We start from the raw sequence: 71,537 nt of genomic DNA, 5'->3' as shown, positions 1-71,537 counted from the left end.
GAAGAAGTGGTTGTAGCTTTGAAGAAGATGAAGCATAGAAAAGCAGTAGGCCCAGATGATATACCAATCGAAGTGTGGAAAGTTTTGGGAGAGACAGGTATAACATGGCTCACTGACCTTTTCAATAGGATTTTGAAAACGAAGAAGATGCCAAATGAGTGGCGAACGAGCACTTTGGTGCCTATCTACAAGAATAAGGGCGACGTACAAAATTGCATGAACTATAGGGGTATTAAGCTAATGAGTCATACAATGAAGCTCTGGGAGAGAGTCATTGAGCATAGATTGAGGCAAGAGACACGGGTTTCGGACAACCAATTCGGGTTCATGCCAGGGCGCTCAACCATGGAGGCAATCTATCTCTTACGAAGATTGATGGAAAGATATAGAGATGGGAAAAAGGATTTACACATGGTCTTTATAGATTTGGAAAAAGCGTATGATAGGGTCCCAAGAGACATTCTTTGGAGGATTTTAGAGAAGAAAGGAGCACGAGTAGCATATATCCAAGCTATAAAGGATATGTATGAAGGAGCAAAGACTGCCGTAAGAACTCATGAAGGACAAACCGAAAGCTTTCCCATAACTGTAGGATTACATCAAGGCTCATCCTTAAGTCCTTACCTTTTTGCGTTGGTAATGGATGAGTTAACAGGACATATTCAAGATGATATTCCTTGGTGTATGCTTTTCGCAGACGATATAGTGTTGATAGATGAAACTCAGGAAGGGGTAAATGCAAAGCTTAACCTTTGGAGAGAAGTGTTAGAATCTAAAGGTCTTCGCCTAAGTTGATCAAAGACAGAATATATGGAGTGCAAGTTCAGTGAAAATGGAGGCCAAAACGAGTTAGGGGTGAGGATTGGAGATCAAGAAATACCAAAGAGCGACCGTTTTCGTTACCTAGGATCTATCTTGCAAAAGAACGGAGAATTAGATGGAGATCTCAACCATAGAATACAAGCTGGATGGATGAAGTGGAAGAGTGCATCCGGCGTGTTGTGTGACCGCCGTATGCCACTAAAGCTCAAGGGAAAATTTTATAGGACGACAATAAGTTCGGCGATGCTGTATGGCACAGAATGTTGGGCGGTGAAACATCAACACGTACACAAAATGGGTGTAGCGGAGATGAGGATGCTTCATTGGATGTGTGGGCACACGAGAAAGGATAAGATTAGGAATGAGGATATCCGGGGTAAAGTAGGAGTAGCCGAAATTGAAGGAAAAATGAGAGAAAATCGGTTACGGTGGTTTGGACATGTGCAAAGAAGGCCTACTGACGCTCCGATTAGAAGATGCGACTATGGAACAGAGGTTCAGGGCCGAAGGGGTAGAGGAAGACCTAGGAAAACTTTGGAAGAGACTCTAAGAAAAGACTTAGAGTACTTGGACCTAACGGAGGACATGACACAGGACCGAGCACAATGGCGTTCTAAGATTCATATAGCCGATCCCACTCAGTGACTTGGATTTTCCAAGTCTCCAACCGAGAAGTTTTCCTCACTCGGGAAATTAAGGGAACACTACCTCAACCTACATGCTCCACTCACAAAGCTTCAACATACAAGCTTCAACAAAAGAAAAATTCAAAGAACTTAGAGAATAAGGCTTTGGTGTATTTAACACAATACGTTGAAATGAAGCAAAGCTTATTTATCGATATCCCCGATAAGTTACAAATATGTACATATACATGAGTCAAAATAAACAAACAACAGGGAGCCTTCACAAAGGTTGCTTAGGAGAAGTCTCAGCAGTCGGTAGAGCCCCAGAAAGAGAAGGCACCGGAGGGGGATCATTCGGAGCCTCAGTACTGGACAAAACACTAGAAGGAGGAGGCATCAGAGGTTGATCATTTGGAGCTTCATTAAGCGATACAGCCCCAGAAGACAAAGGCAATAAATGCCTTTGGAACAAGATCACAAATCTCTGATGATCAAGTAAAACCTGACCATCAGATTCCTTCATCTGGTCAAGCCTCTTCTTCATGTTTGTAGCATAGTCATGTGCGAGCCGGTGCAACTGTTTATTTTCATGCTTGAGCCCTCTAATCTCCTGTTTAAGACTCATCACTTCAGCCGCCAATGATTCAACTTGGCGGGTTCGAGCAAATAGGCGTTGGGCCATATTAGACACAGAACCTGCACACTGAACACTGAGAGCCAGAGAATCCTTAACAGCTAACTCATCAGACCATTTGGAAAGTTGTCTGTTATCTTTAGGAGTGAGAAGGTTCATGGCCACCACCGCAGCGGTCATATCATTCTTCATCACGGAATCCCCAACGGTAAGAGGACCAGTAGGGGAGACGAAGGATGGGCGTCATATGTTGTCTGGAGAAGGCGTGGCTGCCTCTTCAACAAGGTTCAAGTCAAAACGACGGTCGGAGGGGCCAGACATTTTCAAAGGTGTTGAAGAGAGAAGAGGTCGGACAAATCAAGATCTTAGAAGTGCAAGAATGGAGCTTCTACTGGTGGAGATTCAAGTGTGCTTTGGAACTTAATGCCAGCCTCTATAAAAATCTGCACTCGACGGAGCTTCAAAAATCGAAGAGGCGCCTGCTCAGAAATCGAAGAGGCGTTTGCTTTCTCAAAAGTTGGGCTGCTCAGAGACCACGAGGGTCGATCTCAGAAATCGAAGAGGCGTTTGCTTTCTCAAAAGCTGGGCTGCTCAAAGACCACGAAGGCTGATCTCAGAAATCGAAGAGGCGCTTGTTTTCTCAAAAGCTGGGCTGCTCAGAGACCACGAGGGCGGATCTCAGAAATCAAAGAGGCATCTACTTTTCCAGCCTTGTCAGCACCTGTCACACGCACACTCAGCTTTGCGAAAATTATGGGCATTCTGTCGAAGATTTCTGGTGAAGTAGAAAGCACATGAATCTTACTGTTCAATCACCCACTTCCTACACGCAACATTAGCTCATGGGTACCAAAGATAACTTTGCCAAAGTTCTCTGACAAAGTTGAGACATGTGAAGCTTGCAGCTCCCACTACATCGCTCTGACCAAGAAGGGTAAAAGAGTAGCAAAGAAACAGCACTAACAAAGTTTAGACACATAAATTTTGAAGGTCTAGCTACCATATTATTACCCACAAGGGTAAAGGAACAGTACCACTGCTGGATAATTGGAAAGTCCCTGTGTGTCAACCTCTGTGCTTCGTGGCAAGGTAGACTAGCAAACATGCCCAACCTTTACTCACATTCAAGAAAACACTCCCAACAAGGTTGCTTGCTCCAAAATCGAAGAGGCACCGCCCTCCGAATCTCGAGAGCCAGACTCCCAACATGATTACTTTCTCAAAAATCGAAGAGACACCGCTCTCTGAATCTCGAGAGCCAGAGCCCCAGCAGGATTGCTTTCTCAAAAATCGAAGAGGCATCGTTATCCGAATCTCGAGAGCCAGATCCCCGACAGGATTGCTTGTTCGAAAACCGAAGAGGCACCATTTTCCCAACTTCAAGAGCCGGATCTCCTTGGATAAAGCTTGTCTGTAATCTTCACACGCAACATCAGCTTTCCAGATACCAAACTACTTTTTCAAAGTGCTCTGACAGAGTTAAAACATGTGAAGCTGGCAGCTCCCACTACCGTGCTATGACCAAGCAGGGTAAAGGAATAGCATTACTACTTGTTGTTAGGGAGACTCCTATATATGTCGACCTCCATCCCCAACGGACAGGCAGACCTGCAAAAATGCTCAACTCTTCCTCATATCTGAGAGGGCACTCCCAACGAAGCCTTTCGAAATATTCAGCTTTCTTTCCCCCCGACAATACCTCTGCAAACAAGCTATACTAGAGCAAGAATATCTCATATCATTAGGGTTAAAAGCAAGAGTATTCCATATCATGCTTTTTCCCTGCTTTTTCCTTTGGCCTTGTTCTTACCTGCAAGATAAGGAGAAAGAGAGCAATCAGTCAACACTTGAAATCAAGCTTCTAGTCAGGAACTGACTGCCTGGAACCCCTTACCTGATTACTTACCTGACATTGCTCTCGAGTACTCATCTTCAACATCTTATGCTTCCAGGGAAGATACCGCATCTGCCTGAGGAACAGATAGGGCAAGTGAGAAGGATACAAGGATGCATGTGGAGATAAGCGTAACAGCACACGTGCCGATACATCCACTACTCTGTCAAAAGAAAAAGTATCCCATATCAGCAGGGTCGAACGTACTCTAGATTTGATGGACTTGTTTTGACCGTCAAATTCTTCAATCGGCCTTATAATCTGAAGGAAACCAGAAAACCCTCCAGCCCAGTTCAAGAATAAGCCTGTGGAAAGTTACTTCTTCAAAAGCAAAAGTATCCCATATTATCTCTTCTCATTTTTCTTCTCTTTATCCTTCATGCTGCTTGCAAGACAGAGAGAATGTGAATAATCAGCCGGAACTCGAAATCAAAGTTCTGATCTGGGACTGATTGCTTGGAGCTCTGATTGCTTACCTTGTCTGTCACCTCTTTCAGCAGATCCCCTAGCTCGGCGACTTGGGGGACTCCTACTACATGGTTTGTATCGCGCTTGACCAAGTCTGAAACTACAAGTAAGCTTCAAGTGAAATTGATACATTACCTTGTGCATCTCCACCAGTTAAAGATACCACCCCTGGATGGAGGAAGAGTACTTCCAGAGAAGATGCCACATCTACCTATGAGACAGATAAGGCAAGTCAAGACAATACCACACTCCGGTACTTAGAAGTTTCGTGATTACGAGATCATTCTCCCATAATATTTCCTAATGTCATTTGTACTAAATCATTCACTTGTACTCACTAAAGGAGAGCTTGAACCTATGTACTTGTGTAAACCCTTCACAATTAATGAGAACTCCTCTATTTCGTGGACGTAGCCAATCTGGGTGAACCACGTACATCTTGTGTTTGCTTTCCTCTCTCTATCCATTTATATACTTATCCACACTAATGACCGGAGCAATCTAGCGAAGATCACAAAAAGCGACCGTTTTCGCTACCTAGGATCTATCTTGCAAGAGAACGGAGAATTAGATGGAGATCTCAACCATAGAATACAAGCTGGATGGATGAAGTGTAAGAGTGCATCCGGCGTGTTGTGTGACCGTTGTAGGCCACTGAAGCTCAAAGGAAAATTTTATAGGACGGCAATAAGGCCAGCGATGTTGTATGACACAGAATGTTGGGCGGTGAAGCATCAACAAGTACACAAAATGGGTGTAGCGGAGATGAGGATGCTTCGTGGGATGTGTGGGCACACGAGAAAGGATAAGATTGGGAGTAAGGATATCCGAGGTAAAGTAGGAGTAGCCGAAATTGAAGGAAAGATGAGAGAAAATCGGTTACGGTGGTTTGGACATGTGCAAAGAAGGCCTACTGACGCTCCGGTTCGAAGATGTGACTACGGGACAGAGGTTCAGGGTCGAAGGGGTAGAGGAAGACCTAGGAAAACTTTGGAAGAGACCCTAAGAAAAGACTTAGAGTACTCGAATCTAACGGAGGACATGACACAAAACCGAGCGCAATAGCGTTCTAGGATTCATATAGCCGACCCCACTTAGTGGGAAAAGGCTTTGTTGTTGTTATTGTTGTTGTTGTAGCCTTTTTTTAAATCACCTCAATTCCAAATCATACCTGAGTCGAGTGATGGATGGTAAATGAGAGGTGGGAGTGAGTGAGTGAGTGAGTCAGAGAGTCTGTGAGTGAAACAGTGGTGAAAGTGTGAGACTAGGGTATAAACTAACTGTTCAGATTGAATGATAAGTTATCATTCAATCTCGACCGTTGATTATAATTAGAAACGGCTCGGTCCGGAGTACCGTTTTTCTAGGGTTTAGGAACCGGCCCACCCCGTTTATTTTCTAAAACATTTAGAATCGGCCCGTACCCGCCCCAAACCTACATTACCCGTCCCGACCCGCGGTTTCTATACCCGTTTGCTCACCCCTAATTGAAATGTTGTGGACTGATGAAAGATTCAGACTAAACAAAAGCTTGACAATGGTGGACTGCTCTGATCAGTGGGAGCTTGGAAACAAACTTTAAATTTTTTTCGGTATTTGCATCACGCATAAGTTATTTTGGGAAATGTGGTCTTAGGGTGCTTGTATTGATGTACAAGATTTTCTAAGGTTTATTTCTTTGAAATAGTTTATGGCAGATATGCAAAGGGATTAATGGTTATGTTGTCCAAAAGTGATCACTAAGGGATTAATTTGATTCAATATGTTGATGAAGGATATGATCAATGATAATTCAAGTGGGATAATGTTAGGACTCTATTGATATGTCCCTGAGCATAACAAGGATGATCAAGCGTGGAATAAATTAATTAATGACAAAACTATTTGGAGTATAAAATCCCTTGTTTGTTGGACACTAAATGTACGTGCATCAATTGTGGTTTAACAAATAACAAGCGTGGAGGTTTTAAGCCCAAATTTGTATAAAGAAAACACAAAAACATAATAATATGCCAAATTTGGGTGGGAAAACAACTGTTTTATTTCAGTGGCTGGAAAATATGCTTAACGAAATAAACGAAGAAAAGTGAAACAAAAACAGAGGGATGGCTGATCTGTGTTGGCGCGACCAGCATCCTTTTGGGGTCCTTGACCAGTGCCTTAGTTTGTGCCGTCCATCAAATTACAAAAGGGTCAAGAACATTAAGAGGGAGGAAATGGTGAATGCTGCTAGTTCTGGATTTTATTTATCCGACAAGGTAATATTCATCTGATAAATTTGACCTATATCATATTATCCCAAATAAATAATTATACTTCAATATACAATTAACTATCATCATTCTTTAGAATACTAGAAGCAAACCAAACGTTAAGGTTGGGATTATATAATTCATTATACTGTGCTTAACCTTGGCAGTAACCATATTTTTTTTATAAGAGTGTAGAGACTGTTGGTCCAAATATTAGTTTTGTAGTGGATACAACCAATATTATAATGTCCTATATTACTATAATTTATGGGGACGGGAATTCTAACTTGAGTGAAAGGAGACGGATATGCTACGTTGGGCAACACGGGTAATCCGCAATCTTGGTCCAAGTACCACTTTGATTGACCAGAAAAAAAGACATGCGTACAACTCCAACTGCTGAACTTTGTAATAAGCAATAACAACAAAAGAAAAGTAATCAAAGAATGAAAGGAAATTATCATGTTGTTAGCTGTTGCTATAAATATGCTTAAGTGAGTATCCAGTTCTCACAGCATAAACTCCCATAGATCCCATGTTGTTTATAGACTGCAGGAAAATGAATTCCTTCTACAAGTTCTTTTGCTTGTTCTTGTTGATCCTGAAATACCACCATCTTTGTGCCGCTGATCCTACTGATGGATTCACCCCTGTACCATTGACAGAAGACAACTTTGTGTTACAAAAACCATATAATGAACCCCTCGATGATCGTTACAGTTACAAGGATGGAGTTCGAAGTTTTTGGATATACAACCATGACAAGCCCTTCAAAGCGGACAGCACAACTAGGCCGCGGTCAGAGCTGCGCATTTCGGTATAAATATCTTTCCCTCTATCTACCATATTTTCACAGTGCTACCTACATCACTAAAATTCTAACTACTTGTTGAACTTGGGGGTTTTGTTTTAGGGGCATGACTATTCTTCTGGAATTTGGCAATTTGAAGGCTATACATATGTGCCAAGTGGTACTTCTGGGGTTACAATAGTGCAGATCCACGGTGCAGCTGAGGGAGCGACATCTCTACAGCTAAGGATGTATGACGGAGATATCAAATACTACAAATACAACGTCGTAGCTACTGATCTTTACGACAAGTGGTTCCGCGTAAACATAATCCACAACGTTGACAAAGGGAAGATTATAGTTTTCATTGATGCTGTCAAGAAGTTTGTGGTGAAAGATCAAGGACCAGGGGATCTGTATTTCAAATGTGGAGTATATGCTGCACCAGAGAATTCGAGTAACTTCATGGAATCAAGGTGGAAAGAGATCAAACTTTACAAAAAATGACGGGATTAGTAGAATATTTGTATTAAGTAGCTAAGTGTGTTGTTACTGAATATCTACCGGTCTATATATATTGGAGTACAAAGATATGGTTTTACTAGAACTCGTATGTATAACTCTTTTGCCCCCTTCTATTTCGGTTAAGTAAGACTACCAGTGCAAATCATACAGGATTTAGAACTTTCATAATCCAGCAAACATAAAATCCAATTGATCAACCTGCCTAAGCAAGATACCCAAAATGCTGAAATTCTATGGCAACCAGGACTGCTAAATAAACTATCTCAAGATTCTGCAGAATTGTTGGACTCCTGTTTAAACCATTGGATCCAAAATAATGTAATGAACCATCTCAGATCAAAGCAGAGTTCAAAAACAAGCAAAATAAGTTTGTATTTCTTTGTATCTAATGACATTTTTTTTTCAATCTCGTACAGGATTTTTCAAATTCGTAAATAGGTTTTATTTTATAGTTTTTGTGACGAATATACAAAAGGCTCAAGAAATAGAATCAAGAAAGGTCTCAAGAACCACACAGATGAAGTACATACATACAAACTTACATACATATAAGGTAATAATTGGCATGCCATCTTAAGGAATCTGGTAGTCGTCGAGATGTAAAAATAAGTGTCACCTAATAACAAAGTAAGCCGAAACTTGGCCCTACCCCATGTCCCTAAGATAAGAGTGTGCTTGCAAACCAAGATCGGGTACAGCATCAAAATGACAAAACTACCATCATTTGACTTCAGTATATCTTATGCGGAACCAGGTACTTATATTTCTCAGGTCAACGAACATGGATACAATCATACAATGCAAACTGAAGCAAATGGTGAAAAGATAGATATAAATAATTGAGTTGGTTCGGCACGGTTATATTCTCGCTTTGTCAGTTTTACTAACTGAAACGAAATTTGATTTATTGTACTACACTACCACAAGCTGTGAGAACCCTACATTGGCTTGTAAACAATTTATCAATCAAACGCACACAGTGAAGCCATGAATCAAATGAATGAAGGGCTAAATTAAATTAATATGATAATATAAAAAAATTAAAACATATCTGTACAACAGCACAAGACACAGCAAGAATCCTATACACCACAAGGCAGGCTGCACCACTTCTCAAGTTGAAGAAATAATCACACCACCATAGGGCTTGGATGCTCATCTTCCTCTGAAGATGCAGGTTGCGATGGTAACTCAGGAGCTAACTGCCGGTGAAATGCATTAACTGCAGCTGCAACACCGTCTTCATTCTCTATCAACTTTGCCATTTCTAGTACTCGAGATTTAACCTAAGATGGTTCAATTCCTGGTTAGAACGAATGCTTGTTGTGCTATGTTGCTGCACTACTTTTGCAGTAACCACATCACTGGTAGCATAAAGACGAAAGCTTAACCATTTCTTGGGAAATTGGATAAAAAGGAAAATCTATGTGAAGGAAGAATAAAATATTGCAATCGTTTACCAAAAACATAAAAACATGAAACTTTAACCATATCATATTTTTTTTCACTTTTCTGACTTGTTAGCTAATGCATTGTTAGCTCATTCATTAACGGGACAAAACAACTATGATTTAACTCAAGCCTAAAATTGTTTTCTTAATTTATTTTCCAACCAGCTGTTTTTCATAAACCAACCAAAGCTTAATCAATTAGTTCAAAACCATTGTATGATTGATTTCAATTGGCAATCAATTTACATATGTTCTACAGGAATCGTCATGGGAGATACCAAAGAAAGATTAGATCGGGCCATTGGTAATCAAGCTTGGAGGGCTCTTTGCCTTAAGAGTGACCATATTCCAGGTTCGAACTTGAAGCCTTGTAGGTTGGAATAAATGTGGTTAAAACATGAAATTTTCTTAACGTTTGCGCAAGATAATTGACAGTCAGTCGATGGTTTTGTGTTACATAAACTTGATCAATTAAAAAGTCTTGACCTCGAATAGAGAGGGTTTAGGTCCTCTTTTCCACAAGACAAAGAAGCTCATTGTAAGATTGGATGGTATGCAGTTTATGCTATGCATGCAGTGAAATTACCAGTTACCGTTTGTGATCAACTTGACAGCTTAATGTTAACTTGGTTAAATGGAGCCAAGTTTGCCTTCAGAAGTCTCTTGTGTTGGATAGTGGCCAAATTAGTGGCCAACTTGCAAACAACTTTCGGTTAATAAAATAAACAAAAATGGTGGACAAAATCATGTGTCTTTGGTGAAAAGCAAATGATTATGTTTGTTGAGGAATGATTATTCCTTTTGATTTGGCCTTCTTTCAAAGGCAGATAATAAGGGTGCTTCGGTGAGTACACCAATTGGTTTTGTTAAGGTAGCCCATTTTGAGAGAAAATATAGAGCATTTTCTGATTGCAGTTACAGAGAGCAGCAGAGTATCAGGGTAGAGAAGAAGGGGTGCAACATCCCCATTGGAAGAGGGCTCCTCTCTTTGCTTAGTAATCATCCACCAAAGTACTTGTTGTTGTAATAGCTTTGAGTTTTGTATAGAGAGGAAACTATTCATTATATTTCTCTCTATTTGTTTCTTTAGTGTGTGAGAGCTATTGGTTGTATTGGGGTTTTTGGGTTGTGAGCTTGCCAACACTTTGTAAACTCCCATTTGATGATAGTGGATTATTGGGTGAGCTCCTAATGCTCCGAGGACGTACTCCAGTTACACTGACTGTTGAGGAACCTCGTTACAATCTTGGTGTCTTTAATATTGTTCTTACATTCAATTTGATATATTTTTCAGTGCAAATGGAGGCCAAAACGAGTTAGGGGTGAGGATCGGAGATCAAGAAATACCAAGGAGCGATCGTTTTCGTTACCTATGATCTATCTTGCAAAAGAACGAAGAATTAGATGGAGATCTCAACCATAGAATACAAGCTGGATGGATGAAGTGGAAGAGTGCATCCGGCGTGTTGTGTGACCGCCGTATGCCACTGAAGCTCAAGGGAAAATTTTATAGGACGGCAATAACGCCGACGATGCTGTATGGCACAGAATGTTGGGCGGTGAAGCATCAACACGTACACAAAATGGGTGTAGCAGAGATGAGGATGCTTCGCTGGATGTGTGGGCACACGAGAAAGGATAAGATTAGGAATGAGGATATCCAGGGTAAAGTAGGAGTAGCCGAAATTGAAGGAAATATGAGAGAAAATCGGTTACGGTGGTTTGGACATGTGCAAAGAAGGCCTACTGACGCTCCGATTAAAAGATGCGACTATGGGACAGAGGTTCAGGGCCGAAGGGGTAGAGGAAGACCTAGGAAAACTTTGGAAGAGACTCTAAGAAAAGACTTAGAGTACTTGGATCTAACGGAGGACATGACACAGGACCGAGCACAATGGCGTTCTAAGATTCATATAGCCGACCCCACTCAGTGACTTAGATTTTCCAAGTCTCCAACCGAGAAGTTTTCCTCACTCGGGAAATTAAGGGAACACTACCTCAACCTACATCCTCCACTCACAAAGCTTCAACATACAAGCTTCAACAAAAGAAAAATTCAAAGAACTTAGCGAAGAAGGCTTCGGTGTATTTAACACAATACGTTGAAATGAAGCAAAGCTTATTTATTGATATCGCCGATAAGTTACAAATATGTACATATACATGAGTCAAAATAAACAAACAACAGGGAGCCTTCACAAAGGTTGCTTAGGAGAAGTCTCAGCAGTCGGTAGAGCCCCAGAAAGAGAATGCACCGGAGAAGGATCATTCGGAGCCTCAGTACTGAACAGAACCCTAGAAGGAGGAGGCATCCGAGGTTGATCATTTGGAGCTTCATTACGCGGTACAACCCCAAAAGACGAAGGCAATAAATGCCTTTGGAACAAACCCACAAACCTCTGATGATCAAGTAAAACCTGACCATCAGATTCCTTCATCTGGTCAAGCTTCCTCTTCATGTTTGTAGCATAGTCATGTGCGAGTCGGTGCAACTGTTTATTCTCATGCTTGAGCGCTCTAATCTCCTGTTTGAGACTCATCACTTCAGCCGCTAATGATTCAACTTGGCGGGTTCGAGCAAATAGGCGTTGGGCCATATTAGACACAGAACCTGCACACTGAACAGTGGGAGCCAGAGAATCCTTAACAGCCAACTCATCAGACCATTTGGAAAGTAGTCTGTTATCTTTGGGAGTGAGAAGGTTCCTGGCCACCACCGCAATGGTCATATCATTCTTCATCACGAAATCATCAACGGTAAGAGGACCAGTAGGGGAGACGAAGGATGGGCGCCATATGTTGTCTGGAGAAGCCGTGGATGTCTCTTCAACAAGGTTCAAGTCAAAACGACGGTCGGAGGGGCCAGACATTTTCAAAGGTGTTGAAGAGAGAAGAGGTCGGACAAATCAAGATCTTAGAAGTGCAAGAATGGAGCTTCTACTGGTGGAGATTTAAGTGTGCTTTGGAACTTAATGCCAGCCTCTATAAAAATCTGCACTCGACGAAGCTTCAGAAATCGAAGAGGCGCCTGCTCAGAAATCGAAGAGGCATTTGCTTTCTCAAAAGTTGGGCTGCTCAGAGACCACGAGGGTCGATCTTAGAAAATGAAGAGGCGTTTGCTCTCTCAAAAGCTGGGCTGCTCAAAGACCACGAAGGCCGATCTCAGAAATCGAAGAGGCGCTTACTTCCTCAAAAGCTGGGCTGCTCAGAGACCACGAGGGCGGATCTCAGAAATTGAAGAGGCACCAACTTTTCAGCCTTGTCAGCACCTGTCACACGCACACTCAGCTTTGCGGAAATTACGAGCATTTTGTCGAAGATTTCTGGTGAAGTATAAAGCACATGAATCTTACTGTTCAATCACCCACTTTCCACACGCAACAATAGCTCATGGGTACCATAGATAACTTTGCCAAAGTTCTCTGACAAAGTTGAGACACGTGAAGCTTGCAGCTCCCACTACATCGCTCTGACCAAGAAGGGTAAAAGAATAGCAAAGAACCAGCACTAACAAAGTTTAGACACATAAATTTTAAAGGTCTAGCTTCCATATTATTACCCACAATGGTAAAGGAACAGTACCACTGCTGGATAATTGGAAAGTCCCTGTGTGTCAACCTCGGTGCTCCGTGGCAAGGTAGACTAGCAAACATGCCCAACCTTTACTCACATTCGAGAAAACACTCCCAACAAGATTGCTTGCTCCAAAATCGAAGAGGCACCGCCCTCCGAATCTCGAGAGCTAGACTCCCAACATGATTACTTTCTCAAAAATTGAAGAGACACCGCTCTCCGAATCTCGAGAGCCAGACCCCCAGCAGGATTGATCCCCGACAGGATTGTTTGTTCGAAAACCGAAGAGGCACCACTTTCTCAACTTCGAGAGCCAGATCTCCTTGGATAAAGCTTGTTTGTAATCTTCACACGCAACATCAGCTTTCCAGATACCACAGACCACTTTTTCAAAGTGCTCTGACATAGTTAAAACATGTGAAGCTGGCAGCTCCCATTACCGTGCTATAACCAAGCAGGGTAAATGAATAGCATTACTACTTGTTGTTAGGAAGACTCCTATATATGTCGACCTCCATCCCCAACGGACAGGCAGACCTGCAAAAATGCTCAACCCCTCCTCATATCTGAGAGGGCACTCCCAACGAAGCCTTTCGAAATATTCAGCTTTCTTTTCCCCCAATAATACCTCTGCAAACAAGCTATACCAGAGCAAGAATATCTCATATCATCAGGGTTAAAAGCAAGAGTATCCCATATCATGCTTTTTCCCTATCTTTTCCTTTGGCCTTGTTCTTACCTGCAAGACAAGGAGAAAGAGAGCAATCAGTCAGCACTTGGAATCAAGCTTCCAGTCAGGAACTGACTGCCTGGAACCCCTTACCTGATTACTTACCTGGCATTGCTCTCGAGTACTCATCCTCAACATCTTATGCTTCCAGGGAAGATACCGCATCTGCGTGAGGAACATATAGGGCAAGTGAGAAGGATACAAGGAAGCATGTGGAGACAAGCGTAACAGCACACGTGCCAATACATCCACTACTTTGTCAAAAGCAAAAATATCCCATATCAGCAGGGTCGAACGTACTCTAGATTTGATGGACTTGTTTTGACCGTCAAATTCTTCAGTCGGCCTTATACTCTGGAGGAAACCAGAAAACCTTCTAGCCCAGTTCAAGAATAAGCCTGTGGAAAGTTACTTTTTCAAAAGCAAACGTATCTCATATCATCTCTTCTAATTTTTCTTCTCTTTATCCTTCATGCTGCTTGCAAGATAGGGAGAATGAGAACAATCAGCCGGAACTCGAAATCAAACTTCTGATCTGGGACTGATTGCTTGGAGCTCTGATTGTTTACCTTGTCTGTCACCTCTTTCAGCAGATCCCCTAGCTCGGCGACTTGGAGGACTCCTACTACATGGTTTGTATCGCACTTAACCAAGCCTGAAACTACAAGTAAGCTTCAAGTGAAATTGATACATTACCTTGTGCATCTCCACCAGTTAAAGATACCACCCCTGGATGGAGTAAGAGTACTTCCAGAGAAGATGCCACATCTACCTATGAGACAAATAAGGCAGGTCAAGACGATACCACACTTCGGTACTTAGAAGTTTCGTGATTACAAGATCATTCTCCCACAATATTTTCTAATGTCATTTGTACTAAATCATTCACTTGTACTCACTAAAGGAGAGATTGAACCTATGTACTTGTGTAAACCCTTCACAATTAATGAGAACTCCTATATTCCGTGGACGTAGCCAACCTGGTTGAACCACGTACATCTTGTGTTTGCTTTCCTGTCTCTATCCATTTATATACTTATCCACACTAATGACCAGAGCAATCAAGCGAAGATCACAAAAAGCGACCGTTTTCGCTACCTAGGATCTATCTTACAAAAGAACAGAGAATTAGATGGAGATCTCAACCATAGAATACAAGCTGGATGGATGAAGTGAAAGAGTGCATCCGGTGTGTTGTGTGACCGTCGTAGGCCACTGAAGCTCAAGGGAAAATTTTATAGGACGACAATAAGGCCAGCGATGCTGTATGACACAGAATGTTGAGCGGTGAAGCATCAACACGTACACAAAATGGGTGTAGCGGAGATGAAGATGCTTCGTGGGATGTGTGGGCACATGAGAAAGGATAAGATTGGGAATGAGGGTATCTGAGGTAAAGTAGGAGTAGCCGAAATTGAAGGAAAGATGAGAGAAAATCGGTTACGGTGGTTTGGACATGTGCAAAGAAGGCCTACTGACACTCCGGCTCGAAGATGTGACTACGGGACAGAGGTTCAGAGCCGAAGGGGTAGCGGAAGACCTAGGAAAACTTTGGAAGAGACCCTAAGAAAAGACTTAGAGTACTTGGATCTAACGGAGGACATGACACAAAATCGAGCGCAATGGCGTTCTAGGATTCATATAGCCGACCCCACTTAGTGGGAAAAGGCTTTGTTGTTGTTGTTGTTGTTGTATTCAATTTGATATATTTCATGTGGGTTAGCTTGAGTTGGTTCCATAAGGCTTGTTTGGTGCTATCCTAGTACAACATCTTGCTGGGCTTGGCTTGAAAAAATTGAAAGTTTTGTACTTGGCTCTTCTTGTTAAGAACTCTTGGAAATTGATGTAGGGGGATACTGGTCTTTGGGCAAAAGTTTTCAGCAGAATATATTAAAGGTGATATGGGTGAGTTACTCAATAAAAAACTGCTTTACTCTCTTCTTGTACTTGGAACGGTATTCTTGTTGTGATTATGAGATTCTTCTAGTATATTGAGGAAGAATGGAAGATGAGATAAGGAAGAAAAGAACATTAGAAAATGGAGAGCTCACAAAAGGAATGTTACTGCTCTCTGCAAGTCACAGAGGAGCAATCATATTTTTCATTAAGGTTTTCAATCTCTCACACCGCACACAAAACATGCAGGAGGAATATAACCGTTAGGACCACACTGGATGCTTTTCTGATTACAAACCAATCTTGACCCTTCATCTAGCTAGTTGCTAGGATTACAACACATGGTAATTCTTGCCTTACAACCATACAACTTATCACTTAGTATTTTAACTCAAGTGCATACACATATTAATACTAAGATTTATTCCTAATCAGCTATAGACTTAATAATTCAACACTCCCCTTTAAGTCTAAACCAATCATTTGCAAGAGCCTTTGTGAAGATATCTGCCAATTGCTTTTCTGTGTGACAATAGACCAGATCAATGATGCTTTCCTGCAGTGCATCCTTGATAAAATGGTACCTCCTATCAATGTGCTTGGTCTTTTGATGAAATACATAATTCTTTGATATAGCAATGGCAGAAGTGTTATCACAGTGAAGTGGGGTTGCTTCAGTTTGCAATTCTCCAAAATCTCAAATACAAACCTCAGCCATATTGCTTGAGTTGTTGCTTCTGATGCACTTATGTATTCTGCCTCTGCAATTGGGAGTGCAACACAGTTTTGCTTGACTGAAGCCCAATAGAACACTCCACTGCCAAATGAGAATGCATATCCTGATGTGCTCTTGCTGTCCTCCAATGAACCACCTCAATCATTATCACAGTAGCCAATTAAGCAAGTTGTTCTTCTCTTCACATACTCCAGACCATAATCCAAGGTTCCCTTGATATACCTGAGTACCCTCTTTGCAGTTCCATAGTGTCTATTTGTAGGGCAGTGCATGAACCTAGCCAATAAACTTGTTGCACACATTATGTCCGACCCTGTAGCAGTGAGATATAGAAGGCTTCCGACAATACTCTTATACATTTCCTCACTTGCATATCCACTTTCATCATCTTTAGACAGCTTCTCAGTAGTTCCAAGAGGAGTTGTCACAATCTTTGCTTCATTTAAGCCAAACTTACTCAACAATGAACTTGCATACTTCTTTGTGAATGAAAATGCTTGAGTTAGTTTGAATTACTCCCATTCCAAGAAAGTGATGAAGAAGGCACAAGTATGTCATCTCATACTTCATTTTCAAGTCCTCCTTGAAATCTTTTATCATTGATTTGCAACTACCAATGTAAACTATATCATCCACATAGATGGAAACAATCAAAATATCTTCTCCCCTTGCCTTTATGTACAGAGTTGTTTCACTTAAGCTCTTCTCAAAACCACACTGTGAGAAATAGTTGTCAATTTCACCATACCAGGCTCTTGGTGCCTATTTCAGACCATAGAGAGCCTTGTGAAACTTGTACACCTTTTCTTCCTTGATTTTGACTTCAAAACCTTCAAGCTGTTCAACATAGACCTCTTTTTGTAATATTCCATTCAAGAAACCCAAGTTCACATCCAACTAATACACTTTCCAGCTCTTTTGTGCAGCTAAAGCTATTAAAGTTCTAATGGTATCCAGTCTAGCAATTGGTGCGTAGGTTTCATTGTAGTCCAAACCAGGCTTTTGTGCATAGCCCTTTGCAACCAACCTTGCTTTGTTCTTTAACACTGACCCATCAAGATTTAACTTGGTTTTGTAGACCCATTTAACCCCTATAATAGGTTTCTCAGTTGGTTTGTCAACAAGCTTCCAGGTATCATTCTTTTCAATTATAAACAGCTCATCCTTCATTGCCTTTAACCAAGACTCATCTTGTTTAGCATCCTCATACTTCTATGGATCCATGATGCATATATTACATTTAGCCAACACTTCATTCAGATTCCTCTATTTCAGAGGTGTATGATCAAATGCTTGGGTGTGCCTCTCATTTAAGCTTAAGATGTTCATAGATTCACCTGAGGTAAATGTCTTAGATTGAGTAGAGTCTCCAATACTAAGAACTCTTCTAGGTGAATGTGATGTTGATGATGCAGGGGTCTGCACCTTCCTTTCATTCATTTATGTGCTTATGTCCCCATAAACAAAGATTACAGTAGTAAGGGTAGAATGATTTGAGTTCTTTTCCTAATTCCAGGCAGCCTCTTCATAAAAACTATGTCTCTTGACAAGACAAGCTTCTTAGATATTGGATCAAACACCCTATATCCTTTTTTTCACAAGTTGCATATCCCACAAACACTCCCTTGATGTTTAGGCTCAAGTTTATGTTTGTGTTCACTTGGAACATGTACATAACACATTGCACCAAATACTCTTAGGTGTGCAATTCCAGGTTTCCTTCCAGAGTAAGCTTCAAAAGGTGTGATATTGTTCAAAGCTCTTGTAGGGCATCTGTTTAGAATGTACACTGATGTATGAACTGCTTCTACCCAGAAATGATATGGCATTCTCTTTTTATGCAACATTGATTCTGCCATCTCAATCACTTTATGTTCTTTCTCTCCACTACTCCATTTTGCTATAGAGTATATGCAAGAGTGAACTGTCTTTGTATTCCTTCTTTTTCATAGAATAGATCGAATTCCGATGATTTGAACTCCCCTCCTCTATCATTTTTCAAACATTTAACCTTGAGTCCACTTTACAGTTCTGCCATAACTTTGAATTTTCTAAAACAACTGAATGCTTTAGACTTGTATCTTAGGAAATAAACCCAAGTCATTTTGGTGAGATCGTCTATCAAGAGCATAAAATACTTGTTTCCAGCAATTGAGTCATGCCTCATGGGTTCAACATGAATAAGTTCAAGTGGAGCACTTGCTCTTTCCATATTGGCAACTTTCACAGACTTCATTATAGTCTTCAAGCTGAGGCAAACCATGTACCATTTCCTTTTCTCTTAATTGTTTGAGACCACCAAAGTGTAAGTGCAAGTCTCAGTAGAATGAGTGACACTAGCTTTCAAAACAACCTGATTTTCAGATAAAATAGACAACAGATAACACCTATTCACTTTCTTCTTTACTTTCAAACTAAGCATTCCAGTGATGGACCATCAAACACACTGCACATTCCACCACCAAACACCAAGAAATATCCATGCTCATCCATTTGACCAACACTTAGCAAATTATTTTTTAGACCAGGTAGGTACATTACTTCTCTAACATACTTCCTGCCCTTGTTTGTATCAATCACCAATGAACCCATTCCTGCAACATTTACGAGGTCTCCAATTGGCATTTGAACTTTGCCAACTATGTGGGTTCTCATATCAATAAGCAATTTCACATTTCCTGTCATGTGGTTGCTACAACCACTGTCAATGTACCACTTTCCATTCATCTTTGGTTTTGTGATTGTGCTATTTGCATAAAATAGGTTTCCTGTCATCTTCACCAGATTTGCATTATTTGCCTTTTGCACTGGTTTTCCAGCAGGACATTCCCTAGCCCAATGTCCAAACTGTTAAACCCCACCCCCAAATTTATATGTAATTTTATAAATTCCCAAAGTTTTATTCAAATTAAATATTTTTATTTTCTCCTCCACTCCCTAGCTACCACTTGGCAGCACCATAACTCCCCATTATTTTCTTCCCTTTTCCCCCACCCCGTGACCCCCTCTATTCTCTCTTCCAGCTCTTCCCTTTCAAACTCTTTTTCCCGTATCTCTCTCGCTCTCAGATCCACACACACACACACTCCCTTACTCACTCACTCCTCGACATCATCATCATTATCTCGTTGTCTATCTCTCCCTCTCTCTCGGCCTGTGAGGCTCGACGGAGCCCAGGGAAGCCTAAGCAAACCGAGGGCACCCAAACCTGATTTTCGAACATCATCGGCCATTCCAAGGCGAACAAAAGGTATAACTTCACTCCCCTCTTCTCCCTCTATGTTTTATACCTAGATCGGACCCTAAGGTCCATGTTTGCAGTCGGCTGGAGTTGGGATAGCTCCCGCGTGCACCTCCGACAGGATAGGCCTTTCAGGCCATTTGGAAAACTATCGGGTTTTAGGCTCGTTTCAATACCCAAAACCTTTTTTTATTTTTATATATATAATTGTTTTGTTTTAATTATTAATTGTTTTAAGTTGAAGGCCTTTGGGCCAAATTAGCTAAGGCCCTAAACCTTTTTATCTAAAAACCCAAAACCCTTAGGCTTAAGGCCTTCGGGCCTTTTGAACCGGGGCCCTAAGCCCTCTCCTCTAAACCTAGCCCACCTAATTAGCTAAACCCTAAACCCTAACCGGCCCATAACTTTTTATGGGAAATATTCCGTCAGGGAATATTCCATTAAAGAATATTTCGTCAGGAAATATTCTTTGGAATATTCTAGGGATATTCTGTTGACTTTTTACGAAATTTATCCAGGACCCTTCTTAGGATAATTCGACGTTCTAAATCTGTTTCCAACGTTTGTTTTCACAAATTCAATTGCTATTATATAGTTTTATTAATTGGACTCTTTATATGCTTATGGGCAATATGCTTAGGGGCAATTATAGTGGCGTTTCTATCTTTGCTAGCTGCGTGACTTTTCGGCGGCTAAGTACTGTGAGCGGACCCCTTCTAAAATTTGCATAATTTTATAGTTTATTTGCATAAATGAAATGCATGCCTTACAAGTTTATGAACTGATTTTATGTTAAGCATGTTTATTGAAATATTGATTAACGTCTTGTTATTTTGTAAGGAATTAATTATTGGCCTATATTGAGCTATATTTTAATATATCGTATTTTCTATAAAAACCATGTACTGGTAGACTATCTGATGGACGACGATAGGATGCTAGAACATGTTTTCAAAACCCCTCTTTATAGTATAGACGATGGATGACTTTATACTATGAAGTGGTTATATTTGAGAGGTGTAACTATTTGTGCGTACCTAGTGGACACTATGCCGCCTGGGGCGAGGATCTGGTGTTGGCAGTTAGGCTGGGAGAAATAATCCCTAGCTACGGGCTAAAGGACACAGAGCAGGCATTGGGCTGGGAGTTGGAAATCTCTGGCTACGGGCGGAGAGACCACGGTGCTGGCATAGGGCTGGGAGTTATATTTATTCAGTGATCTTACTGGCAGCACATCGCGCTTACAAGACGATCTGTGAGACGATTGATATTTTGTTTTCCGTGATGTTTTGCCGCGATATGTCTTTTGAGATTTTTTTGGCATGCTAGGTAGACCCGGCAATTTCTGACACGACACGAAAACGATACAAAAATAACAAGTTTCGGGTTAACACAATAACTTATCGGGTCATTATCGGGTGACTCGTTAAGAACCCGTTACTAACGGGTTCTTAACGGGTATACACGTGGGTAACACGTGAGTAACCCGTTTCGACCCGTTAAGAAAAAATTTATTTTGATAATTTTAAAGTTTAATTACTAAAAAATTTATTATAAAATACAGTAGCCATATTAATATATACAATATATTCTATATTAAATATATAGTTTTGTATTATTATTCTATATAAGTTTAAAAAAAAAAGTTTTAGTCATTATTTATTTTTATTATGAGAGTTCCTTATTATCATTGCTAGGATAAATTTTACTTAACATGTTGTTGTTCAAAATTAAAATAAACTAATATAGTATTTGTATAGGCAAGTAAGAAAAATGTGAAAGAATATATAAACACTTGTGATTCATCATTATTCCTCCACGAATAGATAATGGTTACATTTACATTATAGTTTAGATTTTAAAATCCTCCAAACCTTCATGAATAATGTTTTTTATTTGAGGGCAAAATTAATAATAATTATTGTAGAAGTGTAAAAAATGTAAAAAAAAAAAAATATACAATGACTCATAGTGACAAACTTTACAATTTTCATGAAGGGGTCAGCTTCGAAATCCAACACTATAATACATAAACCTTAAATTTATATTTAACCGTCGATTGCCATTTATGCTTTATTCTTCTTACTGAATTTCATTTTTAAAATTTTCTTTCTTGAAAACATGATCATCTGGTGGATGTAAGAAGATGAACGTTCAGATCTTTGATATCACGTTTCGATATTTACGATTAACTAAAATATGAGTCGATATCATATAGTTTGTAGAAACTTTAAAAACATCAAGCAATATTTTCACTAACTGTAAAGCTCTGAATATAATATCAACGATCCAAACCGTTCATCTTCCTGCATCCTCTAATAGATCAAGTTTTCAAAAAACAAAATCTGAAAAAAAACAAAATTTGATGAGAACAATGAAGCATAAATGTAAACAACAATCAACGCTTAAATTTTGATATATGATTTATATTATTATAGTAGCGAATTTCGAAGTTAAGCTCTTCATAAAAGTTGTAAAACTTGTCATTACGAGTGTTTATATATTTTTTCTATATTTTTTACATTTCTACATTAATTAAAAAACTATTAAAGACTTTAGGTAAGTGAAAATATACTTAAAAGAAAATTGTGTTTTTATGTTTTGGATGCAACAATATGGTATGTATATACTTATTTAGTATTATGTTTTTCATTTGATTATTTATTGGTTTAAATTATATTTTCTTTAACGGGTAACGGGTCGGGTCATATTACATGTTAATATTATCGGGTTGATTTCGGGTCGGGTCATTTTACACGTTTATTTTAATGGGTGTTACATGACACGACCCGTTAAGATATCAGGTATGACACGAAAAAGACACGAACACGGAAAACACGACACGAATGGCAGGTCTAATGCTAGGGTTTTCAGTAAACTTATCACTTATTATGCTAGTAGTGTTCTTTATATACACCTCGGGGTTAGTATGTTGATAACTGTTTTATTATATATATATATATATATATATATATATATATTGTTGATGCACAAAACCGGAGGGGTCTTGGAGCAACATAAATCCGACCGTGAATCTGCAAGAAAGTAAAGAACACAAGATGTATCGTGGTTCACCCCAATGTTTAGGCTACGTCCACACTGATGTTGATATTGTTTCACTCTGAATGGTGAATATACAAGAAGGCTAGAGGCAGTGTGCTCTCTAGCCTATTTTCTGTGTGCTCTCTTCCCATGGCCTAAAACTTAGCCCCCTTAATGAGGAAAGTGAGAAGTCCTTTTATAGAATAAGGGCTCTTCACTTATTACATATTTGCTCATTCATTTATTACATAATTACATTTGAGTCCCCCGAGTATTTATACGAGATCTAAATACGGAAGCCCTAAGTATGGTACAAACAGTAGTCCCCCAAGTCTTCAGTCAAGAGAGTCTTTTGGCTGGAGACTTGAAATTCAGTTCATGTGTGGGCAGAAGTAACTAGATGTCGTCTAGAATTGAATACTCGATATGAGGCAGTGCTCAATGTGAGGCTGCTCGGCTTGTGGCTTATGTTGCCTTGGTTGGCTCGGCTTGTGGCGTTGAAGGTGAGGGAGTCCCTTTTATAGAATAAGGGCTCGCTCCTCAATACATAAATGATGGGCTAGAGTTGATGCTTACGGCGAGGCAGTAGCTTAGCAGGCGGCGATGCTCTTTAATGATGGTGAAGGAGTTTATTTTATAGAATAAGGGCTCGCTCCTCAATAAATAAATGATGGGCTATAGTTGATGCTTGCGGCAAGACGGTTGCTCAGCAGGCAGCGATGCTCTCTAATGATGGTGAGGGGGTCCCTTTATAGAATAAAGGCTCGCTCATCGATACATAAATGATGAGCTAGAGTTAATGCTCATAGCGAGGGGGTTGCTCAGCAGGCGGCGATGCTTTCTAATGATAGTGAGGGAGTCCCTTTTATAGAATAAGGGCTCGCTCCTCAATACATAAGTGATGGGCTAAGAGTCTCTCTCTAATGAAGTGAGGGAGTCCCTTTTATAAAATAAGGGTTCACTCCTCAATACATGAATAATGGGTGCTCTCTAATGAAAGTGAGGGAGTCTCTTTTATAGAATAAGGGTTTGTTTCTCAGTACATAAATAATGGGCTAAGTCCCCCAAGTATTTTTCATGAGGCCCAATTGCGGAAGCCCAATATATGGTACATAGTGTAGTCCCCCAAGTCTTCAGTCAATAGAGTCTGTTAGCTGGAGACTTCAAATTCAATCCATGTATAGGCTGAAGTGGCGGTTGTTCGGAGGCGGTCTTTGTATACCCTGCACTGAAGCTTTGTAGGTGAAGCTTCGCAAGTGAAGCTTTGAAGTTGGAGCTTTTGTAAATAAAGCTTTTGAAGTTAGAGCTTTGTAAATGAAGCTTTCGAAGCTGGAGCTCTTGTAAATGAAGCTTTTGAAGCTGGATCTTTGTAAATGAAGCTTTCGAAGCTAGAGCTCTGTAAATGAAGCTTTCGAAGCTTATTGACATGAGTGATGCTCATGAATGTTTATGTTGATTGATATGAGTGATGCTCATGGATGTTGACATGAGTGATGCTCATGAATGTTTATGTATGATTAACATGAGTGATGCTCATGAATGTTTATATATGATTGACATAAGTGATGCTCATGTATAATTTTGGAGTACTAGACGTACTTTTGATCACCTAGTTGGTGATAATAGCGGCAGGCTGCCGAATAATTTTGGAGTACTAGACGAACTTTTGACCACCTGGTTGGTGATAATAGTGGTAGGCTACCAAATAATTTTGGAGTACTGGATGTACTTTTTATCACCTGGTTGGTGATAATAGCGGCAGGTTGTTGAATAATTTTGGAGTACTGAACGTACTTTTGATCACCTGGTTGGTGATAATAATGACAGGCTGCCGAATAATTTTGGAGTATTTGAAGTACTTTTGATCACCTGGTTGGTGATAATAGAAGGTGAACTTTAAGCGGACGGATGGAGGTTGGAGTTTGAAGCCATATGGCCTGGCTCTTTTGGGCATATGTGTCTTCGCCCTCCACATAACATTCCAACCCACTATTTTGCCCTTTTTTTTGGCATGCTTCCTTTTTTTCTTTATTTATGATTACACTATGGTGGGTTTATACAGATGTTTGTAAAAGATAAGAAAAGTAAATCACATCATTCAAAAAAGCTCATGCAGAAGGTTGGTATGGCAGATGGTTGGATAGTGGGATAACATCTGCACAATTGAAATGACTTTGAGCTTTTGCTTTTGCTTTTACTTTCTCTTTTCCACCGCACCTCTCTCTGTCTCTCCACCTCCAGACATACTCACCTGCAGACTTGCTTTTGCTTTTGTTTTTACTTTCTCTTTTCCACCGCACCTCTTTCTGTCTCTCCACCTCCAGACATACTCACCTGCAGACTTGCTTTTGCTTTTGTTTCCCCCATCTTGAGATGATGGGCCACGAAGGCCGGGAGCTGTCATCGTCACTATTTTGGTCATGAAGAAGATATAATAATAAAAGTATTTGGTGGTCGGTTAAAAGCCATGATAAAAAAAGTCATGCCCAGTAGACGATGACAAGAAACGAAATCCCACCAGAGACTGTCCGTAACCCGAATAATCATAACCCAACAATTTAACTCGGAGGAAGTTGTTGTACCTGGTCTTGAGCCGGACTTGCTTGCCATCCCTTACGGGCTCCCACTGGATGAAGGAGTTGAGCCGCTGAGGTAGAGTCTGGAGCACTTTCTGGCCGATCATGCCGAGGAGGTAAGGCTGGTTGGAGACGGTGAGGTACTTACCGAAACAGCTCTTGAGTCAGATGATGTTGTCGGTTTCGGTTACGACCTCAACGGTCCACCGTGCCTTCGTGGACAACCCATTTCGTTCCAGGGTGACGGACTCTTCATCCTCCTTCGCTAAGAGGTACTTGTCGTGGTGGCTGTGGAGGTGCACCGCCTTGGCCTTGTGGAAGAAGTCCATTCCAATTCGGAACTTGTTGGATTTCATCTCTCCATCAGATCCACGTACAGTGACACGGTATACCACAGTCACACTTCCATTGTTAGAAATATAACATCACAAATATCTCCACACCATCCAAGAGCGTAGAAGCTCAACATCCGGTTCGCATGGTACCAGGGGATGAAGGTGGAGGAGGGATTTTCAGGTGGCGTCTGGATGATGTTGTCAGGGATTCTCTTATTGAGGTCTCTGAGGATTTCAGCGAGAGGGCGAGTGATGCAGGACGAGTTGGTATACGAAAACGATTTGTCAAGGGGCACCAAATAATTCGAACTGGGCACTCCCTTCTTTCCGCCGCCATCACCACCGGTGCTGCTTCTCCATGCGATCATACAAACCCTTCCTCCCCCTCCCGTTTTCCTCCGACCATTCGGGCTCAGAGTCGAACGGAAGCGGCCCTAGATGGAACCGACAAAGATGTCGAGAGCAGGGCATTGCTGCTGATACTGGTCTGTAAAGCCATTGTTTTTCAGTCCACGATCCTCCAGACCCCAAGTCTCTCTCTCTCCTCTGAAACTTTCTCGCTCTAGAATCCAGAAGTCGTAGGGGTGGGGACTGGTGATGGGAAGACGATTGATTGCTCGTCCAAGTTGAAAAAGGCAACTACGCACCAGGCGATTTTTGGGGAGGGAGGGAAAGAAATGAGAGAGAGAGGTGAGAGAGAGAGAAGTTATGGGATTTTGTCTTGCAGTTGCAGAGAAAGAGACTGAGTGAGAAAGGATGTGGCTCTGTGGGTTTTCTAGGAAAGCTTTGGGTTGTTGGGTTTTTGTAGATTTTGCAGTTTCACAGTGGAGGTGAAAAAATGAAAGAGAATCGACTTAGTTTTTCGTGTCGATTCCCACAGACGGCACCAAATGTTGATGCACAAAACCAGAGGGGTCTTGGAACAACGTAAATTCGACCGTGAATCAGCAAGAAAGTAAAGAACACAAGATGTATCGTGGTTCACCCCAACGTTTGGGCTACGTCCACACTGATGTTGATATTGTTTCACTCTGATTGGTGAATATACAAGAAGGCTAGAGGCAGTGTGCTCTCTAGCCTATTTTCTGTGTGCTCTCTTCCCATGCCTAAAGGACTCCTCAATGTATTGTTTGGTCATTAAAAAAAAGAACTTGGCCCCCTTAATGAGGAGAGTGAGGAGTCATTTTATAGAATAAGGGCTCCTTACTTATTACATATTTTCCCCTTCATTTATTACATAATTACATTTGAGTCCCTCGAGTATTTATACGAGATCTAAATACGGAGGCCCTAAGTATGGTACAAACATATATATATATATATATATATATATATATATATCAACTTGGTCCACTCATGTTTGTTTTGCGCCCCCTTCAGGACCTAGAATCGAGGCATACAATCCTAGCATCCAGGTATTTTCGCATCGGCATATTCGAGTCCTCTCGGTGTAGGACCCACTCCTTTGTTCAACCAATTTTTATATTAATTCTTTTAGTGTTCTAGATTAGATGTGTGCGCTGAACACGTTCCTTAAATGCATATTCTTTATTCTTTTACATTTATAAACCTTATCTATTCCTTTGTTATCAGCATTTGCATTCAATAAATGATTTTCGTCACCTTCGGGTGTCGGCCAACACATGCTTATCTTGGCATTCAGGGAATATTGGGATCAGGGCGTGTCACAAACTTATCACAATTGAAGCATTTTGGTTTCCCTTTGTGTCTGCACTTACCAAAATGGTACTTAAAACACACCTTGGACTAAGGCTTTGTGGTCTCTTGACTCAATGACTGAGATGCATTCATATTCTGATAATTGTTTCCAGGAAATTTCTATGAAACTTTGGTTTTGATTCCCATTTCTTGCCTTTGGGATTCTAGTTTCTCTGAAATCTGGATGAACCAGCATAAGTACCACCACTTTTGTTTTGTTCTTTTGGGTACCGTTTGGTACGTGGGACGGGACGGGACGGAACGGGACGAGTCATTCCGTCCCACGTTTGGTGCGCCTAAAAACTGTGGAACGGGTTGTCCCATGGGACGAAATTTGGCTGATTTTTCGTTCCACCTCTTCCCCCTGGAACGACCCATCTGCATACCAAACGGTACCTTGGATTCATAGAGAGTGGGGCAAAAGATCTTTCAGTTTGATCCACACTGTGTAAATCAAACCTTTGCTCTTGACTTTTTAAAATGGCAACTACCTCATGCAATTCTACGGTCACCAAACAATTTGTATTCTCAATAACTAGACATATAGAATAATAAGGCTTACTATGGCTAATTAAGACCTTATGTACTAATCTCTCATTAGGAAGAACTTCACCAAACATTTTCATTTGATTTATCAAGTCATTTAGCCGAGTAGGATATCCAGACAGAGTTTCATCATCATGCATTCTAGCATATTCGAACTCTCGTCTCAGATTTTGCAATTTTACAGATCTTACTTAATCATCACCGTGATATTCTCCATAAACAAATCTCATGCCATCTTTGCGGATTTAGCATTGGCAATTCGTGGGAAGATCTGATTTGAGACTGCATTCTGAATGATTCCTATAGCCTTTATGTCTTTCATCGACACAGCTGCCATTTTTTCATCTCCATCATCCTTCGATGATCCTTCAACCTTCTTCTTCTTCGAATCAGAGATTTTAACTCCCTTTTCCACCAGATTCCACAACCCGTGCAATTTGAAAATCGTTACCATCTTGATTCTCCAGAACTTATACTTCTCACCGGAGAAATTTGGAGTTCTCACCTCCGAGCCTCCCGATCCAGACATCCTTGGTCCGAATGAGATGAATTCTCTTCTCAGATGGTAATGGGTCTCCGCGCGACTTTCACTGAGCTTTGAGCAAGCTTCAATTCAGCTCAATTGATCGAACCTATCTCTGAGGTCATATTGTGATTCTGAGATTCTTCTGGTACATTGCGGAAGAATGGAAGATGAGATAAGGAAGAAAAGAACGTTAGAAAATGGAAAGCTCACAAAAGGAATGTTAATGCTCTCTGCAGGTCACAGAGAAGCAATCATATTTTTCATTAAGGTTTTCAGTCTCTCATACAGCACACAAAACGTGCAGGAGGAATATAATCGTTAGGACCACATTGGATGCTCTTCTGATTACAAACCAATCTTGACCCTTCATCTAGCTAGTTGGTAGGATTGCAACACATGGCAATTCTTGCCTTACAACCATACAACTTATCACTTGGTATTTTAACGCAAGTGCATACATATATTCATACTAAGATTTATTCCTAATCAGCTATAGACTTATAATTCAACAATTCTTGAAGGGGGCTAAACTTTTGCATAAGCTACTATGGCGAATTGGAAATGGTAATACGATAAAAATTTTGTTGGATAAATGGAGTAAAGGGACAACGGAGTAAGGCGTATGTGGGTCTATGCTAGGGATGGGCAATGGTTATGCGGGCGGGTAACCGCGGTTATTTTACCCATAACCGTTTATGTTCATACCCGCATAACCGTTTACCTGTTGGGTAATTACATAAATGGTTATACCCATAACCATAACCGTTTATAAACGATTATTCATACCCATAACCGTGTACCCATTTACCAATAACCATTTACCCATTTAACCATAACCATAACCATTTACCCGTTTACCTATTTTTTCGCCCGTTTATCCTTTTTTTACCCATTTACCTTTTTTTTCGCCCGTCTACATTATTTTTTTTTAACAATTTGAAAATTACAAAAGAAAAATTTGTCATAATTTTTTTTGATAAAGTGAGAATTTCTTTTGATAAAGTGACATAATTTTGAGTAACTTAAATGATGTCGCGAAATGTACTTGTATACAATATGCCTGCATTATATGAGAAGTTTATATGAATTGAATGGAATTGAATGTCGTCGTTGGGGTAAAATCAAATTTCATATCCGATTTAATTTTTTTAAAATTTTTCATATATTAAATTAAATGGGTAAATGGATACCCGTTATAACCATGAATATTACCCATAACCGATGGATATCCGTTATAACCGCGGATAATACCCATAACCGGCCATTTAAATTTTATGGATAAACGGTTATACCCATAACCGTTTATTTGTCTAAACGGTTACCCATAACCATAACCATCAACTTTAAATGGGCGGGTAACCGTGGTTACCCATATCCATGGGTATTTTGCCCATCCCTAGTCTATGCTGATGACGAGCCCCATGACCCTAATAGCCAAACCCAGCCACGTACGGAAGTTCGCATACGGGTACGCCTCCCAGCCTGCAATATATGACAAGCCCCATAATCCTACTAATAAATGTTTATGTTCATATATGATGGATTTTATTAAGATGATTTTTCACTGAATATGTTGTTCAGGGTCAGAGTTTACCGGATAAGTCTCTTATGTTGTCAGACTGTCTAATAGAATACCCTTGTCTTATAGACGTATTATGAATACTCTTACGTCGTTAGATGATTCGATTAGAGAGAACATTACTCTATATATACCGTGAGAAAGAATTACTTATTCAAAATATGGATCTTAGTCATTGATCATGTTAAATTTTATCAAATGTGTGATTTTACATTTAGACAGTGAATATAAACTATTGATCAGGTTGACTTATATGGTCCACATTCATATATATATATATATATATATATATATATATATATATGAATATAAAATGCTTCTGTATAAGTACGTATACAAATTTGTTTGTGCTTTTTGCTAAACTTTGTATACGTTTTATGTAAAACGCTTCTAGAATGGGTGGTCCAGGTCCATATATCGTCTGAAGAAAAAGCAATCATCAGCTAGAGCTAAGTTTTATGGAGGGACTTGACTACTCATCGGGAATATGGCAATTTGAAGGGTATGGATTTGTGCCAAATGCAACCTCTGGTGCTACAGTTGCACAGCTCCATGGAGCAGCTAAGGGTGCTACGGCTACAATCCTAAGAATATATAACGGCGGCATGAGGTATTATAGTCGAGATTTGGTGGCTACAAATCTTTACGACACGAGATGCAAACTTAACATAATCCATGACGTTGACGGAGGGAGCGTGATTGTTTTCATTGACGGAGTCCAGAAATTTTGGGTGAAGGATCAAGGGCCAGGAGATTTGTTTACTTCAAATGTGGAGTTCATGCTGCACCGGCTAACATAAGCTACTACATGGAATCACGTTGGAAAGACGTCAAAATATATAAAAAGTACTGATGACTATTGTTGAAGTGAAATATATATATATATATATATATATATATATATATATATATATATATATTTTTTTTTTTTTTGGTGAAAGTGAAATATTGTGCTAGCTAGCTTTATATATACACTCTGTATATATTTTCTGCAATGGACAAATTTGATGTATATTTGTGTTCCATCTACAACCAACTGCATGAGATGTTTCCATGTCAATGCAATGCAAGCTTCCACAACTTCAAAGTATAACCATGTAACTTAAGATTCGTTTAATGGGTACTGCTTTTGTAAGAAGTATTTCTGGTCATAAGCATTTTTGCGAAAAGTGTTTTTATAGTATAAACATGTCAGAATTTTCATTCAAATCCAAGTACTTCCTAATAGTCGTACATGGTCATAAGTACTTTTAGTTACAGAAGGCACTTCTAATTCTCTATCAGCAATCCCAAATGGCCCTTCATATATCCACTAATTATTTTTAGTTGAGTAATTATTAAAGTTATTGACGAAAAAATATTATTAAAGTTGTCTAGATAATATGAAGAAATTTACATTATTTTTTTTGGCATTTGATTATAAATTTTAAAGGAAATTTACAATTTTCTTTTTCTTTTCATTATGTTGGTAAACGCATGGAGAAATTAGAAGGTGAAATATTTTTACAGTTCGGTCCCCAATCTCCTCCCCTACCACCAAGGTATTAAATATCGATACTATCGGAAATATCGGTAGTCTGAAAACACGGAAATATCGATGGAAATATCGGGATAATATCGATATCGATAAAAATAATATAGAAACCACGGAAATTGTAAGAAAAACTTGAAAATTTTTATTGAAACTTTGCAGGATGTTTATTTAGTCAATTATCTATTAGTTTATCACAAAAAATTGGAAGGAAATGCATTGCATGATGGATTTAACATTATCAAGTTGATTATATAGCGAGCTGGCAAACATTGTAAGTGTAGAAAATATGTAGTAATAAATGAAAGAAGTTTAAACACACCATAATCATTTATATATAATGAATTAGTACAATATTTTACACTTTATACATTTCATGGTAAAATACATGAGTGACTTAGTACCACATAGAGTTCCTATGAGGTTCAAAATTTTCACTATCTTTATCATCTCTATGTGTATAGTGAGTGTATTATGAAGAGTAGTTATCAAATGATAAATCCCCAAAATAGTTTTGTATGTAATTGTTAACATCCCACTCATATGGATCCGAGATTGGTTGACCTTGTCCATAAGCAAAATCATTTGAAGATTGAGTCTCGGATTGTTTCCATGAGTCACTCGATTCCATCCCAACAGGAATGAGATATGAAGGGTAGGGAAATGGTTGGTTATGAGTATAACCATAGTTACTACTTCCCAATCCAATAGAGTCCGAGTTATAGATAACGAGTCATCTTTTTGACTTGACAAAATCCCATTACCTCTTTCTCTACGAGTATAGTCCTTACCTATGGCACCAATTCCTGGTCCTGCTCGCCTACTGCCATGGTCCTCATCCTGTGTTACATGCGTGAAGTTTGCCTCACCAGTGAAGGGGCTCATAAATCCGGGAGGTGGTTCAACATAGTTTCCATATCCACCACCTTTACCTCCAGCTCCACTATATCCTTCATCATTCCTACCTCCGGTGGTAGGTGAGTCTCCTCCTGATCTTGTACTAAAGCTATCATTAGTATCAGCACAATGTTGTGGTTGTGTAGGATTGGAAGAAGGTGGAATTCAAGTGTTTCTTGGTCTTGGGCGCAAAAGTTCTTCCAAAGAGTCAGCGCTGCTAGATCTCACCTCCTCCGCTAATATTCTTTCTACATTTATCCCTTCATTACGTGCTTCTTCAGCAACTCTAGGAGCTGGGTTGCCTTCATCATCATCTAAATGAAGAGGTCTAATCCATTGATAAAGTTGGTTACCCTCTGTATCATCATCTTCAGCAACAATATCAAACACATCTAGTGGGTCACCACGGTCGACATGATCTATTTCTGCTTCCTTATCTCGAATTTGAAGCTTCATGTTGTAGTAGCAATAAACTAATTTTTCCAACCTACTATGAGCCAACCTATTTCTTTGCTTTGTGTGTATGAGTGCAAATGTGCTCCAATTTCTTTCACAAGTAGATGAGGAAGCTGTTTGTGATAATACTTTGATTGCTAACTTTCTCACAGTTGGTACATCGGTCCCATACATGATCCACCATTTAGTTACAATGAAAAACAATGTTGATAAGCCTAATAACTCCAACAAATTCTATTATAAATTTATCATGAAATATGTTTACATTCACTAGGAGACATTTTTGTTCGAGCAGCAACTGATGTTAGTTCTCCAAAAGTTCTTCTTGCATCTTTAAACCATGTTAGCTGAATTCAATAAATCGTGTTAGTTTAATCCAACAAAGTAATTATTATAATTTAAATAATTGTGTACCTCATTTCCAAATTGGCCAACTGCTGGTGATGCAGGGTCTAATTTAGAGTATACATTATGTACAACACATATAAGGGTACCATCGTCTCCAATACCGGGTCTGTATTGGTACCGAGGATTCAAACAATATGCTATTCAAAGAAACACATACTCTAATAAGAGAAATAATACTTATGCAACTAAAGAAATGAATTGCAAATTATGACATAATTTATACCTACTGCATGCAAATCGTGGTATAATGTTTTACACCATCGGTCTTCAATTATCTTTATGGCCCACCTTGCACCTTTTTTTCTTTCCAATTCATCATTCACTAGACGTATCAACTCATATATTACCCCCATAGTAGGATACACTTTTGTGTCAACGATTCGTAAAACTTTGTAAAGAGGTTCAAACACTTGGCACACATGTTCTGATTGAGTCCAAAAAGCATGATCAAGCACTATACTTTCCACCATACGACCTGCATTTGAGCGGCTAAAATTGTGGTTGGCTCAATCGTCACTAGTGAATAGTTGCTTCAACCATGCTTTCTTCTTAAGTAGGATGTCTAATGCAATATAATTGGTGGCGAATCGAGTGGTAGCTGGATGAATAATTTCTCCTTTGCAAAATTCACGCATCTTTGCCAACAACCAACTGTGATTGTAAATATAATTTGTGATCGTTCTAGCTCTTTTTACTACAGTAACAACATTCTCTCTCTTCCCCATTGCCTCAAACATGAGATCAATACAATGTGCCGCACATGATGTCTAAAACACATTATGATGCTTCATTAACTTTTTTCCAGCTTTGACAAATGCAGAATCGTTGTCGGTCACGACTTGGACAATATTATGCTCTCCCACCTCCATGATTACATCCCTCAATAATTTGTAAATATATTTGTAGTTCTTTATATGGTCTGAAGCATCAACAGACTTAAAAAAAATTGTTTTTCCCTTGGAGTATACCATGAAGTTTATGATAGACAATTTGGTCGGGCCAGTCTATCTGTCACACATAATTGTGCAACCATTAGTTTCCCATTTTGACCTCAACTTGTTAACATACTCGCCAATGTCTTTATACTCCATATCCAAATATTTGTTTCTTATCTCATAGGGAGTGGGAGGTTGTACTCCAACACCGGCCTGTTGACATCCCACTACCATATTTTTGAAATGATGTGATGATACTTTCTCAGCAGGGACATTTTCATAGATAAAGAACTTGCTAATTAGACGCCCCATTCCCTCCTTCACATTACCTCCAGTGAAATAACTCCAAACACTCTTTTGACGTGCTTTGGATGACTTATATAAACTTGGGGCTATTGGTGGTGTTGGTTGTGATTCTCTAAGACTGCCTCCCCGTCTCATTTGTGCACTACCACTTGTCCCGGAACCTTGTGCTCTATTAGGAATTTTATGAAGGTGTTCTCTTTCCCATGCTAACTGTTTGGAGGCACGTAATGCTTGTTTCAAACTGCGTCGTTCTTCAGGTCCCATGTCATCATCACATTCGTCCTCATCGTCATCATCATCACTGTCAACCGCTTGGCCAATGACTTCTCCTCGTAGCCCAGCTCGAATATTTTCCATTCCATATGTTATCTTTTCCTTCTGCTATTTTTTATTTTTTAATAATGTGCTGATGAATGTCTTCACTTATGGGGGGACATTATCGCATCGTTGGATATTTTTTGCTGGATCTAATCCACTAAGATGGTACTTAAGTCGTGTCACTCCGCCACTCTTCATTACCCGACCACAATATTTGCAAATTGTGCCATGTTTGTTTTCGTCTATTGGGTCTCCCTGTTCCCAAGCTGAATCATGTTTAGTAACTCCACTGGACATCTTAAACGTACCTATATTTATTTTTCATGAAAATTAGACAATTATTTTTTGGCAAAAAAATATAGTAGTGATGACGGTTATATAAGAGAACCTAAATAATAAAGTTATTCTACAGAAGAATTAAATACGAAGTAAAGAAAATGATTGTAAAAATTTAAGTAATTATAAAAATAATATGGAATAATAAAACCTAATATTAATGAATAATAAGATAAAAAAATAATCCTAATATAAAACATAGTGATGAATAATAATCCAATTTGATAATAATCTAATTTAATAATAATTCAATTTGATAATAAAAAAAAACCTAATATTAATGAATAATAATCCAATTTGATAATAAAACCTAATATTAATAAAATAATAAATAACATTAAACATATTAAAATTATCCTAGGGAATAATTATACAACATTACTTCATTACTTAAAAAAATTAACATGTAATTGTTAACATTACTTAATTACTTACAAGAACTAACATGCAAGTATTAATTACTTAAAAAAATTAACATGTAATTGCTAACATTACTTAATTACTTACAAAAACTAACATGCAAGTATTAATTACTTAAAAAAATTAACATGTAATTGTTAACATTACTTAATTACTTACAAAAACTAACATGCAAATATTAATTACTTAAAAAAATTAACATACGAGTCCACACCAATTTTTTTGTTGTTGTATAAATTACAATAATATAAATATAAGTTTGTAAACTTACTTTAAATATGGAACCCTTTGTGTTTAAGCTCTAGAATGGATCTGAAATGGCTTTGAAAGGGGTAAGGGAAGAAGAAGAAACGAAAATGCTCTGAATGGCTCTGATACTCCACATCTTCAAAGAATATCACAGTGGCACACGGTTTTGAATGAAACCACCATCCATGGTCTGAAATTGTACAAGTTATAATTGTAAAAGTTGTCTGCACTTTGAATTATTTAGATTCTTTTCAAAGAAATCACCATTATTTTTGTCCCTGGTCTGAAATTGTCAAAATAATTGTAAAAGTTGTCAGAAGTTCATGAGTGAGTCTTGAGTCCTGACAGGAGGAACCACACACACACACACAATGCATGCAACCACACACGCACACAATGCGTGCACACAAACATCACACACGCAGACACACAGAGACCTCTGTCTCTCTCTCTTGATCCTTCTCTATTCTCTCCATTCTCCACTTCCACACACACATATAGAGATCTCTCGATCTCTCTTCTCCCTTCTCCCACACACACACCACGGACTTCTGCTCCTCTCTCTCCTTTCTCTCTGCACCGAGACCCACACGCACACCATCGCACCTGCTCCGGCGAGTTTCTTCAATTTCTCCGGTTAGGTAAGCTTCGGTTTTTTCTTTTTTTTTTGTTCTAGATCGAAGCTTAGATGTGAAATTGAAGTTCTATCTCGTGTTTTTGCAAGGTTTTTGGGATGAAATCGGCTCGGGAATAGGCACACCCATCTCCGGAGAGGCCGTGGGTGTCGACGAACTTTCCGAACACCTCCGACCGTTTCACAGCAAACGGACGTTATAAAAACGTTCATCTCGTCTTCTATTTCATTTTGATACCTAGATCGGAGTCTAGGGGGCTCTTTTACAGTCGGCCGGAGCTATAAAAGCTCCGGCGTTCATATTTGATTTGCACAGTTCCGAAATTTCGCGATAATTAGCTCCGGCGTTCATATTTGATTTGCACAGTTCCAAAATTTCGCGATAATATCGACAATATTGCGATATTATTGATAATATCATGATATATTTGACGAAAACCAATTGGATAACCATTAAAATATCGGTCCTGCGAAAAACCGATAATATCGATGAAATATCGCCGATATTATCAGCATTTAAGACATTGCCTACGATTTTTCCCTTTTTGCCCATATCATTGACGTGGTTTCGCTCCTCTCGGTGTCTAGTCTATTTGCCTTTGACCTTGCTGCCCTTTCCCCTTTTCCCTTTCCCCTTTAACCTATTTGCCCTTTTGCCTGTAACATATTAACAACCCGTTTTAAAAATTCAGGTGTGGGACCCACCACTGTGTGGTGTTTGTAAACCGGCCCATTGTTTTTCTTCCCACTCCCGTGATCTCTGTCTAGATCATCACTCTTCCTTCTCGCCTCAAACTCTCTCTCTCTCTCTCTCTCTCTCTCCCTCCCTAGGCGGAGTGCCAATCACCATCATCTTCATCATCTAAGCCAAATTCGTCCCCCAAATTACCGAAATCACAATATGTGGAGCTTGGTGAGCAACATGCTGCCCTTGTATGTGAGGATCTATGTTGGGTTAAGTACAAGCTCACCACACCGAAGCATTCCGACGAATTTGAGTTCAATCTTGAGGGATTTAGACTTAATCGAGCTCATGATCGTCTTCAACGGTTTCCAGGTAAGGAGTTCGTACTTGGAATCTTGATTTTTAGTTTGAAATTTGAAGATTTTAACCTTGGGTAGTTTCTGTGCAACTCCCGAGAATACATCGAGTTTATCACGTTGAACTGCGAAGCGTTTATAGGTCAACCTATCCCAGATTTTCGATACTTGGTACTTAGGTAATACCCAGGAGCTCCTTTGTGAGAAATTCGTGTCCAGTGAAATGGGGTTTCTAACCTCTGTTCTTCATGTCCAGTGACCTTACATGGTCTTTGCCTGGCGAATCCGAGAGGATTTGACCCACTGATGCTTGTATGGGTGTTTAGGTAAAAATTCCTAAACATTTATATGTAACTGGATTGAAAATTAGCTCATTTGAGCCCTGTTTATTCCTGGGTATTTCTCTGCAGTTTCGGTGATGGCAGCAGTGGAGTACGACGATCACCGTTAACTTTAAGGGCGACTGCAACCGTTTTCGTCAACCTTCACCAAATCTTCAGGAAATCAGGTGCAATATTAAGGATTACAAACTGGGATTGAGGCACCTGTTAGAGCATCCCCAATGGGGGCTTTACCCTCCTTGAGGTTACCGCATTTGTAGCTCTAATTAAAAATTTCACTCCCAATGCCGGAAAATGGGGCTACATCCACAACAACGGCTAGCAACTTCAATCATTGAGTAGCAAGAAGTTAGGTTACATCTAGCCCTAAAAAGTAGAGGACCACACCAAATTGAGGGCCCAGTCTTAGTATTTGATTTTGTTTTTTAAGTTTAGAAATGGGTGAGCCCCATTTTTAATTTCAAAACATGATTTTAAAGTTTTATTTTTCAACTGTTTAGGATTTTAAGAGTTTATTTTCAACTGTTTGTTTGATTAAGAAAACATATACAAACAACGATTATTTTTTGTGTTATTAATTAGAAAAAAATGTTGTGCTTCGTGTTTGATATTCTAAAATGAAAAATTTATAAAAAAAAATTGATGAAATTTAACATTGGTAGTTTAGAGACCTAAACCGAAAAAATAAACAAATAACATAACTAAGTTGTGATAAGATAATCCAATCCAATGATTGTTATGAAATGAAAATCTTGTTTGATTTAGGAGAATGTGTCAATCAGAGAAATAAACCAATAATTGTTATCAAATTAAATTTTATCTTGTTTGATTTCATAGAAACAAGCCAACATATGAGATTGAGATAAGATAATCAAAATTAATGATTGCTATGAAACGAAATCTTATCTTGTCTGATTTCATAGAAACAAACCAACTGATGCGATTGAGATAAGAGAACCTATAACGGTGCATAAGTGATGAAATCTAACGTTGTTAGAATTTGAATATTTTTAGATTAAAAAGTTCATAAATTAAAATTTAAGATATCACATCAAAAAATCAAGTTTAAAGAAAAGATGATAATAAATTTACTGTGTAATCAAATTACTACATAATAACATATAGAGCCCGAAAGACATATAGCCCTTTATTGGGAGAGATTCTTTTTTATAGCCCCAAATTAGGATTCTCTTATGGATTAAACTTGTATTACCAGTGAGTGGACCCCTACTCAAATGAATAATTTATAAATCTTAGGATTGCATGCGTATCTTATTTCATAATTTGAGCATGTTTTAAAGTATGTTTTACGGATTTTCATATTTTTGGTTTACGGAGAATTTATGATTTATTTAAATTGCTTTATGAATTATTTATGCTTTATCGAAATTACAATTTTCTAAAGGTTATGAACTAAGGAAAATTAATGAAAAGGACTTGAAAACTTTGAGTTTTAACGATAAAGACAAAATAAAGGGTAAAGTGAATAGTACTATGTTTGACATTTTAGTGTAAAAATGTGGTTTTTCGTTAAAGTGAATAGTACTATGTTTGACATTTTAGTGTAAAAATGTGGTTTTTCGTTAAAGTGAATAGTATCGCTGACTTTTCGTTAAAACTCCCTATGAACTATTGGTTTATACGTATGAAATTCGATGGATTTACGAATATGAATTAACATGGATTTATTTGACGAGGTATTTAGCTTTTGAGCTCTGGTGTTTTGGCATGAGTTTCTGAGTTATGTTTTAAGTGATTGTCTAGTGGGTTATCATACGACACATACACATAACATCGGTATAGTCTATGGCCATAGGACACAGTTGATGGTACTTATGTTATACCCCAACTTCATTGGCGAAACCAGTGTCGGACAGCTTCACTAGCCACGGTTAGTGTTGGTGTGTTATGCTATATATAGATATATTTCTTCTCTGGCATAACCCAGAGTCGTATAGCTTCACCTTCGGGTCATGGGGCCTACCATGTTTCTTCACCAGCATAACCCAGTGTCGTACAACTTCTGTTGGGTTTTACGGCTCAAAATTAGGATGATGCAAAAAATTAGATTTGTGTTACCTATTTGATTTTGGTGTCCTATATGAGTTTGGATTTTGACTTCTTAGTTGGTTTCCTTGGTGGGGAGATTTTTTGTTAATTACCTATTTGATTAGAATTTGGATTTACTTCCTATTAGCATTATTATTGTAACCTAAGTCCTATGCACTATAAATAGGACCTTAGGGTTAGTGTATTTTGTGTGCCTCATCATGGTTTAGAGAGCTTTTCTCTATTTTGGTTTTGGGTGGAGGTCACTGTTTGGAGTCATGAGTGTGGCAAATTCGTGGCTCATTCGTGTGACAATTTTGTGAGAGTCAATTTGTGAGTTTGAGGGTTAGAGAGCAATTTGGGAGACACCACTTCGTTTGTTTTAGATTCTCTACTCGTTGGTTTAAGGTTTGTAATTTGTGGGATTTGGGTTGTGAGAGTTTTAAACACTTTTGTAATCTTCGTTTGTTTAGTGAAATTTCTTGTCGTGCTTCGCTCGTGGATGTAGACTTTACGCCGGACCACCTAAATCTCTTGTGTTAGTTTGAGATTGTTTGTTTTGGCTTTCACCTACGACATTGATATGGGTACTTTGTTATAACTTGCTTCCGTTTGCGCATAAAAGTACAACAGCTTCACCTTTGGGTGATTGACAGGTACCGCCTTTGGGCGACTATGATACCGCTAGAGAGTACAGTATTGTTATGATTTATGGATTTGCCTTTGGGCGTTTTGATATCATTTTTAGAGATGATTTTACGGCTACAAACATTTCATGCATGCTAGAGTTTTAGAAAACCTATATGTGGTATAATATACGTTTTCAAAACAGGGGATTAATATGTTAATATAGGAATTGGTTTTCGTATTATTAGCATTAGTATGAATTATGATCCACTCACCCTTTGGTTTTTGCTCCCCCTCAGGAGTTAGAAGCGAGATGTTCGATTCCGGCGTCAGGGCACCTTTGCGTAGGTATCTTCGAGTCTTTTCACCTTCATATATTCCTTGATTAGTTGTATGCTCTGAACATGTTTCCGCATCAACATATTTCTTTCTAATTACCTATCTTATTTCTTTCTAATTACCTATCTTATTGTATGCATGTTTAAAAAGGCTTTGTCACCCTCAGCTATCGGCCAGCACGTGCTTATCCTGGTATTTAAGAATATCGGGGTTGGGGCGTGTCATTGCCCTTCCGTGCGTCGTTTAGAGCCTTGGCCGTAAATTTGAATTGCTCACAGATCTCCACACCATTCACGGATCTCCACCCGCTGCAATTAATTCCAAAAATTCAGTCCTTTCTCATGAAACCACCGCAGCTCATCTCTCTCTCTACTCTCAAAACCACCGCAGTGCAGAGGTATCCTCTTCTCCCTCTTTTTCTATCTTCTCTCTCCTTTCTGCTCTCTCTACACTCTCTATCTCTAACCCTAACACTCTCTGCGGCACTGAACGCCTTCATGATTGCTGGCGCTCGCAAATTTGAATCGCTCACGAATCTCCACACCGTTCAAGGATCGAAGCAAGCTCTTGCCAAATCGCAGGAACATCTCAACAAAAACATTGCTAATGTCAAGTTGTGGACTAATGCATACGTGCATACGCCAGAGGATCTCGAATTGGCTATCGAACTTCGCAACAAGCACCAATGGGCCGCTTTTTTAAGTACTGGCAAAAGCAATCCAAAAGCCAGAAAGATGAAAGAAATTTTAGACAGGGCTCGTGTTGGTCTGCAATTCAAATTTGCTTCGACCTTGCTGCCCTTTCCCCTTTGACCTCTTGTTGCTGTCCAATGGAGGCTTGCTTCATCTTGATCTCTACGATCTCGCTGATCTGCCCTGTCTCGAATTTCTTTCATCTTACCGGCTTTTGGATTGCTTTTGCCAATACTTAAAGAAGCGGTCCATCGGTGCTTGTCGCGAAGTTCGATAGCCAGTTCGAGATCCTCCGGCGTATGCACGTATGCATCAGTCCACAACTTGACATTAGCAATGTTCTGTTGAGATGTTCCTGCAATTTGGCAAGAGCTTGCTACGATCCTTGAACGGTGTGGAGATTCGTAAGCGATTCAAATTTGCGAGCGTCAGCAGTCATGAAGGCGTTCAGTGCCGCAGAGAGTGTTAGGGTTAGAGATAGAGAGTGTAGAGAGAGCAGAGAGGAGAGAGAAGATAGAAAAAGAGGGAGAAGAGGATACCTCTGCAGTGCGGTGGGTTTGAGAGTAGAGAGAGAGAGATGAGCTGCGGTGGTTTCATGAGAGAGGACTGAATTTTTGGAATTAATTGCAGCGGGTGGCTGCTTTTATAAGCGAATTGGAAGGAAAAAAGCAAATGACGGTTAGATTCTTTTGGTTGCGTTATTTTTGCAACTAATTATTAAACTTGTTACAAGTGTGCAATTTATAGGTTTTCTACGTGTTGTTTGATGCTCCAATTCGTTACGTCTCGATTACTAAATGTTACACTGATGATTGGTAAGAATGGTGGAAGAATCCTGAATCTTGATAAATGTGGAGTTGTATCAGGTTATGGGCAAGGATAATGGGCCATTCCACACAGTAAGTTTTCTAAGTATGCCTCACATATAACTAGTGTTTTCTTAAAATGCCACCGATTTCTGAGTATGCCTAGCTCACACATAAGTACAGCAGCAGCAGAGTGACTATCGTCTACCATATATCTTTAGCTTAGTTGTATGGTTGTATATGTGATAACTAGTATAGGTCGCAAGCAATACTTTTTAAGGGAATTTCACGTCATTCATTTCTCTACAACCCATCTTGGTGGAAATCATACTCTCTATGAATGTCTCAAATTCTGAAATTATTGAAACGTTAAGATCTCTACAGTTTCATATGTTTCTCTGAGCAGCAACTATATGAATCCACAGGTCCACTATGATATCATTTTAATTCTTATTTAACACAATTTTTCACCGAAGGAACAAAATGATTGATGGTGGACTATTTCATGGACCACTTCTATTGATTTTGAATCTCAGAGACCAAGGTAGTGAGTTAGGCAAATCTCAAGGACTCCATTTTGACTAAAAAGCCTGATTTATGGCATTTACTGTCCAACTTGAGTGGAATATGTAGAATTAATATGATCAAATCATTTTTTATATATACAAATTATAGCATTTATGAAATAAATATATTTAGTTGTTAAAAGAGATAGATCATTGGAATCGAAGTTGCACCGACGTGCGTATAAATGATTATAAGAACCATCTACGATATTGATAAAATCATATTCTATTACTTTGATTTTATGAATGACTTACTTTCCTTGATGATATGTGAGATGAATTGATTGTGACCACTATTATGGTACTATTATTCTGTATGTAGTTTTTAATATATATATATATATATGTATCCCACATCAGCTATATCTCTAAGTATAGAAAAATTTAAATATCATATCCCCACTCCATCTAACATCGAGATCTTTTGTAATAAAACCTCACACCTGACAGATTGTGCGGGTAGTAATTACCAAGTTGGGGCTATATCGATATTGTTGAATGTGGGCCCTAAGCCCGTCTCTTTGATAATTCTACAATAGGTGATTTCAAAACGGAGGTTATTTGATTGATTTTTGAGGAGATAAAACTTGATCCACTCATACTTTGTTTATTGACCCCTCAGGACATGGCGAGAATCAGGAGAACCTCGGTGGTGGCAAGTGGGCTTGGCAGTGAGGTTTCATCCCTTGGATTTTGGGTGATGATTCCTCTACTGCATATTTATTTTGTCAGTAATATTTGCATGATCGCACTCCTGATTATGCATAGCACTACACTTTTATGTGTTTACTGTTGTATGAAACTTCTAGCTGCTCTGATGTGATGTGATTATAATGGGATCTAAACCCTGAATATATGTTCCCAAGTGGGGAGGATGATTACGAAACTTGTAGCAACTTTTGATTTATTATTAATGAATGTTTTGATTCAAATTCACTCACATCGTAATTATCTTACTATGATTTCGTTATTAAGTTGGCTTGTCAAGTCATCCCTGACTGGGGCCATATGGTCAATTTAGTGACGACCATGATATCTCAGCCTCGTAACTTGTGTTATTGGGGTCGGGGTGTCAAAATGATTGGATTAACAATGAGGACATCCGAGGTAAAGTAGGAGTGGTCTCCATTGAAGATAAGATGAAAGAAAATATGTAAAGATGGTTTGGGTACATGAACCGAATATCTAAAAATGCTATGGTAGAAGAGGCGACTATGAAAGGGAGGCTCAGAGCAACAGGGGTGGAGGAAAAGTTAGGAAGACTTGGAAATAGACTATAGGAAATGATATGAAGTATTTTTAGCTAACGGAATATTTGGTGCAAACCTGATCGTAACGAAGTATTTTAAAATGTGAAATTACGAAAATACCCTTCGAGACAAATACGTTGACTTTTGTTGACCACTTTGTCATGTCATGTAATATTCGTTTTCTTGGCATATACTCATAGTACTCATCGCTACGAACGCGTGGGTGCAAACGGAACGTAAACTGGAGTTATAACGAATGAGTTATTAACGAACCAAGTCGAGGGCAAAATGGTCAATTGACCATAAATTTGGAAGGCTCCAAATTTTTTTGGACCATCAATCTGTGCCATGTGTGTGGTTGTGATGGAAAAGAAAGAATATAAAAGAGAGAGATGGACGGAGGAGAGAAAAGAGAAATGAGAGAAATGAGGGTGGATGCCTAATGAGAAAAAAGAGAAAAGGAGAGAGAGAGAGAGTGACCAATCAAAGAGGAGAGAAAGGAGGGGAAATGAGAGAGTGAAAGAGCACCGGATCACCCTTGAGTCGGTTCCTTCATGCCGACCCGACCTGTAGTGTGACCTTTCCGACGTGTTTCCACTGATTTTCCGGCTACCCAAACCTCGCCACCACCTGCAAACTAACCATCATCTTCTCCTCTTCCATTTCCAACCAAATTTCACTACGTTTAACTTTGAATTCATGAAGAATGGAACCCGTGTGTTCCGGGGGTGCCACGGTAGAGATCCACCGATCGTGAAAGCTACGTCGACCACCACAACCATCAAACCACTCACCCTGAACTCAAGCACAAAGCCCAAACAAGTTTGGGGGTGTCGGGTTTGATTTGAAGACGAATTGGAAAACACCCATTTTTAGGGTTCCGACGGGATCGAGGGCAATTTGAGGTGTTTCCTGGTCGAATTGGACCTCGACCCAAGTATGAAAGTTGTTCCTTTCATCGAGATCGTCATTCCTGTAAAATTTAGGAATTTTTAGAATTGTTGAATTTTTCGGCGAGTCAAGGCCGCCGATTGCCACGTGTAGCGGCTCGTGCGGTGGTGGGTGACCTTCCGCGCCGTCGCCTCATGGCCGCTCGTACGGCAATGTGTGGGAGAAAACTTGAGGTCCCTCCTTAGGTTTTTTGCCGTGCCGGATCCAAATTCGCCATCCGTTTTAAATTCTAACGTTTTAGTATAGTTTTACTAATTGGTCCCTAATTGTGTTTAGGCACGTTGGTGGGAAGCAACGTCATCCTTGCTAGTTCGAGCGGTTCTCAGGCAATAAAATCAGTGAGTAGACCCCCTTCTTAACTTGTTTTTATAAAATATTAGCCTAGCATGAATTCCATATTTCATGATTTGAATATGATTTATAATATGCTTTATAGACTTTTATAATTATGGTTTACGAAATAGTTTGATTTATCGAAATTACGTTTGATTAAAGGTATTGAATTATTGGATTTGCATATGTAGATTTCTATGATTTTCGAACACGATTTATATTACTGTTTTACAAGCATGAATTATTTTATGGATTTCATGAATACGATTTATCTTGGATTTATGAGATGAGGTTTGACCTAGCGAGCTTCGGATTTTGATACGAGTTCTGGAGATATGTTTTTGGCACACCACGATTTACCTAGTGGTTATTATACGGCACATTTGCACACCACGAGTATAGATGTGTATGGCCATAGGACACAGAGGATGAAGGATTGAGATATGATATATTATATACCCCTAGCTTCATTGCCTAAAGCAGTGTCGGACAACTTCACTAGCCACGGCTAGTGTTGGTGTGGATGTTTGCTATTTTATGCAACTTCACCTTCGAGTGATGGACATGTTATACAACTTCACCTTCGGGTGATGGACAAGTTATTTAGCTTCACCTTTAGGTGATGGACAAGTATTACCTTCGGGCGAGTATGATATCCCTAGTTGAGTACCTCACTAATGAGATTTACGGATTTGCCTTCGGGTGTTATTACCATTTCACAGCACTGGTTTTACATACATGTTTTACGAATGTTTTACATGGCATACTAGGGTTTTTATAAAACCTACTACATAGTATTATATATGTGTTTTCAAAACAGGGGGTTATTATATTAAAAAATAAAATGTTTTCCTACTATTAGTATTATTATTATAAACTTTGATCCACTCACCTTTTCTGTTTTTCGCCCCCCTTAGGAGTTAGGATCGAGGCACATGATCTCGACGTCAGGTCATTTTGGCATAGGTATCCTTAAGTCTTCTCAGTATAGGTATTATTTCCTTGTTCATATCTTTTCTTAGTAATTCTTTCATATTATTCTTAGTAGTTGAATGCTCTGAACACGTTCTTGCAATGGTATTTTTTGTTCTAATTGCATATTCTTTTTTTGTATGCATGTTTAAAATGGCTTCGTCACCCTCGGATGTCGGCCAGCACATGCCTACCCTAGTCTGTGGGCATTTCGGGGTTGGGAAGTGTCAAGTAAAGCCCAAAACATTACATAAATTGGGGCTTGCACTCAAGAATATTAATGTAAAGCCTTACATTAGTTTTAAAACATCATGGAAAGGTGAAGGTGAAAACAAGTAGATTTAATGATGATTTTTTGCCACTCAGTACTATGGTTTGGTAGTATTCCTCTCAACTTGGAAGTGAGAGGTCTTAGGTTTGAATCTCGTGGATGACGAATTTGATACCAAATTAGGTTGTCGTTTGTGTGGCATGGCCGAACTCCTCCTCCCCTTAGTGTAAAAACATCGATGTATTAAAAAAATGATAATTTTTTTACAAATTTTCAAAACCGTCTAAAAATCGTGACATATATATATATATTTATTTGTCTAAAATGCAATTCTTTATTTTCACAAAATATTTTACTGAACATTAATTAAATATTTATAAGGCATTTGAAAGTTGCTCTACCAATTACAGAGCCACAAATGCATTTCTAATAGATTATGAGTGCTACTAAAACCACCCCCTTGTCTTATTTTCCCACCCACCTTTTAATCAAAATGTTAATCACATAATTATCCTTTTAGCAAAAGACTTTTAAATCCACATTTATAAATTTGTTATAACTTTAATTAAATAAACTAAAAAAGAATAAAGAAAACGTAAAACTAAAAAAAGTAAAAATAAATCCATCATCCTCCCAAATCATCCACGATGGACCGACGACTATCAAATCCCCAATCATCCATTACCCTCCCCAGCAACAAACAGCACCCCACTCTCCCTTTCAATTATGGTACTACCACACCTCCATCATCTCCTCCTTTTCCTCATAAACGAACAACGACGAGAACCTAGATTTTAAAATCAAAGAATACCCAATTCTAGTTGGAATAAATCGCTTTGGAGCAATCTACCTCTGTATTGGAAAACTCCCCCTGTGTTTCTCTCTTCCTTTCCCTTTTGTTTCTCTCTCTTTCCAAAGGAGATGCCGCCAAGCAGGTGTCAAAGGTTTTTGTTTTTGATGGGGGTGGGAGGAGGTTCTGGTGCGTTTAGGGTAGTGGCAATTAAGGAAGCATGAAATTTTTATTTTTTATTTTTTATTTTTTTAATATTAATATTATTGTTTAAAAAAATTAGACATTAGTTATTTTAGGAATAATGGTGGGTGGAGAAATAATATTTTAATTTTTTAATTTTTATGGTGGGTGAAATTAGGATAATGGGGTGGGTCTATCATCACTCTAGATTATTTAAGCTGAAACCTAAAAATTAACTGAAAACATATTAGTTAGGCACAATACCTTAATGAACGAGACATTAAGTCATGTGCTTTGTGAAAGAATAATATATTTCTCATTTAATTGCACTTTCGTTCTCTAAATCCAGTTCTTTTACAGACCAATACCTTAATGAACTAGACATTAAGTCTATAATTATACCAAAAGACTTCACACCTATGTAGTGTGCAAGTTGAGAATCAAGTCCCTCATTTAGTCTTCATTTATACCCAAACTATTAGTCTGTTAATCCATTTATAAACTTGTACAAATTTTTAGTATAAGAGTTATAAAAGCTTGCAATATTAAAAGACCTATAGCCATACTATTTTATGAAAGTCGACAATCGCTCATTTTATCGCACTTTGAAGATATTGCAGCAAATTACACACCCATCAGTGTGTTTATCATGTAATTATAATCTTGTACGACTGACAGACAATCCATTTAGAACAATAATTATAAAAGGCTTAAGATTTGATAATATTTTTTAACGAATTTGCAAAATAGCCTAAAAATCGTGAGTGTTAGCTCACATTTTTAGTGTGAAAAATGCAAATTTTCTATTTTTCAAGAGCATTAAGAAAATCTTTATAGGGCATAAGTGTTTCTACCAATTATTGAGCTACAAATGTATTTCTAATAGAATATTTTAACCCTAACCCAAAAAAATAATTAAAAAACAGTAGTGTGGTCCAACATTGCCTAAACGGGGTATATACTCAAGAATATCAACAAAAATTCTTACATTAATCTTAGAAACATCACACTGAGGCCAAGATGAAAACTAATAGATTTAATGATGATTTGTGTACGAATTTGCAAAACCGAAGAAAAACAGTGAGCAACCACATTTTTTGTGAGAAATGCAAATCCTTAGTCTTCACAAAATATTTTTCGTTAGCATTAGGACAATATATTTATAAAGCATTTGGAAAGAGTTTTACCAATTATTGAGCCACAAATTTAGTTTTAATAGAATATTTAAGCCGAAATGTAGCATCCCACATCGCCCGGAGAAGTGGATCATGTAAGCCTTATATGTATATTCCCATCTCTATCTAGCACGAAGCCTTTTGAGAGCTCACTAGCTTCGGGTTCCATTGGAACTCCGAAGTTAAGCGAGTTCACGTGAGAGCAATCCCATGATGGGTGACCCATGGGAAGTTCTCGTGTGAGTTCCTAGAAACAAAACCGTGAGGATGTGGTCGGGACCCAAAGCGGACAATATCGTGCTACGGTGGAGTCGTGCCCGGGTTGTGGTGGGGGCCCAGGCCAAGATGTGACACGAAACCTAAAAAATAAATGAAAAAAAATTGTAGTGAAGCCCAACTCTCTGCCTTAACAAGGGTCTATACTCAAGTATCGATGAAAAGTTATAAATTAATTTTAAGTTCCTGATGGTAAGGTGAATGCGAAAACAAATGGACTTAATGAAGATTTTTATACAAATTTACAAAATTGACAAACCACATTTTTTTTTTGTGAAAAATGCAAATGTTTCATTTTCGTAAAAAAAATTCCATGACGTTAAGAAAAATTTAACAAGATATTTGAAAGTGGTTTTACAAGTTATAAAAGCCACAAATGTATTTATAGTAGAATATTTAAACCGAAACTTAAAAAATAAATGAAAAAAATTGTAATGAGGCCCAAAACGTTTCTCAAACAATGTTTCACTCTCAAGAAATATCAACATAAAGTTTTACGTTAGTCTTCAGAACCAAGTCATCTAGATGTAGGTCTTATCAAACCAAGTTAATCAAATGATACAAAACTTTTAATTGCTAAAAAAAGACTCCACCCTCAGTTTACATGCACAGAAGAGATGTTGATGGAAAATGCGCACCCATCAATGTGTTCGATTTTGTAACTATAGTCATGTACAAGTTAGAAAGTCTTATTTTATGATATAAAAAGTCTTTATTTATCTTATATGAGTTTTGGATTTTATTTTTTTATTTTGTAATGGGAATTACATCTACAAGTTGCAGAACTGGCAGAAGAGTTATACAAAGAAATCAAACCGATCAGCTAATTTAACAAATATTGCGTCACACCAATGAGATCAGCCATGTTCATATCAATGAAAGAGATGGGAAACTGATTTGTCGAACTTAATATTAATTAAAGACCATAACTTGAGCTAGCTTGTGCTTAATTTCTTACAAATAGGATAGCAGGTTTGAACTAAGCATCATATTCACAGCAAGCAAATTAGATCATCATGAGAGAATAAAAAAGAGAGAGCATCCCAATCCCAACTACACTACGATATGGCTCCACCTGTACTACCAAGCCCTTTAGAACCCCATTAACGAAGAATTCATAGTAATTCTAAGAAGAAAATTCTGCATAAAATAAAACTAAAGAAGAAGAACCAAATCAAATCCTCCCTGCCGCTGCTGCCCTCTCTACTTCACGCTAGCAGAAAAATCCCCCTCTTCCGCTGCTATCCTCTCTGCTTTTATCTGCGCCCAAGTCTTCTAAAAAATAGGAATTCCAGTCAATTTGAAATTCTTTCCTAAGATATCTCCACCGCCTATTGGTCTTCAACCTAAGAATAAAATAACATTTAATTAAATGGATGAAGCCAATGTAATTAGGAAGACTAAAACATATAAGAGGTATCAAAAACTTGTTAAATTCCACTTTTATCAATAAGCATCTTAATGCTTATAAATTACAAAAATTAAAGTAATTTAATAAAAATAGTCTGAATGAGGCACTAACAATTATAAATAATAGGGTAACAATTGTAATAAATACGTGTCTATCAAATACCCCCAACCTTATCTTTTGCTAGTCCTCGAGTAAAACAAAAAGACACAATTAAAAAAACTGATCTTTCCAAACAACTAAGGGAGTCTACACATAAGCATACCAAGAATAATAAAGTATAACAACACATAAGGCTCAAACCATAGTCACAAAATAACACATTCTAGAGACATAACATGCTCGAGTAAAAATAGCCAAAAGTTGATACAACACAAATGCAAGTATACGCTCAATTCGCACAACTTCAACCCTAAACTCACAAGATATACGCTCAATTAGCACTCAAAGTGTTTAAGGTTAAGTGTATACACTCAAAAGATCATTACATGAATGCTCTACCATAAGCTTGTAGATCAATTTGATCTCCACAATTCAAAAATGACTCTCCTTGGATCAAGTAGGTCTTTATCAAAGGTTGTAACAGAGGCTTACGATGAATGGCTAAACAAATGAAAGGATTGGGAATACAAAAATTCTGAGAAAATATTAGAGTGTTTCTAATTACCATAAGCACAAAACACGAATCACTCTAAAAAATAGCATCAACAAGCGTAGCATCTTCAGTCTACTTTTCCTTCTTTTGTATCAGATATTCTTTCATGCACAATTCAAATTCTGTAAATCACCAGAGTAAAGACAGCAGCACATGTTGTTCTCTCATACCCCAGATTCGTATGAAAATAAGCACTTGACATCACCAACACATTCGAGCTGCTTTCATTACCCTTATGCAAGTACAGGACACAATCTCACATCCTCTTCATTGATTCCTTGTTTTTTTTTTTTTTTTAATGTCGCCACTTCCAGCTTTCAACTCTTAGTGAATAACATTAAAGCGCAAATTTCTAGCCTTGATAATCAATCACCTTCGTCCATACATCCCTTTTATGCAAACAAATTAAGCTCCAACGAAACAATCGCTCTATCATTTTCTCAGAACAATTAAGGGTAGGATATATAAATAGGGGTTAGGAATGGTAGGGAGTTTGGCTCACAAAGAAAAGGCTCCATTAAAGGCTCAAAGGGGCTAAGTAGGAGTAACGTATAGGACACTGGCATATATGGCAATGATGGTAAAGTCCTAATGCCTGCTATCGTCTCCAAGTTGAAGCAATACATGACACAAAGTCTTGAAAAGGTCTCAAAGCAAGTTCTGGAGATGCATAACATAAAAGATTGCACACATGAAAAGAACAAAAGTGAATGAAAAATGCACACACTATATGTAGGCACAAAAGCTCACATGGGTGCGGGTTTTATTCAAGTTAAGCATGCTCAACTTAATAAAATTTACATAATATCAACCAAGGGCTATTGTGCATCAAACACATCATGCTAGAATCATGTTATAAAGTGAATAAAGCTAAAACCCCATATGTTACCACACTTTTCTCATTCAAGTTATACAAGTTATCAACTCAATTTCGTTATGGAAATTTGGAAAGTGACTCAAAGGAAAAGAGAAAGAAACATACAAAGAAATATTTTTAGGTTTTTTTTTATATTTTTTTTTGTTATTTTTTTTTTCTTTTCAACTTTTAAAAACACCAAACTAAAATATCCTACCCCCAAACTTGAATCCAACATTGTCCTTAATGTTAAAAAATATGGAATTGAACATGTAATTAGGACACAAAGCGATATGGAATGGGAGTATAAAACAAAGAAAGCAAAAGAAAAAGAGAAAAGTCGGGGAACTTCCTTGTTTGTAAATGCAGCTCTTTTTAGCAAATCATCCAATGGATGTGAATGGTGCACAAATGATATGGTCTCAAAGTATGCTTGCTGTTGTGGAAAAATTTGGGGATGACAACAATGACCAACTTAATCTCATCCAAACTGCAAGCAAACATGCTGCAGTACACCACTTTGTTCGAATTTCCTTTGTCAAATTGGAATAGAGAGCCAGACCTGCAAACAGAACAAACATCAACGAGCAAATAAGTAGCAGCAGCGAAGCAATCTAATAAAAAAACTAACAAAAAATAAAACTTAAAAAAAGAAAACTAAGGAAAAGAAATTTGGTTGCCTCCTAATAGCGCTAAGTTTACTGTCTTCAGCCAGACACTGCTTTGTTCTAGTCGTTCTTGTATGCACGAACTGCAGGATGAATACTTTCAACATGATCATCACCAGATTGAAGGCCATGAGCAGGATACAAGTCGAATTTAGCCTTCATATCCCCAAAACACAAAGTTAAAACTCCAGTGTCACATTGAATATTAGCCTTTGCAGTAGCTAGAAAGGGACGTCCAAGAATAATCAGAATTTCAGTAGATGAATAATGCACAGGCCTTGTATCATGAACAATAAAGTCCATCGAATAATAACATTTGTCAATTTGCATCAACATATCTTCAATAACACCACATGACTTCTTTACAGATCCATCGGCAATTTCCAATGTAATTGGGCTTCGTTTCAGTTCCCCAAGACCCAATTCCACATAAACTGAATATGGCATTAAATTCACGCTTGCTCCATGATCAACCAATACTTCTTCGAATTTATGACTCCCAATGACACAAGATAATGTAGGAATTCCAGGGTCCTAGAGCTTTGATGGATTTTTCCATAGATAGATATCACTCAACTTCTTGGTAAGAAAAACCTTTTCTTCACCATTCAACTTGCGCTTATGTGAACAAAGACCCATGAGAAATTTGGCATAGGAAGGGATTTGCCTGATAGCCTCAAGTAGTGGAATACTAATATGGACCTTTTTGAACAATTCCATGATCTCACTGAAATGATTATCCTTCTTTGGCCTGATCAAAGCTTGAGAAAAAGGAGGCTTGTCCTTATAAGCTGCAAAGGGATCAAACTTTGATGAATTAAGAGACTTTGGTCTGTTTACTTGAGCATTTTTACCCTTTACATCCACCGATTCATTCTTTTTCAGGTTGGTCTCTCGGTCCTCATTCGCCATTTGAACTTTATTATCTACTTGTGTGCCACTCTTGAGTATGGTGATAAACTTGACTTGCTCATGTGACGGGTAACTAGAGCTGATCTCATATGCACCTTTCGGATTAGCTATGGGTTGACTTGGAAATTTGTCTTTCTCTCATTCATTTACTGCACTAGCAAGCTGTCCCACTTGAATTTCCAATTTCTGAAGTGAAGCTTGAGTAGTTTGAATAGTAGCTTGTGTTTGTTGCTGGAAAGCTTGGGTACTTTGATGAAACGCAAGCTGACTTTGTGCAAGTACAACTATGCTATCCTCCAAAGACGTTTTCTTAAGTTCGGAGAATCCTGGAGCAGTCCCTTGAAGTTGTGTGTTCCCTTGTGAAGGATTTAATACATTTTGCTGATTTGCATAACTGAAATTAGGGTGATCCTGCCATCCCGAATTATATGTATTTGAGTATGGATTGTGCTTCGAAGAATATCCTCCTTGTCCAACAAAATTGACTTGCTCTTTATCTGAAAAAGAAGTTATCGGACAAGTATTTGTAGCATGATCATTTTTTGAACAGATTGCACATACATCAGACTTGAGAGCTTGTTGAGAACTTTGAGTCGATAAGGTCTTGATTAGTGCTGCAATATTTTTGTTCATGGCAGCCATCTCAGCTTTCATACCATCATTAGCATTTATTGCATATGCACCTCTTTTAGCCTGACATCCTCTTGTATAAAATTGTTGCGAGTTCTCTGCAAGTTCCTCACACATTTCAATCGCTTCCTCGTCACTCATCTTCATTAACATACCATTACAAGCGGAATCCACAATGGCTTTATTCAAATCATTTCAAATCATTTAATCCCTCATAAAATGCTTGTACCTGTTCATCTCCGGGCAGATTATGATTAGGACAATTGACAAGCAACTTATTAAATTGATCCCACGCCTCATGGAATGAGTCGCCTTTTCAATTGTTTTTTCTTGTGTAGGGAAAACCTTCTTTATGAGCTACCTTCTTTATGAGCTTTTTAGCCAATTGTCCCCAAGCAGTGATGGAATTGGTAGGTAATGAACACAACCACTTTTTGGCATCTTCTTTTAAAGAAAAGGGGAATAAAAGCAATTTAATCTCATCGGCACTAAGTCCCCTAATGTGCTGCGTTTTACATATGTCAAAGAACTCTTGAATGCGTGCATAAGGATCTTCTTTTAGAGATTCTCCATTGAAGTGAGGAACCATATTGAGCAACTGAGGAGATAACATACAAGTTCCGTCAATATTAGGTTGGCATGCAATGCACGAGGGCTGATCCAAATCCTGAGGGTTAAAAGAATCCTTCATCGGCCTTCTAACCGGCACAATTTCCTGATCTTGCTCAGCCATCTCTGATTCTTTTTTAGAAATTGGTGGAGTTTTGAGTTTTGAGCACCTCTCCTTAAGTTAAATGTTTCCGTTGCTGGTTTCGTAAAGTCTGCTCAAGTTCGTGATCAATAGGAATAAGTGCTAGATTGAGTGATCGATGTCCTTGCATCTACCATAATAGAACAAACCTAAGCAGTACCTAAAAAAACCAAACAAAACATAAGAAAGAAGAACAAACGGAAGAAAGAAAGGATAGAAAAAAAAATACTAACAAATAAAATTCTAAACAAACTATGATAAGCAACAATTAAAGTTTAAATTGGAAAAAACAATCCCCGGCAACGGCGCCAAAAACTTGATGTGAATTTAAACTAACCTAATAAATAGATTAATTCAAACCAAATTTACTCGCAAGTGCACGAATCAGTTGTAGTGGAAATATGTAAATACGAGATCAAATCCACCGGAGTTGATTTTACAATTTAATCCTATAACTATTACTTAACAAATTGAAATAAAGATTGGATTTGTATCAAAGAATAATTAAAATTAACAATGCTTAAATAGAAATATGATTGAGAACAAATGTAAGAAAACACTAAGGCTTTGATTTCACCACTAATTGTCATACCCTAGTATCAAATTGTCAACTCCTGAATTATCAAATTAATGAAGACAACTTCCGTGCATATGTCCGTGGTCAGGTACACATGCCAATAATTTCCCAAAGAGATGTGAATTTTACCGTGGTCAGGCTTAAACTCAACTATTTCTATAGTCTACATATCCTTGGTCCCGTATACACAAACATGTAGAAATCCAATTAAGTATGGTGAGAAACAAATTAATCACTTATCAACTTGGTCATGTCAAACAAATAGCTAATTTTCTAGGAAGCCACACAAACCAATATTCGTCTACAGTCGGATCAAAATATAAGTTCATGATTCTCATTCATGAAGCATCAATAGAATCCAATTAATTGTCATAAATAAATTCATATGCAAATAATTTCAATATCAAAATCGTAGGCTATGGTCAAGCACAAAGAACCCAATATCAAAATTGCAAGCCAACTAGTGAATGAAAACTAATCATCAGTCCGAAATTCACAAATTGAACAATCAAATAACTAGAATAATCATAATTAGGGCTTCCTCTTAGCCTTAGCTAAGAATTTAGAACCCCATGAACGAAGAATTCATAGTAATTCTAAGAAGGAAATTTTGCATAAAATAAAACTAGAGAAGAAGAACCAAATCAAATCCTTCCTGCCGCTACTACCCTATCTACTTTTAATTAAATGGATGAAGCCAATGTAATTAGGAAGACTAAAACATATAAGATGTGTCAAAAACTTGTTGAATTCCACTTTTATCAATAAGCATCTTAATCCTTACAAATTACAAAAACTAAAGTAATTTAATAAAAATTGTTTGAATGAGGCACTAACAAATATACATAATAGGGTAACAATTGTAATAAATACGTGTCTATCAAATAGAAACAGTATTTTTAAACCAAAAAGTAAGTTCTGATGTGACATGACATAGAGACGCCAAAATTCATCAAAAGTAAACGTTCGAAGATTAGGTAATGAAACGAAATCATCGACAGTTAGAAATGGAAATCACAATTTAACGGTCATTTAGCTCTGATTTTGATGAATTTTTTAAACTACATTCCTCAATCCTAGAAGAATATAAAGAACGAACCCGATCATCAACTTCGAAATATTTACACTGCTGGATACCTCAAAAGCTTACGTTCTACTTAATGCGAGTACAAAATAAACTCTAAATGTTTGTTGAATCTATTGTTTTGACAGCATACGCAATCTACGAAACGAGTTTCCACGATCCAACTATCAAACTTGTTTGTATATACTCCAAACCGCATATACCAAAAATCATCCAAAACAAACGAAAAATCAAGATTTAAAGGCTATATATAGGACCTTGGTTTTCATAATTTTTTTGAAAAACAGTAATTTAGAGTAAAACCACACACTGAATTGTCTTGATCATCAAATTCGATGATTTACCATTTGAAATTAAATTAAAAACATAAGGGAAAAAAAATAAAATTTTCAGTTTTGCTTGACGAATGAGGTGCAAGTTGTCAGACCAACATATAACGATTCGTCAGCCATCACTTCTATATTCGTTGGGCAAACCAAAAGTTAAAACAAATAGATTTAATAATGATTTTTGTACGAAATTACAAAATCGCCTAAAAATCGTGAGTGTTAACCCACGTTTTTTGTGTGAAAATGAAAATTTTCTATTTTTTCGTGAGCATTAAGCAAATCTTTATACGGCATCTCAAAGTGTTTTTACCAATTATTGACCCACAAATGTATTTCTAATAGAAAACCAAAAAAATAAGTAGAAAAACCAAAAAAATAAGTAAAAAAAATAGGGTAAATTACCTAAAACTACCTCAACTATTAGGTCATTAACAATACCTCGTCTTTAAAAAGTTTCAATGTCATTGCAACAACTGACGGAATTGATAGACAACTGACGGAAGGTATGACTGTAATCGTCCCCAGCTTAGATTTCATTGAGTGGTTCGATATGCATTGTACTCCGCGATTCTGTTGAGTAGTCCGGAATCATATCCACTCGGATTCCGTTGAGAGGTCCGAAATCCCTTATACTCTGAGATTCCGTTGAGTGGTCCGGAATCATATCATGGTATAAATTCCGTTAAGTGGTCCGGAATCCCACTTGGTGTTTGGTTCCGTGGAGTGGTCTGGGACCCGATGTTGATAGATTTCGTTGAGTGGTCTAAAATCGCATCAGTTGACATGTTGGTTCCTTGGCTTCAATTTCAGCTTCAGAGATATAGGCTTCGGTCGAACTGTGTCGCTCTAGCCCTACATTTTGGGTGTATTCTATGTGTTATTGATTTGTATGATTATTGGATAGTGTTGGAATGCATATGTGTGGGTGAATGGCAAGATGACTAGAGAATATTATTGTGCTTCGTAGAATGTTCCTTGAGGTGCTACATGCTTGAATTGTGGTATTATGATGAGACGTAGTGAGATACACAGTGAATGTTTGAGTGAAGTGAACTACGAAAAGCTTGATCTCTGTTTAGGGTACATAGGCAGTCTAACGAGCAGGTTAGATGCAGTCATAAATTATACGAAAAATTACTATGCGATTCGATTCTCGAGTTGTGCTTTGTGATAGGGATTCTAACACTTGCAAAAGTAGGGATAAAAACACTTAAAATACTTGCAAGAATACAAGGTTGTCGTAGTATAGCAGCTCAAGTAGGGTCGTTTTCCACAGGGATTGAATGAATAATTTATGTTAAAACCAAATCTTAATTAATTATTTGAAAATAAAGTTTAGAAGAGGTTGATTTTATGACCTAAAATATTACGAACGAATTTAACTGAAAACAATTAAATAAATTGGGAAAGTAAAGAAAACCAAAGAAAATAGTTTTGAAAATAAATTTAAGCACTAGGGTTTCACCATCACCTTAACAATCCAACCTAGTTCTTCCAATTACTTATGAATTACACATGCATATTTTGAAGGTTAGGTTTTCCTAAAGTATGCCCTTCTTGGAACCACCAACATAGAACGTATATCTAACATGCAACCCGTTTGTGGTGTCCAGATCAAATGTGAACATGTAAGACTCATAAAGTTTTGTGAAATCCTTCTGAAAAACCATATAACCCTTAAGACATGTCGTCCATCCTAAGAAGTTACACATATTAACCACAAGAAGCCAGCGCCAATTCTAGGGACAACCCTCCGCCAAAATTGCATTAAATTACTTTTCTAAATATCCTAATGGTGGCCAACCATCAACACAACTAGATAGTTTAAAACACAATGATTAATAATTCAAAACTTGCATGCATAATATCATAAGTAGGTTGAAAAGAAACTACATATTCTTGCCAAGGGTCGTGGCCTTGCCCTAGCAAACGAAACTAGTTACTAACAACCATAAAACAAAATATTATTAAGAACATGGATAGAAAACACCTTGAAAATAAACTTGAATCCTCCAAAGTACTGTGTGCTTTCTCCTCCTATTCTCTCCTCCTCTTTTCCCCTAATGGCTAAATATCTTATTTATACTAATACAAAATAAAACCCTAAAAGGTCTTAGAATAAAACTATGAAACATAATAAATAATAAAACAGAAAATAAAAGGTTTCCTATTTGAACTAGAATTCGGAATTCTTAGAAAATCAGACATCTGACCAACCAATAAACTTCGATTTGGTCCCAAAAGGTCTCTTTTGAAAGCTGGAGAGGTCGCATACAAATCCTCAGAAGGAATCTTCCTCAAAATATGACATCTTGACCTTCAAAATACCTAAAACGTCCAAAAACGTCAATCTGGGAAAGCGCGCGCTGGGCCTTAATTTCATCGCCACGATCAAACAGCTTGGTAGAAAAATCTAGAATTTTGATACAATCATCTTGAAAGACTCACGAACATCTTCCAATTGGAATCACTCCAAAATTCATATGTTTGTTTACTTTTTTCTCCAGAGGAAGTCGAATATCCTACATTAGAAATATATAACAAAGTATCAAAATTCTTCCAAAATTACCAACAAATTAAAACTAAGATTAGGGTAAAATATATGGTAAAAATATTTACTCATCACATTGCCATATCCTGAAGGCGGGGTAAGTTAGAGATGTGGGTATTTGATGACATCACATGTCGATTTTGTACGTATATCGGGATCAGGGCGTGACACCGACAATATGTATAAGGCTACTATAGTTAATTATTGTTGCAATAATGGTTTGGATCCACTATTACTCGTTTTACTAAAGAGGTGGTTGAACAAATTCTTAGCATTCCAATTAGTTTTGATGCTTTGACTGCCAAGTGTATCTGAAGTGGAATAAATGATGGTAAGTTTTCAGTTAAATCTGCTTATTTTTGGGCCATTAAGCCTAGTGCTTTTCCTAATTGGTGATGGACTCTCATTTGGAAACTTCATATTCCTCCAAAGTTAAGAGTTTCTTATGGCTGCTCTATCTTGATAAGATCCTCACTAGTGAACAAAGGCTGAAAGTCTTACACTACTTTTAGAAATATAGCGGTGAGCCAAAGATGAAAACTACTATATTTAATGATGATTTTATACAAAATTGCAAAACCAACTAAAATTAATGAGCACCCATATTTTCGTGAGAAATGCAAATATTTTGTCTTCTCAAAATATTCTCCGTTAGCATTAAGAGAACATTTAAAAAGCATTTGGAAAGGTTTCTACCAATTAATGAGCCACACATTTAGTTTGAATGGTATATTTAAGCCAAAACCTAAAATTAAGTGAAAAAAAGTTGTAGTGAGCCCCAAATATAAAACCCATCAATGTGTTCAATCTTGTAACTATGTACAAGTTACAAAGTCTTATTTTATATGCTATAAAAAGTCTCTATTTATTTTATATGAGTTTTGGATTTTATTTATTTATTTTATAATGGGAATTATATGTACAATTTCAGAATTGGCAGAAGAGTTATACAAAGAAAAAATCAATCCGATCAGCTATTTTAACAAATCTTGCGTCACACCAATGAGATCAGCCATGTTCGTATCAATGAAAGATATGGGAAACTGATTGAGGAAATTAATATTAATTAAAGACCATAACTTGAGATAGCTTGTGCTTAATTTCTTAGAAATAGGATAGTAGGTTTGAACTGAGCATCACATTCAAAGCAAGCAAATTAAAGGAAAAAAAGAAAAGAAAAAGAGAGAGAGATCATCCCAATCCCAGCTACACTATACAACATGGCTCCACCTGTACTACCAAACCCCTTTGTTCTGAAAGCCGATACTAAGATATTTGAAAGTGGTTTTACTGGTTATTAAAGCCACAAATGTATTTATTGTAGAATATTTAAACCAAAAGTTAAAAAATAAATGAAAAAATTGTAATGAGGTCCAAAACGTTTCTCAAACGATGTTTCACCCTGAAGAAATATCCACATAAAGTTTTACATTAGTCTTCAGAAGCAACTCATCTAGATGTAGGTCTTATCAAACCAAGACAATACATGATACAAAACTTTTAATTGCTAAAAAAGACTCCACGCTCAGTTTAAATGCACATAACAGATGTTGATGGAAAATGCGCACCCATCAATGTGTTTGATCTTGTCACTATAGTCTTGTATACAAGTTATAAAGTCTTATTTTATGATATAAAAAGTCTTTATTTATCTTACATTAGTTTCGGATTTTATTTTATTTTTAATTTTGTAAGGGAATTAAGTCTACAAGTTGTAGAATTGGCAGATGAGTTATACAAAGAAATCAACCCGAACGGCTAATTTAACAAATATTGCGCCACACCAATGAGATCAGCCATGTTCATATCAATGAAAGAGATGGGAAACTGATTTGTCGAAATTAATATTAATTAAAGACCATAACTTGAGCTAGCTTGTGCTTAATTTCTTATAAATAGGATAGCAGGTTTGAACTAAGCATCACATTCACAGCAAGCAAATTAGATCATCAATAGAGAATAAAAAAGAGAGAGCATCCCAATCCCAACTACACTATACGACATGGCTCCACCTGTACTACCAAGCCCTTTTCTGCTGAAAGCAGATATCAACAACAAGTATTTGCGCTATCAACTTGATGCAGAAAGCGACCTTAATGAGATTGTCCAGTTTTCTGAGGACAATGAAAACAGCAGGTTCATAAAGTTCACCACAGAGAAGCCAAACAATGAGGACTACGCCGACAAGAATTACGTGCATATCAAATGCTCCTACAATGGCAACTACTTGAGAAGGGTGGACCAAAACAGGCTATTGGTCCTGGCCGCAGCTGCTGACCGAAATGAAACCAAAGACAATTGGGCTTGCACATTGTTCAAGGTCGAGCCTGTCGGACCACCTGACAGCAACAACCTAATCACGCGCTGCCGATTACGTCACTTGCAAAGCGATCTCATAACCAGGCCGTTCATTGAAAACAGATTCGAATTACGCCTCAACCAAAAACAACCTGATGCTGGAGGGGTGGATATCTACTCAGTCTCCCAAGTCAGATGTTGATGATCAGTATGCATGATGTTTGTGGGTAACGTCTCTGGAAACCCTCACGAGACTTCACTCGTCCCATTTGGGTCACCTATGGGTTTAAAAGGCTTGTTGCATGTGCGAATGCAATCGTGTTCCCCGCGAAAGTGGCATTGGTTTTCATCACTACTTTTTTCCGTGTTTTTAGTTTTTGAATTTCGCTGTAATCCGTGTGTTTATAGCAATAATAATAAACTCATGTCTTATCTTTGTGTTTGGATAAGTCATCTGCAAGTGTATGATTCACTAGCTTTTAGTGTAATCCGTGTGTTTGTTGCAATAATAATAAGGATTGGTAATTAAGTTGTCTAACTAATCTGCATGTTCAAAACCCAACTCAATTAGAATTTTTTGCTTTGTTTGAAAGTGGGGAGCTTAAAGGATAGCAATGAAGTACCCGAGATATCTTTTTTATATATCTAAACCATAAATTTGGAATTAGGGATCGTTAGATATAACCAAACACAAAGTTTGAAAAATTCAAATTTCACTTAATCATTTTTTCAGAGGGACTCAAAGTTCGCGAGGGGAATTGATGACGGAGCTCGCAAGGGGAGAGTATTTGTTTTTTGCAGCAAACGGTAAAAACGGCGGTGAAAACCTCGGGAAAATTGTCCTTTAAGTGTCGTTTTTTGCAGCGAAGAGCAGGTATCCATTGTCTTTATAAATTCCTCCTTCCTGCATTTCTTCTCGGGTACAAAGAAAAAATCAATCCGATCAGCTATTTTAACAAATCTTGCGTCACACCAATGAGATCAGCCATGTTAGTATCAATGAAAGATATGGGAAACAGATTGAGGAAATTAATATTAATTAAAGACCATAACTTGAGATAGCTTGTGCTTAATTTCTTAGAAATAGGATAGTAGGTTGGAACTGAGCATCACATTCAAAGCAAGCAAATTAAAGGAAAAAAATAAATAAATAAAGAGAGAGATCATCCCAATTCCAGCTACACTATACAACATGGCTCCACCTGTACTACCAAAACCCTTTGTTCTGAAAGCCAATACTAAGATATTTGAAAGTGGTTTTACTAGTTATTGAAGCCACAAATGTATTTGTAGTAGAATATTTAAACCAAAAGTTAAAAAATAAATGAAAAAATTGTAATGAGACCCCAAACGTTTCTCAAACGATGTTTCACCCTCAAGAAATATCAACATAAAGTTTTACATTAGTCTTCAGAAGCAACTCATCTAGATGTAGGTCTTGTCAAACCAAGACAATTACATGATACAAAACTTTTAATTGCTAAAAAAAGACTCCACGCTCAGTTTAAACGCACAGAACATATGTTGATGGAAATTGCGCACCCATCAATGTGTTTGATCTTGTCACTATAGTCTTGTATACAAGTTAGAAAGTCTTATTTTATGATATAAAAAGTCTTTATTTATCTTACATTGGTTTTGGATTTTATTTTATTTTTAATTTTGTAATGGGAATTAAGTCTACAAGTTGTAGAATTGGCAGATGAGTTATACAAAGAAATCAACCCGAACGGCTAATTTAACAAATATTGCGCCACACCAATGAGATCAGCCATGTTCATATCAATGAAAGAGATGGGAAACTGATTTGTCGAAATTAATATTAATTGAAGACCATAACTTGAGCTAGCTTGTGCTTAATTTCTTATAAATAGGATAGCAGGTTTATGATGAAATCATATTGAGAAGGCATTTGAGATTGAAGATAAGGTGGAGCTCGAGTATAGTTTTAGGATAAATTTCGGGTAGTTTGATTAGCACAGAGACCTCTTGCCATTGTCAGAAATGGAGCTGCTATAGTAATTCATTGATTCAATTATTTGTTTCTTTGATTTGGTCTTAGAAAAAGAAGAGATCCGCAATGAATTTGAATGTAATTTTTCTTACACAACCTCCATTAAAAAGTAAACCTTGTTTTTACAAATGTACTCTCGCCTTGCAATCAATATATTTGAGTTCAGTTTGCTAAAGTCTCGATCAGTGACAATCACACTAGGAATACAATCATCTTTCATTAGAGTCTTCAATCTTGTCAATGCCAATGTGTAATTGTCTTCCTTCTCATGGTCAATGAAAGCAAATGCAACCAAAAATGTAATATTAGTTGAAGTTACCCCTACAATCTCCAGGAGTGGAATACGATGCCTATTAGTCTTGTACATGCAATCCATGATAAGTACATGTGGGAAACAATGTAAGATCTCGATTAGTGACAATCACACCAGAAATACAATCATCATTCATTAGAGTCTTCAATCTTGTCAATGCCCATGTGTAATTGTCTTCCTTCTCATGGTCAATGAAAGCAAATGTAACCGAAAATGTAATACTAGTTGAAGTTACCCCTACAATCTCCAGGAGTGGAAAACGATGCCTATTAGTCTTGTACGTGCAATCCATGATAAGTGCATGTGGGAAACAATGTAAGGTATCGACATTAATTGGGTGAGTCCAAAACAAGTCACTAACAGCATTATCAACACCAATACTTCGATGATGCTCAATATAGTTGTACTCAACCAACTTACATAACAACTGTTGCATTTCTGATCTCCCTGCTTTTTCTTTTGTCCGATGATAGTGTCTTGCATTGTATATTGTCCTCATCGTTGTTACATTAAGTGGATCTTTTTTCTTTATGGTGTTCAAAATAACTTTGGGTCTCACTAAACTTGTAGACATGTCAACTAAAAGTTCATTTTGCTCTTTAGTTAATCGTCCGACAAAAGAATGCCCTTCAAGATACTGTGAATAAGTATGGTTATGCACCCCACACTCAACCTCCAATTTCAATTCATCTCCTTCTCCAACGTTGACTCTTTTCAACATAAATGGACATCCGCATTTTTTAGTACCAGTATTCCTGGGTTCTTTATTCTTCTTATTATTTGCATCAGAAATTTGGTCATTAATATCCGACTTCCTCAATATGGATCGATACTCGCCATGTCTCTCACAAGCAAATGTTATTCGAGCTCTCTTCCTCCTTCGGTCAACCTTTCCCGCATCATACCTCTTAATGATAATAACCATATTATTCTTTTTTCCTTGTGCGCGAGTCCAATCAAGGAAATCATTTTTACTTTTGAACACCTGTACATACAAGATCATTGCCATTTGCCACTAACAAAATGTTTGTAGACATGCTAAGATTCCAACCCATATGTTATTCCCTATTATGAACCTAATGCACTATGCTGAATAAAAGAATGCAAGAATTTCCATGAAATTCACAGATGCACATTCAATATACTAAAAATAGTTACCTCGTTTGTTTTAAATGCGTTTGTGTGATCAACGACGCTCGTTGCTGCAACCTCATTGTCCCCTATAGAGGTATTGCCTTGTATGCTATCGTATTTAAATACACCAAAAATTATTATCAAATCCTCATTTATTTACTAAGAATCATACACCTCAATTATTTTTTAAGAACCATACAACTCAATATCAATAGGCAGAGTGGTACATGCCAACAAACCTGCGATGCATTTTCTGGTCCAACCTCCAAAATATTTTGTCGCTCTCCAATGTTCATTTCAAGGGATATAACCAAATCTACTCTAAGAGGATCACTGGCTGGATTTGTAACCTGCAAAGAAGAAAATGAATAACCAATGGAAGAAAAAAAAAAGGAATATGAAATTAACCAAACCACCGATGAAACATAGTCTTACCTCATGTGAAGGCTCCGAAACATTGATTTTGTGTTCCATTCGTCAAAAGCAATTTTTCTCAATCAAGATGTTTGTAGTTTCATTGGTTAGGGTTTTGTTCAACAATGGAGGGTAAGAGGGTTTTGATAGTTGAGAAGATAAATAATAGGGTTTAGTGATTTGGGGTGTATTTAGAGATTTTTATTTTATTTTTTTAAAACCTAATAAGGTCAAAATTGTCATTGCATAGTGGGGTAAATAAGTCATTTAATATTAAATTTTAATGTGGGGTGCATTCAACATTTTAGGAGGTGCTAATAAAAAAAGCCATAATTTATGTTAAAACCAAATCTTAATTAATTATTTGAAAATAAAGTCTAGAAGAGGTTGGTTTTATGGCCTAAAATATTAAAAACCAATTGAACTAAAAACAATTAAATAAATTGGGAAAGTAAAGAAAAGCAAAGAAAATAGTTTTTGAAAATAAATTTAAGCACTAGGGTTTCGCCGTCACCTTAACAATCCTACGTAGTTCTTCCAATTACTTATGAATTACACATGCATATTTTGAAGGTTTGGTTTTCCTAAAGTATGCCTTACTTGGAACCTCCAACATAAAACGTATATCTAACATGCAGCCCGTCTGTGGTGTCCAGATCGAATGTGAACATGCAAGACTCATTAAGTTTTGTGAAATCCTTCTGAAAAACCATATAACCCTTAAGACGTGTTGTCCATCCTAAGAAGTTACACATATTAACCACAAGAAGCCAGCACCAATTCCAGGGACATCCCGCCACCAAAATTGCATCAAATTACCTTTTTAAATATCCTAATGGTGGCCAATCATCAAGACAATTAGATAGTTTAAAGCATAGTGATTAATAATTCAAAACTTGCATGCATAATATATATCATAAGCAAATTGAAAAGAAACTACATATTCTCACTAAGGCTCGTGGCCTCGCCCTAGCAAACGAAACTAGTTACTAACAACCATAAAACAAAATATTATTAAGAACATGGAAAGAAAACACCTTGAAAATAAACTTGAATCCTCCAAAGTACTATGTGCGTTCTCCTCTTTTTCTCTCCTCCTCTTTTACCCTGATGGCTAAACATCTTATTTATACTAATACAAAATAAAACCCTAAAAGGTCTTAGAATAAAACTAGGAAACATAATAAAATAATAAAACAGAAAATAAAAGGTTTCCTATTTGAACTAGAATTCGGAGTTATCAGACAATCAGACTTTTGACCAACCAAATCAACTCCGATTTTGTCCCAAAAGGTCTCTTTTGAAAGCTGGAGACGTCCCATACAAATCCTCAGAAGGAATCTTCCTCTAAATATAACATCTTGACCTTCAAAATACCAAAAACGTCCAGAAACGTCAATCTGGGAAAGCTACGCGGTGGGCCTTAATTTCATCGCCACGATCAAACAGCTTGATAGTAAAATCTGGAATTTTGATACAATCATCTTGAAAGACTCACGAACATTCTCCAATTGGAATCACTCCAGAATTCATCTGTTTGGTTACTTTTTTTCTCCCGAGGATGTCGAATATCCTACATTAGAAATATATAACAAAGCATCAAAATTCTTCCAAAATAACCAACAAACTGAGATTAGGGTAAAATATATGGTAAAATATTGACTCATCACTTTGCCATATCCCAGAGGCAGAGTAAGTTGGAGATATGGGTATTTGGTGACATCACGTGTCGATCCTAGACGTATGTCGGGATCGGTGCGTGACACCGATAATACACTTAAGGCTACTGTAGCTAAGTATTGTTACAATAATGGTTTGGATCCACTATAAATTGGGAAAGTAAAGAAAACCAAAGAAAAAAGTTAAGCACTAGGGTTTCACCATCACCTTAACAATCCTATATAGTTCTTCCAATTACTTATGAAATACACATGCATATTTTGATGGTTAATTAGGTTTTCCTAAAGTATGCCCTACTTGGAACCTCCAACATAGAATCTATATTTAACGTGCAACCCATCTGTGGTGTCCAGATCAAACGTGAACATGTAAAACTCATAAAGTTTTGTGAAATCCTTTTGAAAAACCATATAACCCTTAAGACATGTCGTCCATCCTAAGAAGTTACACATATTAACCACAAGAAGCCAGCGCCAATTCCAGGGACAGCCCTCCGCCAAAATTGCATCAAATTACTTTTCTAAATATCCTAATGGCGGCCAATCATCAACACAATTAGATAGTTTAAAGCACAATGATTAATAATTCAAAACTTGCATGCATAATATCATAAGCAGATTGAAAAGAAACTACATATTCTTGCTAAGGATCGTGGCCTCGCCCTAGCAAACGAAACTAGTTACTAACAACCATAAAACAAAATATTATTAAGAACATGGATATAAAACACCTTGAAAATAAACTTGAATCCTCCAAGTACTGTGTGCGTTCTCCTCCTATTCTCTCCTCTTTTCCCCTAATGGCTAAATATCTTATTTATACTAATACAAAATAAAACCCTAAAAGGTCTTAGAATAAAACTATGAAACATACTAAAATAATAAAACAGAAAATAAAAGGTTTCCTATTTGAACAAGAATTTGGAGTTCTCAGAAAATCAGACTTCTGACCACCCAAATCAACTCCGATTTGGTCCCAAAAGGTCTCTTTTGAAAGCTGGAGATGTCCCATACAAATCCTCAGAAGAAAGCTTCCTCAAAATATGACATATTGATCTTCAAAATACAAAAAACGTCCAGAAATGTCAATATGAGAAAACTGCGCGCTGGGCCTTAACTTAATCGCCATGGTCAAACGGCTTGGTAGAAAAATCTGGAATTTTGATATAATCATTTCAAAAGACTCACGAACATCCTCCAATTGGAATCACTCCAAAATTCATCCGTTTGGTTACTTTTTTGTCCAGATGAAGTCGAATGTCCTATATTAGAAATATATAACAAAGTATCAAAATTCTACCAAAATAACCAATAAATTAATACTAAGATTAGGGTAAAATATATGGTAAAATATTGACTCATCACTTTGCCATATCCCGGAGGCGGGGTAAGTTAGAGATATGGGTATTTGATGACATCACATGTCGATCCTGGACGTGTATCGGGATCGGGTGGTGACACGGACAATACGTATAAGGCTACTGTAGCTAATTATTGTTACAATAATGGTTTGGATCCACTATTACTTGTTTTACTAAAGAGGTGGTTGAACAAATTCTTAGCATTCCAATTAGTTAGTTTTGATGCTTTGACTGCCAAGTGTATCTGAAGTGGAATAAATTAAGGTAATTTTTCAGTTAAATCTGCTTATTTTTGGGCCATTAGGCCTTGTGCTTTTCCTAATTGGCGATGGAATCTCATTTGGAAACTTCATATTCCTCCAAAGTTAAGAGTTTCTTATGGCTGCTCTATCTTGATAAGATCCTCACTAATGAACAAAGGCTGAAAATCTTACACTACTTTTAGAAATATAGCGGTGAGGCAAAGATGAAAACTACTATATTTAATGATGATTTTATACAAAATTGCAAAACCAATTAAAATTAATGAGCACCCACATTTTCGTAAGAAATGCAAATATTTTGTCTTCCCAAAATATTCTCCGTTAGCATTAAGAGAACATTTATAAAGCATTTGGAAAGGTTTCTACCAATTAATGAGCCACACATTTAGTTTGAATGGTATATTTAAGCCACAACCTAAAATTAAGTGAAAAAAAGTTGTAGTGAGCCCCAAATATATAATCCATCAATTTGTTCGATCTTGTAACTATGTACAAGTTACAAAGTCTTATTTTATATGCTATAAAAAGTCTCTATTTTTTTTATATGAGTTTTGGATTTTATTTATTTATCTTATAATGGGAATTATATGTACAAGTTCAGAATTGGCAGAAGAGTTATACAAAGAAAAAATCAATCCGATCAGCTATTTTAACAAATCTTGCGTCACACCAATGAGATCAGCCATGTTCGTATCAATGAAAGATATGGGAAACTGATTGAGGAAATTAATATTAATTAAAGACCATAACTTGAGATAGCTTGTGCTTAATTTCTTAGAAATAGGATGGTAGGTTTGAACTGAGCATCACATTCAAAGCAAGCAAACTAAAGGAAAACAAAAAAACAAAAAAGAGAGAGAGATCATCCCAATCCCAGCTACACTATACAACATGGCTCCTGTACTACCAAACCCCTTTGTTCTGAAAGCCGATACTAAGATATTTGAAAGTGGTTTTACTAGTTATTAAAGCCACAAATGTATTTATAGTAGAATATTTAAACCAAAAGTTAAAAACTAAATGAAAAAATTGTAATGAGGCCCAAATCGTTTCTCAAACGATGTTTCACCCTCAAGAAATATCAACATAAAGTTTTACATTAGTCTTAAGAAGCAACTCATCTAGATGTAGGTCTTATCAAACCAAGACAAATACATGATCCACTATTACTTGTTTTACTAAAGAGGTGGTTGAACAAATTCTTAGCATTCAAATTAGTTTTGATGCTTTGACTGCCAAGTGTATCTGAAGTGGAATAAATGATGGTAATTTTTCAGTTAAATCTGCATATTTTTGGGCCATTAGGCCTAGTGCTTTACCTAATTGGCGATGGAATCTCATTTGGAAACTTCATATTCCTCCAAAGTTAAGAGTTTCTTATGGCTGCTCTATCTTGATAAGATCCTCACTAATGAACAAAGGCTGAAAGTCTTACATTACTTTTAGAAATATAGCGGTGAGGCAAAGGTGAAAACTACTATATTTAATGATGATTTTTATACAAAATTGCCAAGCCGACTAAAATTAATGAGCACCCACATTTTCGTGAGAAATTCAAATAAGTTGTCTTCCCAAAATATTCTCCGTTATCATTAAGAGAACATTTATAAAGCATTTGGAAAGGTTTCTACCAATTATTGAGCCACACATTTAGTTTGAATGGTATATTTAAGCCAAAACCTAAATTAAGTGAAAAAAATTGTAGTGAGCCCCAAATATATAACCCATCAATGTGTTCGATCTTGTAACTGTTGAAGATATATAGTGATTGACACATCATCATAAGTGCCATATCAGCTATTGAAGTTAGTTAGTTTGTTAAGAATTAGTTACACAGGTGGCTTAGCTGATAAGCTAAATGTGCAGACTATATAAGAAGGAATTAGGGTTCTTTTGTAATGATCTTTTGTTCTTATGAAATAACAAAACTTTCACTCATTTCTTTCTCTATTTCTCTCTCTATTCCTTTCGATCTTTCTCTCTGCATTTCTTCGATATTGCTTGCATACATTCATCTGTTAGTTCTTAGATGAATGTTATCATGGTATCTTCGCCAAGTGTTCGATCTCGTGGTGTGTATTTCCGCTGTGCTGTGCCAAAAGATTATCTTGATTGCTGTGAAGTGGTATAGTGGGTTAATGAGCTTTTGGCGTTTGGGAAGTTAGACTTTGAGTTTTTTAGGTGTTATTTTTCTTTTTGCACTCTAAGTGTTTGTGTAATTGTCGCAATGATGAATCTTTTGTGAAAGACTGAAAGTTGAAGGGCGATAGCAAGTTCTTGATGTTTGGAGTATGATATTGAAGGCCGATAGCCATTTCTTGATGTTTGGAGTATGATATTGAAGGCCGATAGCCATTTTTCTAATTGAATGATTGTTGAAACGTTTTCTGTCAAAGCATAAAGGCCGATAGCCATTGCTGTTGTTTGAGTGTTTGTTGGGTTTTTCACACGAACAAGGCCGATAATCAGTAGTGTGTGTTCTTGGAGTTGTTATAATTCTTGAAGATTGTTTGAGTACTTGATTTCT

At 37.5% G+C, this 71,537-nt stretch overlaps 8 protein-coding genes across 8 annotated transcripts; 4 read left to right on the top strand and 4 right to left on the bottom strand.

Moving 5' to 3' along the window:
- Window positions 1-7,224: 7,224 nt before the first annotated feature.
- LOC103410792 (citrate-binding protein-like) lies at window positions 7,225-8,124 on the top strand. Its single transcript, XM_008349457.4, has 2 exons — window positions 7,225-7,513; window positions 7,610-8,124. Exons 1-2 carry the CDS (start codon window positions 7,232-7,234, stop codon window positions 7,991-7,993), a joined length of 666 nt encoding a protein of 221 aa, XP_008347679.2. The 5' UTR covers window positions 7,225-7,231; the 3' UTR covers window positions 7,994-8,124.
- Window positions 8,125-18,806: 10,682 nt separating this feature from the next.
- Window positions 18,807-28,385, bottom strand: LOC139188498 (uncharacterized). The gene is made up of 4 exons (XM_070806076.1): window positions 28,089-28,385; window positions 25,742-26,025; window positions 25,451-25,658; window positions 18,807-19,244 (listed from the first exon to the last, which is right to left on the bottom strand). The coding sequence occupies exons 1-4, from the start codon at window positions 28,383-28,385 to the stop codon at window positions 18,807-18,809; spliced, it is 1,227 nt and encodes a 408-aa protein (XP_070662177.1).
- A 2,034-nt stretch (window positions 28,386-30,419) lies between these two features.
- On the top strand, window positions 30,420-30,761 carry LOC114827300 (citrate-binding protein-like). Its single transcript, XM_029108944.1, has one exon. The coding sequence runs from the start codon at window positions 30,420-30,422 to the stop codon at window positions 30,759-30,761; it is 342 nt and encodes a 113-aa protein (XP_028964777.1).
- Window positions 30,762-37,290: 6,529 nt separating this feature from the next.
- Window positions 37,291-43,848, top strand: LOC139188815 (uncharacterized). Its single transcript, XM_070806673.1, has 6 exons — window positions 37,291-37,508; window positions 37,749-37,818; window positions 37,903-38,000; window positions 40,809-40,857; window positions 42,288-42,439; window positions 43,535-43,848. Exons 2-5 carry the CDS (start codon window positions 37,799-37,801, stop codon window positions 42,421-42,423), a joined length of 303 nt encoding a protein of 100 aa, XP_070662774.1. The 5' UTR covers window positions 37,291-37,508; window positions 37,749-37,798; the 3' UTR covers window positions 42,424-42,439; window positions 43,535-43,848.
- Window positions 43,849-52,760: 8,912 nt separating this feature from the next.
- Window positions 52,761-53,612, bottom strand: LOC139188497 (uncharacterized). The gene is made up of 2 exons (XM_070806075.1): window positions 53,273-53,612; window positions 52,761-53,134 (listed from the first exon to the last, which is right to left on the bottom strand). The coding sequence occupies exons 1-2, from the start codon at window positions 53,610-53,612 to the stop codon at window positions 52,761-52,763; spliced, it is 714 nt and encodes a 237-aa protein (XP_070662176.1).
- A 138-nt stretch (window positions 53,613-53,750) lies between these two features.
- LOC139188496 (uncharacterized) lies at window positions 53,751-54,975 on the bottom strand. Its single transcript, XM_070806074.1, has 2 exons — window positions 54,588-54,975; window positions 53,751-54,421 (listed from the first exon to the last, which is right to left on the bottom strand). Exons 1-2 carry the CDS (start codon window positions 54,973-54,975, stop codon window positions 53,751-53,753), a joined length of 1,059 nt encoding a protein of 352 aa, XP_070662175.1.
- A 6,561-nt stretch (window positions 54,976-61,536) lies between these two features.
- On the top strand, window positions 61,537-62,034 carry LOC139188495 (uncharacterized). Its single transcript, XM_070806073.1, has one exon. The coding sequence runs from the start codon at window positions 61,537-61,539 to the stop codon at window positions 62,032-62,034; it is 498 nt and encodes a 165-aa protein (XP_070662174.1).
- A 2,165-nt stretch (window positions 62,035-64,199) lies between these two features.
- On the bottom strand, window positions 64,200-65,767 carry LOC114827299 (uncharacterized). Its single transcript, XM_029108942.1, has 3 exons — window positions 65,729-65,767; window positions 65,533-65,643; window positions 64,200-65,144 (listed from the first exon to the last, which is right to left on the bottom strand). The coding sequence occupies exons 1-3, from the start codon at window positions 65,765-65,767 to the stop codon at window positions 64,200-64,202; spliced, it is 1,095 nt and encodes a 364-aa protein (XP_028964775.1).
- Between the last annotated feature and the right edge of the window lie 5,770 nt (window positions 65,768-71,537).

This window comes from Malus domestica, chromosome 10, assembly GCF_042453785.1.
Source record: "Malus domestica chromosome 10, GDT2T_hap1".
Taxonomy (NCBI): domain Eukaryota; kingdom Viridiplantae; phylum Streptophyta; class Magnoliopsida; order Rosales; family Rosaceae; genus Malus; species Malus domestica.
This window is presented reverse-complemented; position numbering and strand designations above follow the sequence as displayed.

What these genes read in the sequence shown, in the direction of transcription:
- LOC103410792 (XM_008349457.4), top strand. Translation starts at nt 7,232, where the DNA reads ATGTTGTTTATAGACTGCAGGAAAATGAATTCCTTCTACAAGTTCTTT. An exon ending in GGTCAGAGCTGCGCATTTCG is followed by an intron (nt 7,514 to 7,609) that starts GTATAAATATCT and finishes GTTTTGTTTTAG; the next exon opens with GGGCATGACTATTCTTCTGG.
- LOC114827299 (XM_029108942.1), bottom strand. Translation starts at nt 65,767, where the DNA reads ATGGAACACAAAATCAATGTTTCGGAGCCTTCACATGAG. An exon ending in TTTCGGAGCCTTCACATGAG is followed by an intron (nt 65,644 to 65,728) that starts GTAAGACTATGT and finishes TCTTCTTTGCAG; the next exon opens with GTTACAAATCCAGCCAGTGA. An exon ending in GACCAGAAAATGCATCGCAG is followed by an intron (nt 65,145 to 65,532) that starts GTTTGTTGGCAT and finishes TTGTATGTACAG; the next exon opens with GTGTTCAAAAGTAAAAATGA.
- LOC139188497 (XM_070806075.1), bottom strand. Translation starts at nt 53,612, where the DNA reads ATGGCGAATGAGGACCGAGAGACCAACCTGAAAAAGAATGAATCGGTG. An exon ending in TTTTCTTACCAAGAAGTTGA is followed by an intron (nt 53,135 to 53,272) that starts GTGATATCTATC and finishes TGCCATATTCAG; the next exon opens with TTTATGTGGAATTGGGTCTT.
- LOC139188495 (XM_070806073.1), top strand. Translation starts at nt 61,537, where the DNA reads ATGGCTCCACCTGTACTACCAAGCCCTTTTCTGCTGAAAGCAGATATC.
- LOC139188496 (XM_070806074.1), bottom strand. Translation starts at nt 54,975, where the DNA reads ATGGCTGAGCAAGATCAGGAAATTGTGCCGGTTAGAAGGCCGATGAAG. An exon ending in GAAGGTAGCTCATAAAGAAG is followed by an intron (nt 54,422 to 54,587) that starts GTTTTCCCTACA and finishes ATTTGAATAAAG; the next exon opens with CCATTGTGGATTCCGCTTGT.
- LOC139188815 (XM_070806673.1), top strand. Translation starts at nt 37,799, where the DNA reads ATGCTTGTATGGGTGTTTAG. An exon ending in CCAAATCTTCAGGAAATCAG is followed by an intron (nt 38,001 to 40,808) that starts GTGCAATATTAA and finishes GCTCCCCCTCAG; the next exon opens with GAGTTAGAAGCGAGATGTTC. An exon ending in GTCAGGGCACCTTTGCGTAG is followed by an intron (nt 40,858 to 42,287) that starts GTATCTTCGAGT and finishes TGCAATTTATAG; the next exon opens with GTTTTCTACGTGTTGTTTGA.
- LOC114827300 (XM_029108944.1), top strand. Translation starts at nt 30,420, where the DNA reads ATGGAGGGACTTGACTACTCATCGGGAATATGGCAATTTGAAGGGTAT.
- LOC139188498 (XM_070806076.1), bottom strand. Translation starts at nt 28,385, where the DNA reads ATGTCTGGATCGGGAGGCTCGGAGGTGAGAACTCCAAATTTCTCCGGT. An exon ending in ATGCTAAATCCGCAAAGATG is followed by an intron (nt 26,026 to 28,088) that starts GCATGAGATTTG and finishes GGTTCCATCTAG; the next exon opens with GGCCGCTTCCGTTCGACTCT. An exon ending in AGGCACGGTGGACCGTTGAG is followed by an intron (nt 19,245 to 25,450) that starts GTCGTAACCGAA and finishes GGGGTTTAACAG; the next exon opens with TTTGGACATTGGGCTAGGGA.